The 71402-nt window shown below is 45.5% G+C and overlaps 2 protein-coding genes across 2 annotated transcripts; both read left to right on the top strand.

The window, feature by feature from the left end:
* Window positions 1–14045: 14045 nt before the first annotated feature.
* Window positions 14046–44585, top strand: LOC149859899 (putative lysosomal acid lipase/cholesteryl ester hydrolase). The gene is made up of 10 exons (XM_090057157.1): window positions 14046–14158; window positions 14583–14725; window positions 17292–17412; window positions 26203–26401; window positions 26819–26928; window positions 35045–35181; window positions 37258–37404; window positions 39873–39944; window positions 40559–40630; window positions 42511–44585. The coding sequence occupies exons 2-10, from the start codon at window positions 14621–14623 to the stop codon at window positions 42742–42744; spliced, it is 1197 nt and encodes a 398-aa protein (XP_089913283.1). The 5' UTR covers window positions 14046–14158; window positions 14583–14620; the 3' UTR covers window positions 42745–44585.
* Window positions 44586–50137: 5552 nt separating this feature from the next.
* Window positions 50138–56656, top strand: CH25H (cholesterol 25-hydroxylase). Its single transcript, XM_090057158.1, has one exon. The coding sequence runs from the start codon at window positions 55185–55187 to the stop codon at window positions 56007–56009; it is 825 nt and encodes a 274-aa protein (XP_089913284.1). The 5' UTR covers window positions 50138–55184; the 3' UTR covers window positions 56010–56656.
* Window positions 56657–71402: the final 14746 nt, after the last annotated feature.

The raw sequence follows: 71402 nt of genomic DNA, 5'->3' as shown, positions 1-71402 counted from the left end.
CCTTCTCCATAGCTGAGTGGCCAGGGTTCAGGTGGCTCATGGCACTTCTAACCCCATCTTACAAAGTGCCTGATCTTACAAAGTGCCTGCATGCACCACCTTTAGCAGGACGGTGGTGCCCTCCCTGTATAAGGCATACAGGAAGGACTTGAGGGAGGAGCGGCACAAGGCAGGGCTGCAGGTAGCCTTGCACTTCACCTCCAACACCTGGAGCAGCCAGGATGGCGATCACACCTACCTCTCCCTCATAGGGCACTGGTGCAATCAGTCCGGTCATTAGTGGGCTCTCCTCCAAGCCAAGGTGGTGGTGGAGACACAGCAAGGGAGATCATGGGAGCCATGAACCGCATGGTGCAGAGGTGTCTCGTTGGGCAGGCTGAGCTCACCCACAGGTTCATGGTCACTGACAACAGAGCCTTTGTTGGCATCCGCTGTGTGGCACAGAGACTGTACTTTGTATTCAGGGATGCCTTGGAGGGGGACAAGGCTGCCAGTGATGGTGCCGCCAGCACTACTGTTATAAGCCAGTTGATTTCAAAATGCAGGAAGGTGGCAGGCTACTTCCACCACAGCATCAAGGGGGACAAGATGCTGTGGGACAAACAGACAGAGCTGAGCATCCCACAGCACAAAATCATGCAGGATGTGGAGACTCAGTGGAACTCCACATACCTGATGCTCAAAAGTTTGGCGGAGCAACAGAAGACCATCCATGAGATGGTCTTGCTTGGGCAGATCAGGATCAGTGGCCCCCTGAACAGAGCTGAGTGGGGTACCATCTCCCAGATCTTGGTGGTCCTCAAGCCCTTCTTCAAGGCCACCGAGACCCTTAGCACTGGTGATGCCCTCCTCAGCCAGATGATCCCCATAATGAGGGAACTTGAGACCCAAATGGAGAAATTCCAGGGGATTAATGTTCCTGGCTGGGGCAGGCTGCTGTTACCAGATGTGCAGGCACTGGTGAGGCAGCTGAAGGAGGGCATCAAGAGACAGCTGGATCCCCTGTGGTCCAGTACAGTCCACATAATGGCGGGCATGTGTGACCCAAGGGTGAAGGGGACCATGTGCACTGGCAGCACCAAATCCCTTGATCACTGGACACAGGTGCTGTTCAAGAAAGTCAGGGAGGCTGAAGTGCAGAGGCAAGGGGATGTGGAAGAGGGGGATCCACTTTCCTGTGCTAGTACTCTCAGCACCGGCACCAACACTGGCACCGGCACCAGCACCAGCCAGTTTCCTCCACACCAGCCACTGCCAATGTGGGCCAGGAGCATGGCTTCAATGCTGGAGTCCTAATGCACCAGACCCCAGCCTCGCGCAGGTAGCAATGAGGCTTTGGTGACTACCTATCTCACTGGACTGCGACCCTTGGCCTACTGGGCAAGCCACCGCCAGATGTGGCAGCATCTGGCCACCGTTGCCCAGCAACACCTGTCCTGTCCACCAACCTGTGTACCGAGCAAGAGGGTATTTAGCATTGCTGGGGATGTTGTGACACCCCACTGCACCTGCTTGGAACCTGCTTTGGTGGAGAAGCTGGTGTTCCTAAAGGTGAACCTCCTTCTGCTGGGGTTCCCCAAGCTCCATCTGCAGACAGACTGAGTGCCATCATCCTCACTCTGTCTGCACCGATTTCAATTTTTGATTTTTTAAAAGCCAGGTAATGCCCCGCTCTCAGCTGGAGGGGGCACTAACTGCATCACCAGCCAACTGGGGAAGAACATGTCTCTGCTGAGTTTGTTGCCCCTCCAGGATAAACTTGGAGGTATGGGATGGGACTATGGGGAAGGAGGAGGTCCCAGGTCCTGGGCATGACCACTAAAACTGCATCCTGCCAGGGTAGGGAGGCCTGGTGGGACTGCTTGTGGCATGGCAGACCCGTAAATGCCAGGACCAACAATCCCCTGGTGAAAGGTGGGTAGGAGGTGCCATAACCTCCAGCTAACACACTCATGCACACAGTCCTGGCTGTGGAATGCCCAGACCTGTCATCTCTTTGACAGGCCTGATGCTTGCTGGTTGAAGTGCAGTTATGAGGCTCCCAGTGTGCTCAGCTTAGCTGCCTGGGATGCCAGCTTTCGGGTTGAAAAACCCTTTGTCAGTCTGAGGAAGTACCTGCAGTTGGTGTGTCTCCTGTTCCTGGATGGAAGGAACAGTAAAGAAGTCACAGACTGGGCTGGTACACAATGTACCCACACAGTCAATTGGGTCGCCAACTGGCTGGAGGGCTGCACCCAGAGAGTGGTGGTGGATGGGTCATTTTTGGCCTGGAGGGATGTGGGCAGTGGGGTTCCGCACTGTTCAACATCTTCATCAGTGACTTGGACGAAGGGGTAAAAATCACCCTGTTCAAATTTGCCAATGACACTAAGATGTGGGGGGATGTGGGCACGCTAGAAGGGAGACATAGGCTACAATTGGACCTAGACAGGTTACAAGGTTGGGCAGATGAAAATAGGATGGAATTGAACACTGACAAGTGCAAAGTGATGCACCTGAGGAGGAACAACCGGCACCATACCTACAGGCTGGGGAACTCCCTTCTTGTACAGAAGTGGACAAGAATCATGGGGTCATCATTGACTCCAAGATGAACATGGGCCGGCAGTGTGGGGAGGCAGTCAGGAAGGCCAACCGTAACTTGTCATGCATCCACAGATGCATCTCAAGCAGGTCCAAGGAGGTGATCCTTCCCTTCTACGCAGCACTGGTCAGGCCGCAGCTGGAGTACTGTGTCCAGTTCTGGATGCCGCATTTCAAGAGGGATGTGGACAACATGGAGGGTACAGAGGAGGGCCACTCGAATGGTCCGGGGGCAGCAGGGTAGGCCTTATGAGAAGAGGCTCAGGGACCTAAACCTGTTCAGCCTCCACAAGAGAAGGCTGAGAGGGGATCTAGAGGCCTGCTACAAACTAGTCAGGAGGGATCAGCAGGCATTAGGGAAGTCCCTGTTCCCCCGAGCACTGCCAGGAGTGACCAGGAATAATGGTCACAAGCTGGCAGAGGGTAGATTTAGGCTAGATATCAGGAGGCGCTACTTCACAGTCAGGGCGGCTAGGATCTGGAGCCAACTTCCAAGAGAAGTGGTGCTGGCTCCTACCCTGGGGGTCTTTAAGAGGAGGCTAGATGTACACCTTGCTGGGGTCATTTGACCCCTGTACTCTTTCTTGCCATGGCAGGGGGTTGAACTAGATGATCTCCTCAGGTCCCTTCCGACCCTTGAAACTATGAAAGCCAGTCAGTAAAAATGGAAATGGAGGCGTCAGGGGGGTGAGGGACAGGCTGGGGGAGGGGGTCGGGGGAAGAGGGGATAGCAGCGCAGGTAAAAACACAGAGCTCCAAATTGAATCACTGGCATCCAAACTGGCCGAATCCAAACCCGAACTGAACAGTTCACTACTCGCAAAGCAAGTTTTCAATCCACCTTACAGTCCATTTATCCAACCTGACTTCCTTCGCTTGCTTGCAAGAATGTTGTAGGAGATGGTATCAAAAGCCTTGCTAAAGTCAACGTATATCATGTCCACTGCTCTCCTCACATCCACAGAGCCAGTCATTTCATCATAGAAAGCGATCAGGTTAGTCAGGCATGACTTGCTCACGCTGACTGATCCTAATTACCCTCAAGTGCTTAGAAATAGATTCCTTGAGGACCTGCTTCAGAATTTTTCCAAGGAGGGACTGAGGTGAGGCTGATTGGTCTTTAGTTTCCCAGATATTCCTTCTTCCCTTTCTTAAAGATGGACACTACCTTTGCCCTTTTCCAATTATCTGGGACTTCTCCCAATCTCCATGAGTTTTAAAAGATAATGGCTCTGTAATTGCATCAGCCTCTTGGGTGCATTGCACCCAGCTCCATGGACTTGTAGATGTCCACATTTTCTAAATAGTCTTTAACCTGTTCTTTCACCGCTGTTGGCTGCTCAGCTTCTCTCCAAACTCTGCTGCCAGTTGCAGTACCCTGGGAGCTGACCTTGGCTGTGAAGACTGAGTTGAAAAAGGAGTGGGTCTCCCCATCAGCATGGGTGACCGGCCATGTCTAGTGTCCACTGGTGCCCAGCCAGGGCTGTCCCCCCTACCCCCAGGCACTGCTGTTGGCTGGCAGTAATGTTACTGGCCACTCCTTGTGAAGGGGTCTGGAGCTGCCCCAAGGGCATGGTGGCTGCTGGCCAGGGGATGCAGCAGCTGGGGAAGAGGGTAGGATGAGGCAATGAAGGCCTGAGGGCCTTTCCTCCAATGATGTTTCATTGGAGGGGTCAGGGCAGGGTGGGGTGGGGTGGGGTGGGGTGGGGGTCAGGTCAGAGTGGGGGCTTGGGCAGAGTGGGGGCTGTTACCGTGCCTGCTGGTAACAGTCTCAGGGCTGTGACCTGAATCCCAGTGTGCCAAAATATGAGCCAGATCTTGCATAAAGGCCATGATCTTGTGAGCACAACTGGATTGCTGACTAAGTCATGGCCATCCACTGTGCCCACAAGGCCTTGGCCTTAATACAACACTGTCATACTCCTGCATCCTGCCCGACAGGGCCTCAGAAATGCAGGTGTTCACGTGTGCAACCTACATGAATTACCTCTGCATGTCAGCACCATGCCAGAGCACAATGAGGTCCAGCTGGGGGCCTGGGCATTTGGCATGGGCACACGGACATGGGCAAGTCTGGGGCTCGATGAGGAGGAAGTTGATGACATGATGACCTGCGCCAGCTCTCTGGGCCCTGTGCAGCTGCCCCTGTTATGCTGGCTCTCGACAGCTTACAGTAGTACTCAGCACAGGGGCACAGCCAGGGACTGGGAGCCGCACGGCAGAGGCACTTCACTGCAGGACCTGCAAGAGCAGGAGACATTCTGGGAGTGTGAAGCAGCAGGGAGCAGGTGCTGGCTCTGCTGCCAGAGATAGTCAGGAGCAGCCCTAGGAAGATATCAGGGCTGGGAAAGAGGTACAGCAAGCTGCGGCACTTTGCAACACTCACTTATGGCCAAGCAGCAGCTGTAAAAAGGGGACAGGCCTGGAAGAGGCAGCCTCTGGCTTGTTCAGGGGGGCACATAAGGCCTGCACTGGTCCCAGAGTGCACAGACTCCAGCAAGCTCCTGTGCAGTGTGCCCCACAAAATGGCTGCAGGCTTTTATACCCTGCAGCTAGGGGCTGCCAGAGAACAGCCCAGCCCTGGAGCAGGAGACCTGGGGCTGGGCTCAGGTCGGCCCCCTAGTGGAGGGGCAGACCTGGCACTAAACTTATTACCGGGTCATGTCTAGACATGCATTACTGCACATTAACTAATTGCAACTAAATTTGATACCTGCAAATGCATGCAGGTATCAAATTTAGTCATGATTAGCCATTTTTACTGTACAGTAAGGTCGTGCACATGTAGATGCACAACCATACTGTGCAGTAAATTAAGCTAATGTTCAGTAATGTGTCTTGTGTAGATGCTCCCAAGGCTACAGAGAGGTGTCTTTGTCAATGTGAGATCTGTAGCCTGAAAATTCCTCCTGAAGGAAGGTGCCTATATCCTTCTTTCAGAGATCTCTGGATGATTCTCAGTTGTCTTTTACAATAAACGAGAAGGTGTTGTTAAGCCGCACTTTTGTAATAAAGTAGTTAAAGCCCTCAGCTAGGAATGTCATCAGTAGCTCTTTGGAGTTCAAACCACACCTCCCACCATCCTAGGATGGATCCCTACTCATCAAGATTCAAGTTGCTCTGCCCTATGGCCAATACTTCACCCTTCTTGGCAAAGCTGGTCCACTGTGCAAAAACTAAGTCAAGAGAGCACCAAAGTAAGCATGGTTGTAGCTCAGTAGCCAGGACTTTCTCCTTGAAGTCAGTCATTAAATAATATACAAATAGTCCCACAAGGAGTCCTATGCCAGACTAGAAATGTAGGAGTCCTTGTATTCCCCCTCCCCAGGTGACTAGGGATTTACTGGTAAATAGATCTATAACTTACATGGAAAATGCAAGTAATGGACAATTGTGGAAAAATACCCAATAAAGCTCACCCACTTTAGACTTTGTTCTAGTGATCTGTGATGTTGCCAACTACATGAAGGAATCAATTTAATCATATTCCAGTTTCTTGGTATTCAGTCAACATTGTATTCACATCCTTCCTTTTCAGTAACAATCAAAATGTTGACTGGAAGCAATTGACCATTGTGCAGTTGGATTGTAGAGCTGTTGGGTGGGCCCTTTCCTATAAAATGAATCATCAAGGAGGCATGCCCTCCTTCTTGCTTTAGATGCTATTTTAGTTTCTGCATTTTGGCACTGGATTATATTTCAAACAAAATGTGAAAAAGCACTGTGGTTATATTTTAGCTAGCATGGTTTGCTATCAAATTGATCCTTTTCCTACCTGTAACAGAAATCTCCATTTACTCCATACATAAATCAGGTAATAATTCAAAGACTTCTAAACACTTATGTGTATACTTTACCTGAGAGCTGAAACTGATATCTGCTGGCAGTGAATTCTTCCTCTCATAAGTAACTGAAATGTAGTTCACATTATTGGCATTATTTGAGTAAAGCATTCCACAGTAAATGTCAGATCACTTTTTTGTTAACATTCATATTTTCTGCTACTTCCAGTTAGCTTGCTATAGGGGATACTAGTTTCCATTCATCTTAACTACTGTGTTGGTCAGCAGTAATTGTGACCCTTGGTGTTAACTTTATTAGTTTAGAGACTTATTGCTATACTAGCCACAAGAGGGAGATAGTGCAATATATAATGTTGTGCATGAAATCAGAGCGGAAATTCCATAGTCCACCTGGCTTTAAACAGTAGCTCTAGCTCACTGCCTCTGTGCAGTCCAGTAGAAGTACAGTAATTCAGCAGTAGAATGACCACTTGGTCTTAACTGTACTTACCTTAACATTGTCCTACACCAGTTCTACTATAGGAAGTTCCTGCCTGGCTGAGTCTCTCACTCATGTGCCAGTATGCCTATACTGGAGAAAAAAAGAAGCACATTTAACCACAAAGTAGTTACCCAGCTTCCTGCAGACTGCACAAGTGGGGTGCTGCTGCAGTACCTGAGGCATAGAGGTGACAGCAGTGTAAACATATCCGTAACAAGCACTCATCCCGGAGTGGCCACGATACCCCCTGGTAGCTGCTCATCCCCTTGCTCTGCCCTCATTCCTCAGGCTTACTCCCCTTCATCTCTCCTGCCATGCCCCAGGGATCCCTGAACCCATGTTGGTATTCAGGTGTTCTCTACTTTGCCTTAAAGCAGCAGATTCTTGAGAGTGTTGATGGATTATGATGAACACGCTTGCTGTTTATACATATGCAACTGTCAGTTATTCATCCACACGTGACAGTTGGATCTCTGACTCAACACACTTGTATGTTACAGGAAGCAGTATATTAATACTGCCTAGCTGAAATGAGTCTTACATACAGAGAAATCTAACATGGGTGCTCTTCTCCAAAAAGTTTCTGCTTCAAGCTCAAGTAGTAAAACTGATAACAAGGATGAGAATGAGAAACAAAAAGAGTGCAAGGCATGAAAGCGGAAATTTGAAGAATCCTTCCCTGTTGATCTTGTCTGCATCATTTTGCGGTCCTTCTTGATCTTGTCTGTATCATTATGGGGTAGTAAAAAATTTCCAATGTTTAAATGGGGTCATGGTGAGGAAAAGGTTGGGATCCCTACCTTAAGGGCTTACAACATGGCTTCAACCGCCACTTACACAATGCCCACACCTCACAGATATAACTATTCACTATCAAGCTGTCTCTCAGGCTCTGCCCACACCCAGGCACTTTGCTCCTGTTGGCTACTCCCAAGTGCGGCCTGTCTATCTCTGCCCACGCTCAGGCACTTTGCCCTTCCTGGCTACTCCCAAATGCAGCCCTGGGTCCCTGACCCTGATCCCACCTCTCCTGATGCACTGGGCCCCTGGCCCTGACTCTGCCCTTCTCTGGGCTGCAGGTCCCTGGCCCTATCAGTCCCTGGCTATGGCTCCTTCTTGATCTTTGGCCCCTCCTGGGCCCTAGCTCTGCTCCTAGGCCAGCTAAGACCTATAGCCTCTCCGGTCCTGTGCACCGCTCCCAGGCTATGAGACACTGACTCAGCCTCTTTCCCCCTTGTGGGCTATGGGTCCCTGACCCACCTTCTTTCTGTGAGCCTTTGGTTGTGACCCTGCTCTTCGGCCTGTTTTTTGGGCGTGGCCCCCATCCTGGGCCAGCTGAGACTGCTACCACCCCTTGTCTTAATCTCCAGAGCACTAGCCTGCTTACCCCAGCTTAGCCAGGAGCTAGGCTGCAGCCCTGCTGCTCAGGAGTTCTTCACACTGCCCCCACTCAGGCTCTGGCCTTATACTGTGTAAGCCCAGACCCTTCTTCGTTCAGTGACTCCTGATTGCCTCTGGCAGCACCTGCAAACTGCTCCATCTGCCACCTGCCTTTTCTTAAACCAAGCCTCCTGCTACAATGCCTTATAAAACAAGACAGCAGGCCTGGCTTTTCATTCAGCAAGTGCACTAGTACATTGCAGAGAACAGCAGATACTTGACACCATACATTGGTAGTACACAGTTTAGAGGAGGAGGTAAGAAAACACACAAGTTGATTCACCCTGGGCCCCACATCCACCTCAGGCTGGCTCCAGTACAGGACCTGGGGCACATCAGCTTGATCCTGGGGCAGCGGCAGGTCCCCACGAGTTGATTTTCCCCGGGCTCTGCACTGGAGTCGATTGGAGAAGGTTGCAGGGCCTCGGGCAAATCAGCTCATGTGAGGACCCACCCTGGGATTGGAATCGAGGTGGGTCCCCACATGAGCTGATATGCCCCAGGCCCCATACCGAAGCTGGCCCGAGGAGGGTGCAGGGCCCAGGGCAAATCAGCTCATGTGGAGTCCTGCCTCCACCCTGGGATCTGAGGCCTCCTTGGGATTGAGGTATAGGCAGGTCCCCGCACAAGCTGATTTGCCCCGGGCCCCACAATCTCCTCTGATCGACTCTGATGTGGGGCCCAGCATATCAGTTCAGGGCAGAGGCCTTTTTGCAGGGGGTGTACCGCCAAGCCCAGGGGATGCATATGGACCCACGTGCACCTGCTATGCATTGTCATTGGGTCTTATAGTACTTAGGGAGACCGTCCAGGGTCCTAGAGCGTGAGTCTCGGTTCACCTCAGCTTGCCGAATAACCAGAACTCTAGAATTCATGCTCAGCTGGCACCAGTTTTGCCTCTCAGGCACTAAACCATGGCCCTCCTGGCTCTGTACCATGGCACATACACAGACAGATCGGGAAGAGGTAGGTAGTGCTCCTGCCTGCTTTAAGGTTATCCTGCAGCCCTTCCCAGCCCAACCCTGCATGGCATCTTTTGGAAACAGAGGGGCATGGAGCAGGTGGAACTGTCTCACTTGCTTCTGTTTCTGGGATGAACATGGGGAGCGGAGATCCTGAAGGGCTGTGGCAAGAGTGGGTAAATCTGGCTATGCACGAGGTGTGCAAGGGAGTTCCACACAGCTGTAGCAGCAGTAGGGAACACCCCATTTGAGAACCATTAAGAAGTTGAGGCAGGACAAGAGTTGTTCTCAACCAGGATGATGCCAAATTCAAAAGAAGTTATGGGGAGCTGCCTTGTCTCTAAAAAAGGTTGAGAACCACTAGGCTAGACTGGCATAACCTCTTCTCCAGCAGGATAGACATTAACATTGGTCCAGAAAGCATGAATCCTAACATGGATCACACTGATTACACTTAGGCAGAGCCCCTCTAAACTTCCTAGACAGGTTTCTCTCCCTGTGGTGAAGCTTTGGTATCCCAAAGTACGTACAGGATCGCTGAGCCATACCACTTCCTTGACCACACGCATTTGTATCAGTTTGAATTTTTCTTTCTTACCTAAATATAACATTTATACTGCCAGTAACAGTAAGCTTTTTCATGGCATGCCTGATTAACTTCAAGACTGGCTTCAGAAACCAGCTTAACACTTGGGTAGTGGTGAACATAAGTATTATTGACTATTGTCCCCATACTTTGCATAAAGTACCTTTTGGGGTTTTCCCTGCCATTGGGGAATGCCTAACATTACAGCAAAATCATGGTCTCAGTCTGCTGGCTGTTCGATATACTTTTCAGCTTAGCCACCTGTAGATGCTTACTCTGCAGACCTACCATCTCTTTTTGTTAAAATTGTTCCCAAACCTAAGTGCTGTTCATTAATCGAGACCATTGCCCCATTTCTATATCTCTCATCCCATCATTTTAAAGTGCTTAATTCATTGGTTACCACAGTTTACACATGTAAGACATCTTGTCTTTTATACCATGTATGAAATTATCATATTAGCAATAATAATGACCAATTTTTAAATTATTGGCTGTTAAATGTGCATTTTCAATATTGGTGGTAATTTGACTTGACTTACTGCTTCTTCCTTCTATTTTAATGGCTTTGTGCAGTACACTTACTAGCTTATTAACCCTTAAATCTAGCCCTTCAATAACTACACAGCTCCATATAGACATTCCCTGTTCCTCCCATTAAGATTTCTATGATCGGGATCAGCAACCTGCACCCCACACACTGGATCCAGTCCATGGAGCTATTTTATCCAGCTTATGGAACTGGGAGCTTCTGTGGCATTTTGGCAGCAAAGGGCTTTACCCAGGCACTGAGGAGAGATGGTGGCAGTGGCAGTGGCTGGTGCGGGGAACAGAAACTGACTGTAGCTGAGTGGCTCTGGCTCCAGCTGGGTTAGAAGCCACCCATGCTAAGTACTATTTAAGCAATCCCTCCACTTTCCCCCCGCTTATAAAATGTTGCTAGCCCCTGACCTTAGACATTTCTTTTATTTGTTATTATTTCTAGAATCTTTAGAGTAGCCAAGCTGTGGCACAGGTACCATAAGTGAAATGGGTAGCCTTTGTGTGGCATGCAGCAGACTGAGGTTGATGACAGGAGCACAGTAGCAGATAGGGAAAGGTGCAGAAAGCAGAGCATAAGATCAAACAGGAAACACAGGACAGAAAGCAGAGCAGAAGCTTTATTAGAGAGCACAGGGCAGGGAAGAGAAAGCTGAGCAGAAAATCAGGTAGAGAAAAGGGATCAGAGTGGCACTTGGGGATGGCGAGGGGCTAATTTGTTACACACCTGTTAAAAAGTTTGTGCCCCACTGGTTTAGCTTTTAGAGGGATTCACCATTATATTGTAAAATTGTTGCGCTGTTGGTTAAAGAAATTCAAAAGATTCAACAAAAGTATATAATAGACTTCAAACAAAGCATGTTACAAGCAATGAAAAAAAATAAGAAATGGAGAATGTAGGCCACAAGGGAGGCCTGAAGCAGTAGGAATTACAAGATACAGTACTGAAATTTGGTGAAAGGTGATAGGATACCCCAAAACATTTGGGCTGTATTCAAGAACATCTTGAGCTATGTGGGATTAGTAGGAAGTGATACACTAGATACAAAAAGCAAATAGAATGGTATGAACTAGCCTGGTGCAATAAGTATGAAAGATCTGTGGGAATGCTGTCAGTCAGTCAGTCCTGAGGCAGCACTGCCTGTTGGGGCATCTTTGCAGTAGCAATAACTTTCCTCCATTCTTCCTGGTCTTTTGCAATCCTTGTAGAATCAGTCCATTTTAATCCCATCCAGTGTCTGACGCTGGTGGTCCAGCACATCCTATGTCTTCCTCCTCCTCTTCGTCTGTCCACAGAACACTGAAGGATGGTATTAGTAAGGGTCTTCTTATTACATGTCCAAACTACTGCATCTTTCTTATGATTGCTAGTTGTCCAATGGCTATCTTGTTTTTACTTCTTTTTCTGATATAGCATCTTCTGTGATGGTTCCTCCAAGGTATTTAAAGTGTGTTTAATGCTGTAAATAGTCTTTAATCAGCAAAAAGGAAAGCATGTGGCACAAAAAGGTTATGCAGGGGCAATGATGCCTGCTTAGTTTGTGAACAGTAGCATAATTGTTTCATAGATCAGCAATATGACTGATTACAGAAGCATGGAATTGGGAACACTGTGGCTAGGAACAGTTAGTGCATCTGTTCCCAGACAAACTGTGCATATTTGTTCTCAAATAAAAACATCCTGGGATTGGCCTGTACGTGCATCACCCTTTGAATTGGGGTTTAGAGAGCAGCTAAATGCACTGCCACTTTTCTGCCATTGATTCAATATAGGTTTCCCTCAATTTATGCAGGTGCATTGAGCCCTGAACCCCCTGGTTCTCTGCTGGTCCCCACTCACCCCAGCTCCTGCTGCAGCTGTCCCGGGGGTGGCCGATGCCAGCTCCCTGCAGCCGCTGGGCTGCACCGGACCCTCGTGAAGGCAGCTGGTGTCGGCTGCTCCCGGGGCTGCTCCAGCATGGGCTGGGTTGAGTGCAGACAAGCAGAGCCCTGGGCGGTGCAGGGGTGAGTGCCCTTCTCCAGGAATGTATGTACCGCATAAATCGAGGGAAACCTGTAATATAATCAGGGACAGATCCAGGGGCCGATTCACTGATAAACTTGTATCCCCTCCCTCACTTTTTGATTCCTGCTCCACCACAAATTTAAATCCAATTGCTTGACAGTGGCAGCAGCATTTCTACTGAGGCAGCAGTGAGGGAGTGTCATGACGTCATGGTTTATAATCTTCCTCAGCTCCTCATTCCACAGGTATTAACAATCCTCTCTTCTTTTTAATGGTCCTGCTGTTCCAACAATCAAGCTAGCCTGTGCTCTCTCATTAGCTGCTCCTGGTAAGGAAGCTCCTATTTCACATCCCTGCAGGCTGTTTGTAACTCATCCCAAGGAAGGTTCTATTGCAGGGGTTGGCAGCCGTTTTGGACAGAGTCCCCAAAACACCTAACCTTGACTTGTAAGATGTTGGCGTGCCAGGAGTGGACAGCAAGGGAGCCACAAAGGGTCCAATCCTTATTGTGGCAGTGCAGCCCCAACCCCTTCCCCACGATCCACCCTAGGGTTGCCAACCCTCCAGGATTGCCCTGGAGTCTCCAGGAATTAGATAAAAATCTCTAGGAGACTGCTGAGAGTCACCTGGGAGATAAATGATAGGGCATTCATTAAAATATATATTGCATGTTGAATGCAATTTATATAGTATTCCAGTGGGTTTTGAAAATGTAATACTAATGTGCATTTGCTTTCCTGAGGTAATGACTCATGAACGCCATAAACCTCCCAGAATAGTTTCAAACAGAGTCGGTAACCCTTATCCCCCCGAGGTGCGTGTGCCAAGCAAAATGCCTTCACACACCATGCTCTGGCACCTGGCGTGCAGGGGGTTGCCCCATTCTATTGGGCTGGGCTTGAATCTTAACCTGTGTGATGCAGCCCTAGGCCGAATTTATTTTTAACTGGAGAAAAACAGGGGTTGTATTAAATGGGCTGATACCGCCAGCCATCTGCCCCCCCTTGTCAAAATCCTGCAGCTGCCCACAGGTGCAATCCTGGGACAGCCGCTCAGACACACTTTGCCACGTCCTGGAATAAATCACAGGTGCTTCTTTTACAGCAGCAGTCTCCCTTTGCGTGAAGAAGGGTGTTTGTACCCCAAAGCTTGCAAAGAACTCCCCCCCCGCAACAATTTTGTTGGTCTATTAACGATATCACACCTACCCGAAGGACCCTGCCTGCGCTAATCTCCTGCACCCGCCCCTGGCTGCGAGCCTGCACTTGCGCTGCGGGGGCGTGGTTTAGCCCGGGCACGTGCCAGGCCGGGCTGCGGCCTCAAGGGGTGCGCGAGGTGGCAGGGAGCAGGTATCCAGGCCGGAGCCGTATTGGTCTGGAGGAAAGGGCAATCAGGTCTGGTAGCAGAGATGTTATCTTTTATTAGACCAACAAGAATTTTGCAAAAAACAAAAACAAACCCCAAAATCTTTTTTTTTTTTCAATTCGGGAGCCGTGTTGGTCTGAGACAAAAAGAAACGCAAAACTCGAGACCTTTTGCTTCCGAGATGATACCGTCTCGAGCTTTGCGTTTGTTTCTGGGAGACACGAAGACACCGCCCCGGCCCGGCCCCCGGCCCCGCCCTATGAGCGCCCAGGGGCGGGGCCGCCCGCTCTGCGCGGCCCGCGGATTGGCTGCGCGGGTGGCCTGACGGGCCCCTCCCCGCCCCGGGAGCTGCCTGACAGCGCCTTGCCGGCCGGGCCTCGCCGTGCCGCGCAGGTCCGGCCGCGCCGCGCGGGCCCGGGGGCTGCGGGGCGGGCTCTGGGGACCCGCGGCTTCCCCGCCGGGGGCTGTTCCCGCCTCGCTGGACAGCGGGAGCGGCCCTGAGCCGAGCCTGCCTTGTTGCCTTCGGAGAAGCAGCCCGGGGGGATGTGCTGCGGGGGGAGAGGGGCAGCATTTCAAGGGGAAGCAGGCAGCGTCTGGTCTCCCCAGGTGGTAGCTGGGCGCTGGTGCTGGCAGTGCTCGGGGCTCAGTGCTCACAGCCCTTCAAGGAGGCAGTGACAGGAGGGGTGCTGTCTCAGCCAGGCCCTCCTTGTGCCGCGCTTGGGGCCTCTCGAGAAGCAGTGCTGAGGGGGTTTTTTGATTTCCCCCTCACCTGGCACAAATCCTTGTCCTTCTACTAAAGATTCCTGTTTTTTCCTAGCCGTGGGTGACGAGAGCCGTGTTCTCCACAGAGCAGAGATGCGGCTCCTCCTGTACGTCACCTGCTGCATCCACGCGGCACTAAGTTCGGAAGACTTGGTCAGGAGAAGAAGAAATGTGGACCCCGAGGCAACGATGAATATTGTAAGTGCTGCCTTGCGCGTGACATTTGGCTCCGTAGAGGAGCTTACAGTTGACATTTGTTAGCTGGGGGGGACTAGAGGCCTCACGTGCTGCATAGAGAATTGGCTTGTGCTTGGCAGATCCTGTGGGTAACTGTTGGCTTTTGAAACAAGGCTTTCTTTAACTCAAGAAAAAAGTATTTTGCCTCTGATTTTTGGACTGAGCTGTAATTCATCCAGACTTAAAAGTAGAGCAGAGGGAAACTGCCTAATGCACTTGTCTACTTTACCGAAACCTAACGTGCCTGACCCAAAGTAGGAAGGCTGGAGTTCTCAGCAGCACCATTCTGTTTCCACCTCCCTCTTTGATGGAGGATGACTTTGAGAGGGAGCAAATCCAGAAGTAGCCTGGAAGCATATTCTGTGGCCTATATACTGATTTATGCCTTATTTGGTTTTTACCCTTTAATTACACTGCATGTTAGTTGCCCTTTTTTTCCATGCCTCCCTCTTGATGCCCCTCCTCCTCCTTTCTTGTTTTAATTATTTCATAGCAGTGACACCTGGAGGACCAAGCAGACACAGGGTGTGCTAACCACTGTTTATTCTTCACTTTATTTTTTTGCATATTAATCTTTCCCTCTGTAGTTTTCTCTTCTTGTTCCTTTATGTCTGTGGTTGATCTCTCACATGCTTGAGTTCCTGTTTACTGTGGCCCTGCTTGTATTTGTGAAAAATCCTTGTTGATTTGGGTATGTTTCTCCTGACAGCAGCTCCGTTCTCACCTGCTGGCATTCTTTTTTTCCCTTCTCTTTTAACATCCAAGTTGCCAGGCAAATATATGCTACTGTTAAATTCTAATACAGAGTTACAGGCTCTACTCTAGACTGTATTGATTGTTGTGTACATATTAACAGTGGAGTCCTGCCAAAAAAGTTTAGTTGCCATTGAGACAAGGCGTACATTTCTAAAAATCAGCTAAGCTCAATTTTCAGAATTGAAAAAGAAACTTAACTACTGACTTTCAGTGAAACACAGGGGGGTTTCTTTACATGATTTAGTTGCTTTAGAAACACTTCTCCAACAGGAATGAAAATATGAGTAAGGATTATGAGAACAGCATGCAGTGCAGTAAAGGATTATGAGAACAGCATGCAGTGCAGTAAAGTAAAGCTTCAGGGCACATCTCTCCCACTCACTATAAGCGCATGACCAACTGTAGAATACCAGCTGGTTTTAACCACTGCTAAAAAGGAATATGCCAGGTGTTGTGCAAGATAATTAAAGGGCAGGGTTCCTATTCTCAGTAATCTAGTCTTGGACATGATGCAAAAAATCAAGTTAGTAAAAATGGTAGGGAGAAAAAGGATGAAGCTATTAATAAGGTTGTGCACTTGCATGTTTTAGGTGTTTGCAGGCTTCCATGGATCTTCTTAATGAACATTTTTTTGAGACTTACAAACTGACTTATAGCCCATGGAATACAATTAAGTTTTTGAAAGAGATTTAGGTGAAGTGGTATCTAAAGTTGTAGAATGAAACAATATCTGCAACTTAAGCATGTGAAAGTTACATACTTTGATAACTTCATCATGTATAAATAAAAAAAATTGCAACATTTTGTTTTCAACTTGCTCTGTTGTGGTACTTGACAGTATATTCATTGCAGTTCTGGTGATGCTCCAGCTATAGGGACAAAGGTCAGGCCTCTAATGTTTTAGAAAGCTCGTCCTCAGAAGAGACATGAATTCACACACACAGAAGTTTATGGCTGGAAGGGATCTTGTGAGATCATCCTTTATCTGTCACCGAGGCTGTGCTGCAGAGATGCAGTGTGCACTTCTCCCCTACCCTGTTGCCCTGGTTTTGCTTTCCCTACTCTATTTTTTGCATTGTCTTCTCTAGTTATGAATTGGCAAACAAATTTATATATCCCCATTGTCTGTCTATCTTTCTACCTGGGGAGAGAGATTACCAGCTGTAACAGTTCATGGCAGATGTGTGTTAGATTTTGGAGCTTCCTGTGCCAGGGTGGAATATTAACATCTTCCTTATCCCTTTTTCAAAGGCACTAAGTTTGGTCAGGTGCCAAGTTCCTATTGAAAGCCTGTGGAAGTTAAGTGCTTTCTTGTAGTTTGTGCCTTTTTGAAATGCATACAGCAGTGAACACAACTTCTCCAGTGATTCTCAACCAGGGTGCCTCTGTCAAGTGTGCAAACATGATTCACAAGATAAAGCTAGAGATTTCAAACAGGAATCTACAGTGTTAAAAACATTCTGATCTGCTGGGGTCTTTCTAAAACACTTTGCAACAGAAAATTGCGCTATTATTTTTCTGTAGTCAAAAAATGAGTGGAAACTTAGCTGGGATTGTCTGAAGGGTGCCTTGAGTCTAACAAGGAGTAGCTTGCATCTGAAAAGATTGAGAATCACTGATCTAGATTTTTCTATGCTTGACTTTCTACTGCCATGCTCCTATTAAAAATAATGTAGATGCTGCACTGCCATATCACTTGCCGATTATTCAAAAAACAGTAACGAGTTTAAAACTGTTAAGAATTTGAATCAATTTTTTTCTCTGTCCACAGAGTGAAATTGTTACCTTTAGAGGATACCCCAGTGAGGAATATGACGTAATGACTGATGATGGATATATCTTAAGCATTAACAGAATTCCCCATGGGAGAGGAAAATATGGAAGGAAAGAGGGTAAGACAGATTTCTGTTTGAGGGCAGGGGGAGGAAAATCTTGAAAAAGACTGCTAATTATTCAGTTTTGAGTCATATAAGGTGGCTGAAAGTAAAATGTAAGTAAGTATTGGCAGTTACTTACAGATGAAAATTACAGCATAGAGATAGGTAGAAAATGTTGACATTCCCATATTGCAGAAATTCCTCATTTACTTTGAAATATTTTATTTATTGAGATAACCATTTCTCTCTTTCTTTGCTTTTTCCCTCCTTTTTTGCTAAAAGAAACATTTGAGGTTTTTTAAAACTCACCGTACTTTCTAACAGGAGATTTTTTTTAACATTTCATTCTTTTAAAGTCAAATTTTTATTTTCCAGGATACTGACCAGTGCTTAGAAGTAGTGACAGGTTTTTTTTTTATTATTCCTGTTTGGATGAAGAATAATTAAAGCTTGAGGGGTGTACTAATTCCCCTCCCTACCCTCAAAAAAATTGCTTCACATTCTGTATGAAGATGGGAATTTAGAATAGTAGTTGGATAGTTTTTTTTAAGCTCTGGCAGTCTATTCTACTTGCCCCTTGTAGTAAATTTTGATAAGCCAAAATAAAATGATACACCACATTTACCCAAAGACAACTTTGACTTTAAGGTAAGCTCCCAATAATTAGATTCTAGACATAGAATATATATGCATTTGTTATAATTTTCCATGAATAGAATTGTTCCCTTGCCACTACAGTAGCAAAGGGGCTCATGGTGGCGGGCAGATGGCAGGGGAGTCAAGTGCCTGGCCCCGCTACTGTGGTGCCTCTACCTCTACTGTCTGAACCCCTCCCCCTGCCATTTACCCCTTCTAGGTGCCTATGCCCTCCCATGGACTTGCTTCTGCTACTTTGACCTCCCCCTGCCTGCATGTCTGCACCCCCTGGTGCCTGCCACCCTCTGCTGCCTGCCTGTACCTGCTTGGCCCCTGTGCTGCCTGCCCCTGCTGCCTCCCTCAAGTCCTGCTGCCACTGTTTACCTTCCCATCACAGATCTACTCCAGCTCTAGCCCTGAGCATGGACCACAGAGCATATGCTGGCTCCAGCCCCAACTCAGCCTCACAACAGCAGTTGAGGTTGTGGCAGCTCTTTCCCCAGAGAGCAGCAGCCTGGGCTCATAGTTAGAGGCATAGCTGCTGCCTGCCCCCTGCTTGTATTTGAATTCAAGGGAAGGGGCCTTTTTTCCAATGCTGAATGGGAGAAAAAGCTTTGTCTTAGATTTAAGTAAATACTGTACTCGGCTGTACTCAGTAAATTACTGTAGCACCATAGTCACAATTCTGAATGAATTTAGCAACATAGATGGATGTAATATATAATACAAAGCAAGATGTCCATTGGATGTTGGAGTCCTCACACAAAGGACTTTTCTTTTTTTCTTTTTTTTTCTTTTTCTTTAAAGAAGGGGCTTGAAGGAAATGGAGAGTGGCACATGTTATGGAGAAGCTATTTCAAGATGTATGGGGTAGAATGAAAGAAGGTATAAAATTATGTGGGAGTAAGGGAGTGTTCAGGGCAATAGGCTTGTGGAAAAATGCAAGGAGTTGGAAGGTATTTAGGAAGAAGTGTGAGCAAAGGTCTTGGCAATATTTATGGAATATTTTGAATAGAAGTCTGAAATGTATGGAGGAAGAAAAACACAACGCTCTGACCTATTACATTACTACATTGTGGAGACTAATAGGGCTGTTTATCTGAAGCAGAATATTGGGTTCAGCCAGCATCAGGGGATACTAAGTATCACGTAGACAAGTCCATATACTGTTGCACATGTGCATGTTCTGGCTGTTTCCTTGAAAACTGCATGTATATCAGAAGACTGAATTGGGATCTGTTATACTTAAAAATCTGAAGATGTGATGCATATACTTGCATCATTCTGTGGGAAAAGAATGATTATATCTTAAAACATTTAAAATTATTTTATGTCGTATGTTGGAGCTTATTTCATCACAGAAGCCCCCCCAACAACGTTTGAGTAAATTCCTTTCTGACCTTGATAGCTGATTTGATATCTTAAGAATATTTTCAGTATCAAAAAGGATAAGTTTACAAAGTTCAATGCATGAAGCAAGTTAATATTATTACTTGTACTTTAAAAATTCTGAGAAGTCCACAGAAAGAGTTAGAACTCTGTTTGTGCAGGGTCCCTGTACTGAATCTTTGAGTGTAAGCAAATGTTTACATTGCTGATATAAGCACATAGTTTCCTGGGGGAGTGATTGATTTTTCCCTTGACCCTCTGTGTCCATCCCAAGTTCATGGCTTGTAAAACTACTTGATTTTAAAAACAAGGATTACCAAACAACTCTAGGGGAATATTGTTTCCTATTGAAAGAATGAGGACTTCAAAGTTCATGTTGATTTTTAAAACCTTCTAGACACGGTATCTTTTCCCTGACAGATACCAGTGTGTGCTTACTGCATATGTACATATATTTCATAATATTTGCCATTGCAATCTGCTTAATATGAATGGGATTAATTGCAGTTATTAAGTGTGCACTTTAAAAAAAAAAAAAAAAAAAAAAAAAAAGATCCACAAAAATATATAGTTCTGCCTCTGCAAAAGTTGTAGGAAACTTTGGTGAGCACTGGCTTTCCACATGTTAACGAGAACTAAAAATCCAAAGGACCGTAGGTGAAAGGAGACTTAAAATAAAGTGGCCTTCCCCATCCTTTGTTTCTACCTGCTATAATGACTTGTGGTTCTAAATTCTGATTCTGTTTTCCAAGAGGGACAAGTCTGTGAAACCTGCTAGTAAATGGTTCTGTTAGCCAATTAAGAGTTTTCTTTATTCATTTATTTGCACCATTTCCCTTTTAAAATATCTTGGTTTGCCCATTTCCTAAAAATGAGATCAATTTCAATTCTACTTCATGAGATTTAAGTTAGACACTCACAAGTTGTTTTATATGCAAAACATTAAACAGGGAATGAGAGCAAAATGTATATGAAGAGAAGATTATTCTGAAATAACAGTCCTTTATATTAAAAATAAAGGTAGCCATAATATTGAAATGCTGCTCATTGGGAGCTGTTACTGGTTCTATTGGCTTTGATGGACTCAGGATTTCTCTCTGTGTTTTTATCTAAAACTGATGTATATATCTTTCATGGATTGGGGTATAATGTCTGTTTTGTATTGTTTCCATGTCAGTAATGAATGTTTGGAGTTTTCAAACCTATTTGACATGCCAAGAAACTTGTAAAATGACAGTCTTGCTGCACTAGATTGCCATAGCCAAAAACTAAATGATAGAGGTTTGAATAAACATCTTATATAGTTTTAATGGTTGTCTTTTCACTCTGACATGAGAAAGAGGCTTTAGAAAGTTTTTTGATATTTTAGTGTTCCTGCCATCTTATTTTGTTGGAAGATATAATTCATCCGCAGATAACACCAAATTATGGCGTAAAGTAAACACACTGGTGGGCAGGGAATGAATCCAGGCAGACTTGGACAGGTTGGAGAAGTGGGCAGAACAGAATAAGATGCAATTCAAGAAGGACAAATGCAAAGTGGTGCACCTAGGGAGAAGGAATCACCAACATACTTACAGGCTGGAAGATGACCCTCTCAGTAGCACTGTAGCAGAAAGGGATCTTGGGGTCACAGTTGACTCCAGGATGAACATTGGTCATTAGTGTGATGAAGTGATCAGTAAAGCTAACTGCAGTTTATCATGCATTAGCAGGTGCATCACAAACAGGTCCAGGGAGGCAGTGGCAATGTGTTGGGGGGTGCATGGGGGTACACGTGCACCCCCTGAGAGTGCTGGTGCACCTCCAGACAGGCCGTGCTCCCCACTTGGGCAACAGGCACGGGGGGCAGGTGAGAGCGCTGGTTTCCGCCCATGTGAGTGCTAGCCAGGGAGTGGGAGCGCTGGATGAAGCGCTGCGGTCACTTCTGGGAGCGCCGCAGCCACTTCCTGGTTGGTGTGATCGCCTGCAGGGGGACCCCTTTCCCCTGTTGGCGAGATTGATTGTGGGGGGACCCCCCCAACCCTGGTTGCTGACTAAGGTGGCACCAGTCACTGATGCAGGGAGGTGATACTTCCCCTCTATGCAGCACTGGTGAGGTTGCAGCTGGAGTACTGTGTCCAGTTTTGGGCAGCGTACTTCAAGAGGGATGTGTATAACTTTGAAAGGGTCTGGAGGAGGGCCACTTGTATGGTTAGGGGCCTGTAGGTAAGGCCTTACAAGGAGAGACTGAGGGACCTGAATCTCTTTAGCCTCTGCAAGAGAAGGCTGAGAGGTGATCCTGTGGCTGCCTACAAATTCATCTGGGGGGGTGGGGACAGCAAGGGATAGGAGAAGCTCTGTTTACCAGGGCACCCCTTGGAGTAACCCCTTGAAGTAATGGCCTCAGACTGACAGAGAGCAGATTTAGGTTAGACATCAGGAAGAACTTCTTTATGGTAAGCGTTGCCAGAATCTGGAATGGGCTTCCTGGGGAGGTGGTGCTCTCCCCTACCTCGGGTGTCTTCAAGAGGAGACTGGACAAGCACCTGGCTGGGGTCATCTGACTGCAGCACTCTTTCCTGCCCGGGGCAGGGGGTCAGACTCAATGATCTGCTGAGGCCCCTTCTGACCCTAATATCTATGAATCATGCAAAACCTTTGCCTCCTTTCTCCACCTCCCCTTCCACATGATAAAGGCAGAGGAGGAAGCAGAGTATGGTTCAAAGCTGAGGTTTTCAGAGCTAACCTCACCCTTCCTGTACAGGGTAATTACTTAAGTGCAAAGAGGAAATGAAAGAAAACTGTGACTAGAAATGTAATTCTGTCTCGTTACTAAAGGAATAAAACATTTTCCCCTATTCACTTGGGACACAGTGAATGAACTGTGTAGCCTGAAGGAGTGCAACAAAAACAGAGGAGTTTGCTATTTTGTATTTAGTCAAAGAATTATTTTTGCAAAACAATATGAAACCACAGCCAGGCACTAACATAAATAAATGTTTGTAAAGCAACATGGTATGGTTAAAACAACAGGCTAAAAGCTGCCAAAAATTCCTGAATGTTAATAATCCAGATTGTTGGTATCCACAACATGTGGCTGTGCATGTGCCCTGGGATCCTGGTGTTTCAGTTTAAAAACAAAAGATAAGCTGCTTGTGATTTGACTGCTTCTGCTAATAGCTCTAAATCACCAATAGAGAAAATATTGCTTGGGTATTATTGTGCTTAATATTGCAATGCATTAACATGTGATTGAAATAAACTAATTGTGGCTAATCTATGGCTTTATCATAAAATGATCTTGTATCGGTTTTGTGTTGGTAAGGGGAAAAAAAATCCCTTTTTTTGATATTCCAGAAAAGAAGTTGGTGTCTGTTGCCTAAGGTGTCCCAAAATTTGGGCATCTTTGGAAGTTCTGAAGTTCATGTTCCTGCCAATGCATTTTGTGAAAGATTAGAGACTGAATTTGTTCTCATCTAGAGAACAGGAATCTCTGTTTTTATAGTATTATTTTGCTTTGACTGGGGAGAGGGATGGAAGAAGAGGGCTTCCTAGACTTAAAGATAGATTTAAAATTTATTGAGGCCCTAGGCAAACAGAAAATTGAAGCCTCTCACCAGGTGAGGGCAGGTTCCCTCTGCAGCCACTAGGGGGCTGCAGTTGGGCTCTCCCGGTCTCCTTAGCACACCCAGGGTGAGCCAGAGAGTGTGAGCGCCGTGGAAGTGAAGGCAGCTCTCGCCCTGCCCCGGCTCAGCTCCTCTGCCCGGTGGGTGTTGTGCAGCCGGGGCTGTGGCCCCCCAGCACTGCGGGACGGGACAGGGCTGGGACTGGGGCTGAGCTGGGGAGAATGGGCTCTACACTGCTCTCAGCTGCCTGCTCGCCCCTCTGCCAACCCCAGCAGGGTAGGGCTGTCCCTTCCCATCCTGTCCCAATGGTGCTGGTGCTGGCAGCTGTCTGTAGATTCATAGATGCTAGGGTCGGAAGGGACCTCAATAGATCATCGAGTCCGACCCCCTGCATAAGCAGGAAAGAGTGCTGGGCCTACATTACCCCAGCTAGATACACATCCAACCTTCTCTTGAATACCCCCAGGGTAGGGGAGAGCACCACCTCCCTTGGGAGCCCGTTCCAGACCTTGGCCACTCGAACTGTGAAGAAGTTCCTCCTAATATCCAATCTAAATCTGCTCTCCTCTAGCTTGTGGCCATTATTTCTTGTAACCCCCAGGGGCGCCTTGGTGAATAAATACTCACCAATTCCCTTCTGTGCCCCCCTGACGAACTTATAGGCAGCCACCAGGTCGCCTCTCAACCTTCTCTTGCGGAGGCTGAAAAGGTCCAGTTTCTCTAATCTCTCCTCGTAGGGCTTGGCCTGCAGGCCCTTAACCATACGAGTGGCCCTTCTCTGGACCCTCTCCAGGTTATCCGCATCCTTCTTGAAGTGCGGCGCCCAGAATTGCACGCAGTACTCCAGCTGCGGTCTGACCAGCGCCCGATAGAGGGGAAGTATCACCTCCTTGGACCTATTTGTCATGCATCTGCTGATGCACGATAAAGTGCCATTGGCTTTTCTGATGGTTTCGTCACACTGCCAACTCATGTTCATCTTGGAGTCCACTAGGACTCCAAGATCCCTTTCCACTTCTGTGCCACCCAGCAGGTCATTTCCTAGGCTGTAGGTGTGCTGGACATTTTTCCTCCCTAGATGCAGCACTTTGCATTTCTCCTTGTTGAACTGCATTCTGTTGTTTTCTGCCCACTTGTCTAACCTGTCCAGGTCTGCTTGCAGCTGTTCCCTGCCCTCCGGCGTGTCCACTTCGCCCCATAGCTTAGTGTCATCTGCAAACTTGGACAGAGTACATTTCACCCCCTCGTCCAAGTCGCTGATGAAGACATTAAAGAGTATCGGTCCAAGCACCGAGCCCTGCGGGACCCCACTGCCCACACTCTTCCAGGTCGAAACCGACCCATCCACCACAACTCTCTGGGTGCGACCCTCCAGCCAATTCTCCACCCACCGGATTGTGCAGTAATCCAAGTCACAGCCCCTTAACTTGTTCACCAGTATGGGGTGGGATACCGTATCAAAGGCCTTCCTGAAGTCCAAGTATACGACATCCACCCCTCCTCCTGCGTCGAGGCGTTTTGTGACCTGGTCATAAAAAGAGACTAGATTGGTCAGGCACGATCTACCTGCCATGAACCCGTGCTGGTTTCCCCTCAGCATAATTTGTCCTGCCGGGCTCTCACAAATGTGAGCCTTGATGATTTTCTCAAAGATTTTGCCAAGGATGGAGGTGAGACTGACTGGCCTATAGTTACCCGGGTGCTCCTTCCTCCCCTTCTTGAAAATGGGAACCACATTGGCCCTTTTCCAGTCCTCCGGGACTTGACCCGTGCGCCACGAGCATTCAAATATTCCCGCCAGTGGCTCTGCAATGATGTCGGCCAGTGCCTTCAGTACCCTCGGATGGAGCTCATCCGGGCCTGCCGACTTAAAGGCATCCAGTTCTTCCAAGTGACCCTGCACCACCTCAGGGTCCACTCATGGAAGTCTGGTGCCTTGCTGCTGCCTCCCTACACTCCCAGTGAGAGACTTGTCATGCCTCTCGCTTAGGAACACTGAGGCGAAGAACTCGTTGAGGAGTTCAGCCTTGTCCCCTCTGTCCGTCACCAATTGTTTCTGCCCATTTAGCAGGGGTCCTATTCCTCCCTGGGCCTTCCTTTTACTCCCTATATATCTAAAAAACAATTTCTTATTGTCTTTTACTTGGGTTGCCATCCTCAGCTCCATGGTAGCTTTGGCCTGTCTAACTGCCTCCCTACAAGCACGAGCAGAAGAGGTATATTCCTCTTTGGTGATCTCTCCCTGTTTCCACTTTTCATCAAACAAATGATGGCAGAGAGCAGGAGTGGGATCGGGGTGGCCCCATGGGGGCTCCTGGCAACAGACAGCCCCAGGAAGCTGCCACCACACACATGGAGCCCTGCGCCCGCCTCCTATCCTCTGGCCCTGGCTCGGTGGGAGAGGAGGAGTCATGCGCTGTCTGCCCTTGATGCCGGTGGCCAGGATGCCTGCCTAGGCCATGTTGGCCTTGGCGCCCTGATTAGCAGGGGCCCCTGGGCTCGTGCATTAATCTGCCCTTTCCCAGACTTATGAATGTCCTAAACCCTCCTAACCTGGACTGATGCTTGGATTGAGGGAACCAAGGTTCTGGCCTCATAAAATTTCTTCTGGCAGCTTTCTGCCCATGGCTTGTGCTGGGGATTTGATCTTGGAGGGGAGCTGACTAAAGATAATGATGTGGTTTGACATCCCAACCTGCAAACTAATCCCTGTAGTGCACCTGTGGGAATGCCTTTGAGAATCTTGTGGGAAAGGGAGCAGAGATAATAAGGAGGAACATGTCTCCAGAGCTGGGCGGCTTATTTCCAACCAATTATAAACAAAAAGCAATTGGAACCAGTGGCCTTCTATGGCTTTGCCATACCTCCTCCTGGATTTTTGCTTGTTTTGAACCTGCCATGTCATTTGTGAATTATTAGGTGTCTTTTGCTCTAAACAAGCAACAAACATAGGGTTGATTTTAATCATACAGTGCTTTAAACCTTTATAAGTTGTGGAAGATTTTAGTACATGATTTCAAGACACAGCAAGCACCATTGAAAACTGCTAATTTGAGGTTTGAGCTGCATCTGAAAGAAATGTTGAATGCTCCCTTGACTTTATGTCAGGAGTACAGTGCCAGATGGACCTGACCCTGTGGTTTTAAATTGTGAACTGTGTTTTATTTTTCAGGTCCAAAGCCAGTTGTATTTTTGCAACATGGTTTGCTTGCAGATGGCAGTAACTGGATCACAAACTTGGACTACAACAGTCTGGGCTTTATGCTAGCAGATGCTGGCTTTGATGTTTGGTTGGGGAACAGCAGAGGAAACACCTGGTCCAGAAAGCACAAACACTACACAGTGAATGAAGATGAATTCTGGGTTTTCAGGTAACCTGGTCTGTATAGAAAAACTTAATGATCAGTGTTTTCTTGTAATAAGTAAATGTATAGGCTGTTATTAAGGCCTCCAACTTTCTCTGATGGTACCACTGTCTCAGGCTGGAAATAAGTGAAACAAGATCTGTCTGTAGGAAGTTCTTTTTCTGGCTTTGTGTTGCCAAATATTTAGTAACATGGGGAAATTTAAGTTTGGATAATGGCCTGATCCTGCCTTAATTGAATAGATAAGAAAACTAATTAATTTCAGCAGGGCCAATTCAAATTCTAAGTAAGAGTTTCTAACTATTTAAGGTTCAGAGTTTGTCTTTCTGATTTATGAATTGCAAGTTTTGGTTTATTTTTAGGTGACTAACGTGCATTACATCCGTAACTTTATATAGCCAATCTGTTGTCTTGTCTTTACAGTTATGATGAAATGGCAAAATATGATCTTCCAGCCTCTATAAATTTTATTGAGAAGAAAACTGAGCAGAAGAAAATATATTATGTTGGCCATTCACAGGGCACAACTATGGGTATGTGAAAAGATGTTTTAATTCAAATATATTTGTTCTAAAGGATATAGATTTCCACACATGGATAAATGATGATTAAACATAGTCTTATTAATATAACTACTTCTGCTTGATTGCTGCTTTCATAATTTTTAGGAGTTATAAAAGGTTAGAGTATTTATTTAAAAATCATAGAATTATAGCAAATTAAGATGGAAAGGGAGCTCAGGAGGTCATCTAGTCCAATCCCCTGCTCAAAGCAGGATCATTCCCAACTATATTATCCCAACCAACAGTTTATCTAACCAGGTCTTAAAAACTTCCAAGAATGGAGATTCCACAACCTCTCTGGATAATCTGTTTCAGTGCTTTACAATCCTCCTAGTGAGAGACATTTTCCTAATATCTAGGCTAAATTTTACTTACTGCAACTTGAGACCATTACTTCTTGCTCTACCACCACTGAAAACAGTTTAGCTCCATCCCCTTTGGAACCACCATTCAGCTGGTTGAAGGCTGCTATTAAATCCCCTCTTGGTCTTCTTTTCTCTACACTAAATAAACCCAGTTTCCTCATCCAGGCCATTAACTATGTCACAGGGCAGGGACCCAGGACCAGCCGTGATCTCTGCTGGTGCCCCCTACCGTGCCAAGTTGTCTATCAAGCACCCTTGTTCTCGCCCACCATGTCTTTGATGACAAAAAGTATTATAAGGGAGGCTGCCTTTTGTCCCTTGGACATGGTGCTCTTATTTATCCTGGCCCCTGTTCCTTGTAGATTGATTTGGTGCTCCCCCAGCCTTATGGGCTGTGAGTGGCTCCTACCACCCCTTTATACCATGCCCTAAACTTCTCAGATGTACCGGACGTTGTTGAGTCAAATTACTATTGCCCGCACCCTTGCGCTCGCCCTCCCTGGGGCTTGCCTCTGTGCACTCGCCCTCCCTGGGGCTTCTCGCAAGCACCCTCTGGGCTTCTTGTCGGTGCCCACACTGGTGCTCCTCACAATTGGGGCTCAGGCGGCCTTAGCCGTACCTGGTCCCCAGACCGCCTTCTTGGGTCTATATTCCCTTTCCGGCTCAGGTGGCCTTGGCCTTACCTGGCCCTTAATTCAGATTGTTGTGCCCTTTCTGGCACCTGACTGTTGTGCCCTCACTGGCACCAGGAACCCCCCACACACTACTGGGGAGCTCCTATGAGGCCTCCTTCAACCCCTTATAGCCTCGCCCGGTCCTCCGGCGTAATAATAAAAAAACCATCAGCCAATCGGCCCCAACTCAAACCCAAGCCTTCTGGCTAAAACTCAAACCCTAAGCCCTCTGGCTAATCATCATTTCCATCCCTGCCAGGGGTTCCTCTGCCTAGTGTCCTCACCCATAAGCTGCTCAGGCCATCAGGCTTCTCAACTCCGCCTGCCTCAACAGAGCTCTGACTTCCTCAACCACCAGAGGGGAACTGACTCTGGTCTCAGCCTGGCTGGTTTATATACGCTGGGTCCTGCCCCCTCCTGGTCAGCTGACCCCTGTAGTTGCCCCAGCAACCAACACCTGTCCTTCTATAGGAGCAGGCACTTCACTGCCCTGTGACACACCTCCCCCCTTAAGTTCATAACTCACTGGGGCCACTCTTCATTTTTGCGAGGTGTGGCATCCGCCGATGGTTCTTCTCTTGGCCTTTCATTAGGCATTCAGCAGCTCCCATACTGGAGGCGGAGGTTTTCAGGCACCTCCAACTCGCCTTTTATCCAAGGTGCACGGTGTGGGATTTATTGGGATTTACTCGCCACAGGTAGTCCCCCCACATTAGCCAGCCTTGGTAAATTGCGCCCTTCGCTGGCTATGTTCCTGCCTACTCTCCGCGACTTCTTTTCCCTTTCCACACACCTGGGTCCTTTCTTCCCGGTCAGTTGTAGGGTTCCTGGTCCTTCCCCACCTCTCTGAAGGTCTTGAAGCCTCTCCCAGATCTCCCACTGGTGGCTCAAAGCTCTCTGGGCATCTCCTTCTGTCCAAAATTCTACTTTTCCCTGTCCAGGGGATCTCCCTCCAGGCCCCTTATAGATTTTTACATAGGTCACTTCCCCAGTCTTCTCTTTGATGATCTTTCTTAGGGTCTTCCACATGATCTGTTTAGGGATGCCACTCATATATAATTGTGGTCTTTTCTCAGGCTCTGATCTTCTAGCTGATTGTTCCCTCCTTTTCATCTTGCAGGCCTGGGCCCTGTCTTTCCTTCTGGGCTGCATGGCTCCCCTATTCATGGGGTCTATCTTTGACTCATCTCGCCTTGGACTCGGGACTGTCTGTGCACAGCCCTTGTCCCTTGGATAGGCGGTCTCACTCCTCGAGGGAGTCTTTTCATCCTTTCTGGCTGTCCCTATCTCCGCTAAGTCAGCCACCTCTGGCTGCCCTTGACTAGGCGCTAGCCTTCCTCCCTCGCCTTGCACCAGGGATAATTCCCTCAGCCGGCATTGTAGTTGGTTTATTTCTCATGAGTGGCACTTCTGCCACTGGTCCCATCTCAGGTCCCAGTATTTTAGGATGGCAGACTGGGCCTCCATTTGTACAGCTTCCAATTTCTTGTCCATGGGACTCTCCTCCCTGATGTTCCTCCCCAACTGTTTGTGCTCAACTTCCTCTTTAATACTTGCAGAACTCTTGACCCTAGAAAGTCCCTCTGACTCTCGGTATTGCATAAATCTAAGCCGTGCGTTCTCGATTTGTGCCTCGGCTTGTTTCAGGGATTCCATAAGTGCCTCCCTGTCCTGGAATTCCAGCTTATTGGCTCTCATGTACCCCACGAGTAGAGTCTCAAGAGGCTCCAGCTTTTTCCTTAGTGTATCCGTACTCTTTAGGGTCTGCAGTTCCCGCTTGGCTATTGCTTTCTCCCTTGGCCCCTCGACTTCCTTGAGCTCTCCGATTTCTAGGGCCATCTGGTTATTTTTCTCTTGTAGCCTGTCATTATTAGCTCCCAGCCTCTGCATCTCCTCCCTCAGAGTTTGCATTTCCCCCTGCAGCTGTCCCTTTTCTGCGGTGATGCCTGCATCTCTTGCCTGGCTATCTTTTAGGCAAGTCTTAAGTGACTGTGCCTGTTCTCTAAGGTGGTCTTTTCCTGCCTCCAGGTCCTGTATCCGAGCCATTAACCCCTCATTCTCTTGTTTTCGGGTCTGTAGTTCCCCTTCAAGGGACTGGTATTGGTCGTGTAGCATCTCATAGTCCCTTATACACGCCCTTACTGTCTCCAGGTCTCGTGTGCTCATCTTGCTATTTTCTTCTGCTTGGGTACAGCTCTCCTCAGGTCTTCGTGCAGCTGTTTGACTAAATGTTTGGCTTCCAAGCATCTCTCCTGCCACCTCTCTAAGTCCTCATGTAGACCTTCTATTTGGTCCACCTGGCTGTGGACTTCCTTCTGTAGGGCCCCTATTAGGCTTTTGGCCACGTCCAGCTTTTGCTGCATCTCCTGCTGTTCCCCTGTCTGAGTTGTGACAGCCTCAGGAGACCGAGCCGTCCAGGCCGTCATCTCCCTCTGCATTTCCTGCCGCCTTGTTTCCCTCTCCTGACTCTTCTGAGCCTCTTGGGAAATCAGTTGTTCCAACCTCCTAGTTTTCTCTGCCTCCGCTGACACTAGGCACCTGATTTCTTTCGCAGTTCCCTCCTTCTTACCTGGCAATAATTGTCACTCTAAGGCTACTGACTTAGCCTCGACTCTCTCTTTATGGGCCTTTGCTAGTTCTAACTCCCACTCTAATCTGGCTACCTTCTCTTGCATCTCTTCTATTCTCAGTTGCCAGGCAAAGTTTTCCTGCCCCTGGCCCTCCATAACCCCTTCCCTTCCTAAGCCATGATTACCCTGACCCTGTTTTCCTGGGTCAAGGCCTTAGTCTTGCTCCCAAATTCCCAGCAATGGGTATCCTCCCTCAGCCCCACCTAGCAAGCTGTATTAAAACTGTCTTTCTACAAACGTCCGTCTTTCTATTCTAGCCCCTACGTTCGTTTCCCTTTTCAGGGACACGGGTTCCTTCCCCATGCGTGGCCGGTTCCTGGCCAATGCACCACTTGTCACAGGGCAGGGACCCAGGAACGGCCGTGATCTCTCCTGGTGCTCCCTACCGTGCCAAGTTGTCTATCAAGCACCCTCATTCTCGCCCGCCACGTCTTTGATGACACAAAGTATTATAAGGGAGGCTGCCCTTTGTCCCTTGGACATGGTGCTCTTATTTATCCTGGCCCCCGTTCCGTGTAGATTGATTTGGTGCCCCTCCCCCCCCCCCAGCCTTATGGGCTGTGAGTGGCTCCTATCACCCCTTATACCACGCCCCAAACCTCTCAGATGTACCGGACGTTGTTGAGTCAAATTACTATTGCCCGCACCCTTGTGCTCGCCCTCCCTGGGGCTTCTCGCAAGCACCCTCTGGGCTTCTTGTCGGTGCCCACACTGGAACTCCTCACAATTGGGGCTCAGGCGGCCTTAGCTGTACCTGGCCCCCAGACTGCCTTCTTGGGTCTATATTCCCTTTCCAGCTCAGGCGGCCTCGGCCTTACCTGGCCCTTAATCCAGACTGTTGTGCCCTCTCTGGCACCTGACTGTTGTGCCCTCACTGGCACCAGGAACCCTCCACACACTACTGGGGAGCTCCTATGAGGCCTCCTCCAACCCCTTATAGCCTTACCCGGTCCTCCGGCGTAATAACAAAAAAACCGTCAGCCAGTCAGCCCCAACTCAAACCCAAGCCTTCTGGCTAAAACTCAAACCCTAAGCCCTCTGGCTAATCATCATTTCCATCCCTGCCAGGGGTTCCTCTGCCTAGTGTCCTCACCCATAAGCTGCTCAGGCCATCAGGCTTCTCAACTCTGCCTGCCTCAACAAAGCTCTGACTTCCTCAACCGCCAGAGGGGAACTGACTCTGGTCTCAGCCTGGCTGGTTTATATACGCCGGGTCCTGCCCCCTCCTGGTCAGCTGACCCCTGTAGTTGCCCCAGCAACCAACACCTGTCCTTCTATAGGTGCAGGCACTTCAGTGCCCTGCGACAAACCATTTTCATTGCTCTCTGCTGGACTTTTTCTAATGTGTCTACAACCTGTCTGTAGTGGATGCCGCAAAACTGGTCACAGTACTCCAGATGTGGCCTCACCAGTGCTGAATAGAGGGGAAGAATCTCTTCCTTCGATCTTCTGGCAATGCTCTTATTAATACAGCCCAATTGTGAAAAAGTCTGTTAGCCTTTTTCACAGTAAGGACAGCCTGTTGGCTCATGTTCAGCTTATTGTTCACTGTAACCCACTGGTCATTTTTTGCAGAGCTGCTGCTTAGCCAGTCAGCCCCCAGAGTGTACTGTTACATGGGATTGTTCCATCTTAAATGCAGGATTTTGCACTTGTCCTTATTTTGAACCTCATGAGATTTCTTTTGGTCCAATCCTCCAGTTAGTCTAGGTCTCTCTCAATCCTAGCCATACCCTCCAGTTTATGCACTACCTCCCCAGCTTGGTGCTATTTTCAGATTTTCTGAGAGTGCACTCCATCCCATCTTCCAGGTTGTTGATGAAGATATTAAACAAAACTGGCTCCAGGACTGACCTCTGGGGACTTGAGACTTGCTGGCACCTAGACATTTGCATTAGCCACTGTTTACTACCCTCTGAGCTTGATAATCCAGCCAGTTTTTTTATCCATCTTCCTGTCCATTCATCCAACCCGTACTACCTTAGCTTGCATGTGAGAATGTCGTGGGAGACTGTATCAAAAGCCTTGCTGAAGTCAAGGTATATTATGCCCCCTGGTCTCGCTGCATCCACAGAGCCAGTCATCTTATTATAGAAGGCAATCAGGTTGGTCAGGCATGACTTGCCCTTGGTGAATCCATGCTGACTGTTCCTAATCACTTTCTTTTCCTCCAAGTGCATGGAAATGGATTCTTTGAGGATCTGCTCCATGATTTTTTCCAGGGACTGAGGTGAGGCTGACTGGTCTGTAGTTCCCCAGATCCTCCTTCTTACCTTGCCTAAAGATGGGCACTCTATTTGCCCTTTTTCAGTTGTCTGGGACCTCTTCCAACAGCCACAAGTTTTCAGAGATAATGGTCAGTGGCTCTGCAATCACATTAGCCAACTCCCTCAACACTCTCAAGTGCATAGCGTCCAGCCTCATAGACTTGTACATGTCCAGTTTTTCTAAATAGTCCCTAAACTGTTCTTTTGCCACTGTTGGCTGCTCAGCTTCTCCCCAAACTATGCTGCCCAGTGCAATAGTCTGGGAGCTGACCTTGACTGTGAAGACTGAAGTGAAAAAGGCACTGAGTACTTCAGCCTTTTCTGCATCATCTGTCAAGTAAGGGACCCACATTTTCCCTGATCTTTCTTTTGCTGCTGACATAATTGAAGATACCCTTAGATTTTATAGACATTAGGGGCTGGAAAGGACCTTGCAAGATCATCAAAGCAGGAGGTCTGCTGGGGTCAAATGATCCCAGCAAGGTAAGCATCCAAACATTTTTTGAATGAATCCAGAGTAGGTGCTTGCACCACCTCTGTGGGGAGTCTGTTCCAGATCCTGGACACTCGGACTGTAAAGAAGTTTTTCTTATGTCCAGTTTAAATCAGCCTTCTAGAAGTTTGTGGCTGTTAGACCTTGTTATCTCTTGGGGAACAAACCCTGGTGAACAACTGTTCTCCAAGATCCTGGTGCACACCCCTTATATACTTAGGCTGCCACCAAGACCCCCTGAGCCTTCTCTTCTCCAGGCTGAAAAGTCCCAAGGCCCTCAGCTTCTCTTCATAAGGCTTGCTCTCTTGGCCTTTGATCATGTGTGTGGCTCTCCTTTAAACTCTCTCAAGCTTATCCACATCCCTTCTTACTATTCTTCATGTCTCTTCCTAGCTGCAACTCCAATTGCACTTTGGCCTTCCTGATTTCATCCCTGCATGCCTGAACAATACTCTTATACTTCTCCTTAGTTATTTGTCCAATTTTCCCCTTGTAATCTTCCTTTTTGTTTTAAGCTCACTGAAGAGTTCCCTGCTAAGCCAAGCTGGTCTTCTGCCATACTTGATAATCATCCTGCACACTAGGATGATTCTTTCCTGTGCCCTCAGTAAGGTTTCTTCAAAGTACAATAAGCTCTCCTGGACTCCTTTCCCTGCCTCAGACTGGCCTCCCAGGAGATCCTGCCCATTTGTTCCCTGACTGAGTCAAAGACTTCTCTGAAGTCCAGGGTCTTTACTCCTTCCTTTCTTTCCACAGGATCCTGAACTCAATCATTTCATGGTTCTGTTCAAGTTCCCATCCACTTCTATTGATGTACTGTTAAGAAGAATCTCTTTACAGTAATACAGTATTGTTCCCATAAGTAGACTGTACAAATAAGTACCCCAACATTTTTCAGGCTTATTTTTGGGAAAAACAGATTTGTTTCCCCCCCAAACACAATTGATAACTACAGGTTAGGTCTTGAATAACTGTTGCCCTTATAAAAATCTTACAGGATAGTTAAATAACCAAGGAAAAAACACAAAGCTGGAATGTACCAAAAATACTGAAAGAAAAAAAGCACTTAAAAATTGAACTCAGCATTGTTATTGCATGTAAAAAAAGGGCAGGTACAAAAGTAAGACTTACAGACGGGTTGACTCCAAATTTTTATAATTCTTTTTGGAGAAAAAAAGACTTATAATCAGAAGACTATAGTAAGATAAGCTTACAGAATATGCTGTTCATCCAGTACCTATTACTTTGGAGCATTTGTTTTAAAGATATTAATGAGAAAATCTGGAATCATCAGAAATACGTAGAATAAAAAAATCTTCTTGTTCTCTATATTTTGTTGTACATGTGTACTCACTTTAAGTGGTTGAAGATACGTGGATGACTATCACTAAGAACTGTTTATTAATATAGTTATACTGGACTTGTGAAATCAATATGTAAAAAAGTGTGTATGTAACTATGTATGTATGTTTTGTATATATGTATATCAGTTCTGTAGGCAAGTTTTTTACCTTATACAACATTTTAAAATTCAGATCATAGACTCATAAAGCATAAAAAATGTTAGATTTTTTGTAAAATATACCTACCTACCTGAAAGTCTAACTTAAGCTTGTGCCACCAAACCTCTCACTAGCTATTCTCATATTTTTCACAGCCTTCATTGCCTTTTCAACTATTCCGAGCTTGGCAAAGAAAATCAAATTATTTTTTGCTTTGGCACCTGTAGCCACAGTCAGATTCTCCAATAGCCCTCTGGTAAAACTGGGAAAGTTTCCAGACCTGATGCTCAAGGTAAGCATTTCAGGCTAAATACTTTTTCAAAACTCAGGAAAAGTGTATTTCTTTTCAGTTCTAAAATTGGTTTCCAGAGAATGGGCGTCTACACATGAATTTAAGCATGTCTAAATGTAATGTGCATTAAGTGGGTTTAGGCAAGCGGCTGCATGTACAGGCATTTAAAATGCATTAGTGCTGTGTGTGGACTGATTTGGAACTAAAGTTAGTCCCAAGTCAGTCCACATACACAGTGTTAATGTGGTTTAATTCGTCTATACGTAAGTGCGCTTTAACTATTCATGCTTAAATTTGATACCTGCATTTGTCACTTAAGGGCTTTAATGCCATATCTCATACAATTAGAAAAACCTATTTTTACGTAGGATGTGTCTGACACAAAGACATAAATGGCGCTCAAAATGGGAAGCAGCAACAAAAGAGTTTCTAAGAAATCTAAATATGTATAAGAGCAGAATTCCGTCAAAAGTAAAAAACAAAGTATATCTTGCAAGCTTTAGTTGAAATGATCAGAAATGCATTTACTCATTTGCTCATGGTTTTACTACTTTTGCTTCCAACAAACCATGGTTAATTTATTGGTAGATTTTAATAGTCACGTTGTTTCCTTTGTCATTATGCAGAGTGATTTTTAGTTTTGCCGTCAGCTTCTGCAGATCTGCTTTACAATTGCCTCCACATTTTTCAGGCTTTATGTAGATGTTCCTGTATCCTTTATACTCTTGTGCTCTAAAATCCATTAAATCAGAATATCTCTTGGAGAACCTACATAGTTTAATACATTCATTTTGGTTAAACAAGTTTTGGCAGAAACTCCGCTTAACAGGAGCATTCACCATGCATTGCATGCTATCTGCAGGGTCTATGCAGTTCACATGAACCACACAGTTTCCACACAGAGGGTCATACAAGTTACTGCAGATTGGAACTTGGGCGCTGGGATGTCATTTTTTGTTTCTGAGGCCCTTTTGAAACTGCAGGATATACCCCTGTGAATTTTTTGTGAATTTCACTTGTTTCTAGCTCTGTTTCTTTCCTCGGACAGATAACATGGGCAGAATAATACCCGTTTGCTTCCTGTGTCCTTCTTCTCATAAAGAGCCCGGATGCTTAATCAGTTCTATAAGCTGCTCAGTGCTTGCAGCTGAGGTGATTTATTTTCTAGAAATCCCCATGTCCATACAACTTGGCCTGGTCATAACAAGATATATAAAAAAATTAGCATGAGAGCACACAGCTACCCACAAATCAGCAAGTGAGGTCACGTGCTTTGCTAGGGCACTTTGTGAGATGTTCAAACCCATGGATGTTTTAAAAATATCTAACAAGAGGAAGCTGCCCTATAACCCAGCTTTGTTTTTATTCATGTGCTCTGAATTGAGGAAGTTTTGAAAACATAGCTGGCATATTAATTTGCCTGTATACATGCAAGGAGGCTGCTCTGATGTGCTCTAATTACAGTACATCAGAGCAGACTCAACTGAATCTGCTGGACCATGCTAATTAGCATGCCTCCAGCAGCCTCTGCATCTTGTGTATCAGTATCCCCATGCTTCAAAATGGTGGTGGGGGTGCTTTAACTAAAGCTCATTCAACGAACTTTAGTGAAAATGCCCCTGCTGCCATTTTGAAGGATGAGGACACTGATACACAAGACGCTGTGGGTGCTTTAATTAGTGGCTCTGGGGCCACTCTAATTGAAGTGCTCCCTCTACCTCCAGAACTCATGTAAAAATGCCCATAAAGACCATCTGAATTTAAGAGGTGCAGCTTAAAATAATGAATTCAAAACAGTTTAAAACTTAAAAGTTTGGAATTGATTTAATGATTGGTCCAGTTCACGTGTATTGTTCTTTTTTGTGTATTTGTTTTTTGGGTTACCATTATGCATCCTGATCACAAAGATACTGATCATAAATTTCACAGCAGACTTACAACTTAGATTAATATGATGTCCACTCCTTCATATCACAGGTCTTCAGAAGTAATTATCTCAATTAAACTATTGCATAACATGTAAAGGCAAATCAACTTATACTGTTGTGTATGTTCCTTGTGCTTGTTGTTTTACAGATTATATTTGGAAAGAAACAATTCCTGCCTCAAAATTGGATACTGAAGTGGCTTGCTACCCATATTTGTACTCACGAATTACTTGATGACCTTTGTGGCAATATCTTCTTTCTTCTTTGTGGCTTTAATGAAAGAAATTTAAATATGGTATGTTCTGAATATACCTAAAAGGTTTCTTGGGGACTTTTTTTGTGCCTCCTACTGCTAATGTACAATGTGGTGTGTATACTAGTTTTTTTAGAAAAGTATAATATTTGCAGTTTGAATGAGTGTCTTTCTTGCTATAGATGAGAATCCAACTGTATGAAGTCTGGCTATTAAAAGCGGAAGAAACAAAATTTTGCATGTTGTTAAGTTGTGGATGGAAACAAATTGGTTGGAGTGTGGTTGGAAACAAATGCAGATGAGATTTAATGGCATGAGAAATGAAACAAGAATTCTTACTCCCTTTTAGAAATGAGGAGTAAAAATCAGTATTCATAAGTGCTTCTTGCTTGGCCAATTTATACCATCTGAACTCCAAAGAAAAAGTTAAAGCACAGGAAACAGTGGGTTTTATTGCTGACATGTTGATTAAGTACAGTCGTGGGTCTATATGCAGCTTTTTTTCGTGATCCCCTCAAAATCCTAATTAGTTGTACCTATGCAAATCTTTTGAAGAAAGCTGTCACTGGGGATGTCATTTTAAAACTTGATGAGGGAACAAGTGTCACTTAGGACATAATTTGACTCTCAGAACCTTTGTTGCTGAAAAAGGAAAGGCTTCATTTTGCTATTCCAATCTCAGGCTGAGGTCATAGGACTGATCATTAAAACAAGAAACCTCCTCTTAGAATAATAAGAATTTCATAGTTTCATTTTTAAATCCATTTGTAGAGATGAACAGCATTTGGAGGATGAGTCAGAACAGATCTATAAGAATCTGTATAAAGATTTGAGGTGCTGGTCAGCACTGGGGCAGGCAGAGTGAATTGGGCTAGCCATTCTACGAGTAGTAGCCAATTGAGAGGGCAATGAATAAGCACATTCTGATATTCTCTATGAATTTGTAACTTCAATTAAGTGTTTTCTCCATTCTTTAAACCTCATTAAAAGTGTATGACACATCCCTGTGCTGGAAATCCCAACTCAATTGAAGCTTAGCAGCAGTCTTGTTGCTGAACTCAGTGGGGCAATTATTTCATCCTTGGTGGAAGGATATATTACAGAATTTTATCCAAAAATGTGACTGCAATATTTTATACGAAACAAAGTGCTGAATTTGTATAATGACCTGTCCCAGTCCCACAGTTTTTCATAGCTCTAGATCTGGGTCTGAGATTTAAGTCACGTGGATTCATGTGATCATGCTTTTCTGGATGTTAAGTAGGATTGACAAGCCAGTCAGTTGACCAGACAGATAACGAACATCTATTTTCTGACTGAAGTCAAACTCGAAGCCAAAATCACCCTTCTGTATGTGGTGTCCTACCTTTTCTTACTGCATTATTGTATCGACTGTTAGCAAGGGCAGGATTAAGGGCTGATCTTGGAGTTCTAGGGATAAAGGCCAAGGAAAAGAAGAACTATTACATTCAGAAGAACACCAGTCACATTTATACTTACCTATTCTTGTTAGTTATAATCATTACAATTGTTTAGAATTTAATTTCACTGTTTTACAATATCAGTTAATTTGTATTTCTTTTAGCATGAATGTATAAGCTGTTGAAGATTGAAGTCTCTCTTTGCTGTTATAATAACTTAATGTTTAAAGTACTTGACCATTATCTGAAAATGATTGACCAACTATTTTTGGACTGATTAGGTACCTAGCTCTTCAACCCAAGCTTTGACTTGCAGGAAAATGGAAGTCTAATAAACCAAAATTAGATTAACAGCCTGCTTTTGTTTGACTGAATAGTCTATTTAAACCATTAGAAGAAAGAAGCACTTAAAATTAATAAAAAAGTGTTAAAGTGCTTCTCATATTTAATACTTTTTAAATTATTTAAAATTTGCATATGATATAAAAATGCTTCATGCTCATTACTGCCAAATTTAAAGTCAACCTGTTTTCTAAAAAAAAAATCAGTGTCTTAAGACTAGCATAGAATATCAAACCTATATTTCTTTTGACATTTAGTTTACTTTTTGTCACTGCTACTTTAAGTTTTAGTGTTCCATTGCTGGGGCAATGAAGCTAGGTTTTCTAGTTCCTGTCTCCTTTTAGAAATTCTTATTGTGCACGTGAACAGAACTATTGTCTGAGTTCACAGGGTGTCAGGGGAAGGCTTCTCTCTGCTTACCTTCACATTCCTGGCATTTTCTTTGAAATTACGAAAAAATGAACCCCCCTTAGTCTTATTGTTTTAAGAAATGTCCAAAAAACAAAATGAACCAAAAACCAACCCCCCCGCAACGCTGAAGTTGACCACATTCTTCAATTAGTGGTTAATATTCTTCAAGACTTTAGCATCCTGTCTAGTTTGTGCTTGTTGTATGCACCCAACTGTCCAATTAGAACTTATCATTCCTCATTTGAACTGGTCTATTTGGTTGTAAAGAAAGCAGTAAGGGTTGGAACTATTGCACTTTGAGACGACAGTTCTGATAGACTGTTTTCTTTCTTGCAGAGCCGAGTTGATGTGTATTCAACACACTGCCCTGCAGGGACATCTGTACAAAACATTATTCATTGGAGCCAGGTAGAACATTCAAAATCTGAAGTGCCTTTCACCCTAGCTTGTTTATAGAACACTGTATTGTTTAACAGAAATGAGGGAATGTCTTAAAAAGATCCTGAGTAAAATTCTGAAACTTGCCATAAGTAATCTTGAACAGTACCTTTTTACTTTTATATAGTTAAAAACTGTGAGAAGTTGGCCTGGCTTGTAGCATATCCTTTCTGCTCTGATTCATACTTGTTCTCAAAATTGGCAGTTACTGAAATGCTTATTGCCAAAGTGGCTCAGCTGATTACATGACTGAATTAACTGGGTAAATGTTGCAATACAAATGCTCCGAAATAACAGCTCGTAAGAACAAAATTCTGCTCAAACTGTGCTTACAACGAGCAAGATTTTCAGAAGTGCCCATATGTACAATTGTGTCTGATGCGTCCTGTGTGCATCCCTGGAAGTCTAGATGACTGCATCTTGTTTCTTGTCAGTACCTTGGTGCCTTGTCTTGTGGCACTTGTTTTATAGATGACTGGACACTTCTCCAGTTAATATGCATTTTTATTTCTTTACAGTTCCTAGGTGCAAGGTCTTCTACTCATGCATTTGCTGACATTATGTTATCATGTACTTGCTTTTAGGCTGTGAAATCTGGTCAACTCCAAGCTTATGACTGGGGAAGCAGAGCTGCAAATTGGATTCACTATAACCAGGTAAAGTTTGCTTAACTGAAAAACTTAGCCTTGGGAGACAAATTAAAGCTTTGAAGGTATTGGCAGAATATACATGCCCAGAGGATCCTGTCAGGCTATGCTAAGCAGCTTGCTTAACAGCTTCAGTTAAGCAGGCTGAAGCCTGGGTTAGTGCTCAGGAGGGAGACCTGTCAAAAAAGGCAGGCATTGTAGGATATATTTATTTAGTGGACATTTCCCTCTGAGTAGGCTCTCTACTAAAAAGCATGGTGGTACAGTCTTGCTGGAGGGGAAGCCTTTTGAATTGGTTTTAACCAAAGTTCATTCTGCTTAGATCACTAACGAACCCACAGCACTTTCATCAGAGGAATTTAATTTTGTTGTCCTGTCTAGTCTTCAGCCTCCTTAAATCCTGCAGTTTCATTTGCATTCCGTGATCTTCTGGCATCCTATGCATAGCACTGGAAACTTTTCCTCAATTACTTTAGTAACTGAAATTAACTTAGTGTAATACAGACTAGAACAGTGATTCTCAAGAACAGTGCCATAGTTGAGATATTTTGAGGGTATCTCACAAGATAATCCCTGAGATTTCAAATAGAAGTGTTAAAACCATTCTGCCCTGTTGTGGTCTTTTTGAGGTCTTTGCAACAAAAGAATTGCTTTATTATATTACTGAAGTCAAAAAACAACTCAAAACTAATAGCTGGCATTTTCTGAGAGGTGCTTTGAGTATGAGGGTGTTGCTGCATGTTATCTTTAGGCTATACTAAGAGCTCTTAATGTGTGAGTTTCCATACACTACAGCACAAAAACTAGTGGTAAGCACCCTCTAGGCATCTTAAAGTTATGCCACAGTGCTGTGTGACTGTTCCACAGAAATAAAATGATCAATTTTGAGTCCTCCAGCATCCCAGAATACACTGTCCCTTCCCCTGCTTCCTACTCTGTGTGGACAGACTTTTCTACCCCAATTGTGCAGGGGGGTACATCAAGCCAACTCCCCCTCCTGGCCCTAGGGGTTGTGAGCCTGTGCTAGCAGTGCAAGCAGCTAGCAGTGCAAACAGTGCCAGCTGGGGCAGAACAACCCCTGCAGATTTGGTTCACCAATAACCCCCCCACTCCTAACCCAATCCCAGTTCATTAACACCCGAGACTTTTTTTTTTTAATTATTTTTCACTTCTTTCATTTTATTTTTTGGGGGTTTATTACTTTCATTTCACTTCAGAGGCTGATTTCCTTCATTTCACCACAGACCCTGCCCCCATGCCTTTTTGCGTCCCAGTTTCATGCTTCCACCCCCACAGCTATCCTCTTCCACCTAGAACAGGCATCCTGGCTCTCCTGCCCTCCAGTGGCAAGTCACAGTTGTGCAGGTCAGATGACATTAAACCTTAATGTGTGACCACTCAAAGTTTGTTCTAACATTAATACCACTCAGTGTTGCATGGCACTTAATATAGCATAAAGGTAATGTGTAGCAGCACCCTAGAAGAGTTGGGAACCATTGGGCCAGAAATATGTATTCATTCACATATTCACCTATACAATCAGGTTTGAGATTAAAATTAATTCAGTTTGGTAAACTATTTTTTCTTCCACCTTTGTCCCTTGCTAGCTTTTAACCTTAGAAAGCTGTATCCTTTCCATTGAGCCATCCTTAATATGACACAGTCTGGAGTTAGAATTTCCCCTGAAGTGACCCGTGCTCCCCACGCTTGTGTTACTCGAAAGCAAAGAGAGAGGAGAGGCTTGGATTATGGCTTCTGTCTTCTTTTTGCACTTGTCAGTGTGATGCACTGATAAGAACCTTGTAGACTTGTTCTTTTTAAGGTTTGAGCTGTCTCTTTTTAACAAGGGGTGAATGAATTTATATAAGATTTGTTTTCTCCCTCCCTAGACCACACCTCCCTTCTACAAAGTAAAAGCAATGACTGTGCCAACTGCTGTGTGGACTGGTGGACACGACTGGCTTGCAGACCCAAAGGATGTGAATGTGTTGTGCACTCAGATCCCAAACTTGGTTTACTACAAAAATATTCCTGAATGGGAACATTTGGACTTCATCTGGGGTCTTGATGCACCCAAGCGCATGTATAATGAAATCATTGCCCTGATGAAAAAATTTCTCTGAATTGTCTGGTATCTTGGGGATTAATCTTTCTAAATTCCACTTTTGAAATGTTTATTTTTATGGCAAGAGCAAATAGATCTTTATTTATGATGCATTTTTAAAATGCCTATGAATTAATATCTGTTTTTGGCATACACAGGACATGTCTACATGTGCATTTATGATGGCTTAAATTTACTGTGCAGTAAATTACTGCACAGTAAGCAGTAGTAGGCTGGCATCTACATGCAGGCATTAAAGTGTGTACAGTGTTACTGCACAGCAAAGCATCTATATGTGTGTTAGTGTGCAGTCACTAATTGGGCATAAATTTGATATCTGTGTGATGCAGGTATCGAATTTACGCTGAAGTTGGAGTAAATTGCCGCATTTACTGTGCAGTATGGGTGTGCACATGTAGATATAAACCTGTACTGTGCAGTAATTTTGGTTATTGCGCAGTAAATGCCTGTGTGTAGATGTGCCCACAGAGTATTATTTCTCTCTCACCACAAAATTCTTTTTCCTATGCTGCTGTTTTCATGAAGTTGAGAAAACAGCAGTGGGACCTTCAACCATGGAGGCTTTACATTCATGCAGATTTAAGTATAGGTTTGAAAGACAAATTAACACACTCATCATTTCAGCAGCTTGAAAGTTCAAAGAATAAGTACTTCACCTTGAACAATACCTCCACAGATATTTAAAAATGACCTCCCAGATTTTGTGACTGGTGCTAATGAAGAGATATTTTGGCACTGGCAGTACAGCAAGCCTTTCTAAAAGTCATCTCCCTGTTTTCCTTGCACGTTAATCTTTATTTAGCCATATTTAAAAATAAAATGACAGGTTACTTTAGTTCAAAGTTTTAGCTAAGAAGTGTGGTGCAAGTTTGCAGTGCCAAATGGAATTGCTTCTTTTGGCCTTGATAAGTTTGTCACGCCCTGTGTATCCAAAATAATGAATCATTGAAACTGGACCACAGTGTTTCATGTTTAAAGTGTCAAGTCTCGATGAGCACTGCTGCTTACCATTTGTCCTTGCAAAATGGTTAAAGGAAAATACCACTTTCTGTAATGCTAGTACTAGATTCTGATTTGCAAGGGAAAGCATGGCAGATGTCGGTAATAAATCTTGTTTGCACTGATGAATGACCACTAGAGAAAAAAGGCTCCAGTATGTGACATTGGCCAAGAAGGGGCCAAGGGCAATTATTTAGTGGCTAAGGTATACTTTCATAATTGCTTAATTAGCTTCTGATGCACTGATTATCTTGGCTACATATATGTTGTTCTTCACTGTAGAATTTTCTCACAACCCCTGTGAGGCATGGCAGTATTGTCCCTGCTTTTGCATACAGGAAGCTGAGGCAAAGATAAAGTGACCTAAAGTCACATAATATTTTTTTGGTTGAGCAGGAGTTGAACCCAGGTCTCCAGAATTCCAGTCCACAACCTCCACCTGAAAGGTAGCTTTTTTCATTAGTGCCCTTTTCTCCTTGGTCTTTAAAATTTTGAATTTATCTACAAGTAATGGAAAATATTTTTAAAGAAGTTAGAAAAAATATAAGCCATAACTCGTGGGGGTTTTTTTAAAACTTTTTGGTCAGGCTCAGGGAATCCTTCAGGCTAAGGTTACATTATTTAGAGAAAACAGTTATTGATTGATATTTCAGTTATGGCTCTTAAGAGGGTCCATAAGCATGCTTTATACTGCTAGCATTGGTGTTTGCTTCAAATTATTGTAATGCAAAGAAATCTCTAAAAGAGTCTAAACTGGTAAGAACAGCTGTTGTGACAGTACATGACATAGCAAAGCGATGCACATTGTACTCATTAAAGCTTTAAATATTTTCAATGAAACTGGATTGTCTGTGCTGGTATAATGGTGGGGTTTTGGATTTGGGGGGGGAAGGTATTTGGTTTTTTTGCTTGTAGTGGACTGGGGCGGCTTGTGCAGATAAACATTCTTTACATGATCTTTTGGTTTCTAGCACCAGTCCTGAATACATAAAACATAAGAGCAAAGCAGCACAGTACACTTCCATGGTGTCCGTTGCTTCTAAAAGGTCACTGTTTAGAGTTAACAGCCATTCCTTGGATATTTGGCTTCTTTTGTGAGACTTTCAAAAGAGACTCACTCTAGTCTTGATAGAAGGAACTATATTGAGCTTGCGAAACATGATTTATAAACCTTCCAATAACTTGTAATGACTTATTGTAAAAGCAGTGAAATCAAAGGTTTATTTTATCACATCCCTGGACAACTGGATTGCTTAGGATTTTGTCTGATTATAAAGCATAGAATAATAATGTTGTGCAAGAAACTAATTTCCAAACATTTAGAATGTTGACCAACAACAGTATTACTATGGAGTAATTGGCTCTCTATTTTACTCCACAGCATATTTAGTTTGTAGTAAGGATGTCTAAAGCAGGTTCTGTTGCAGGTAGGGTCACTGGAGAGGTGGCAAAAGAGCTAATTTGCAGTGAACAAAGGGTATGTCCCCCCAGTAAAACTGACACCACCATGTACAGCAGTGTGAATGTATTTACAGCTTCTACTTCTTCATAAAAAGCCTTACCCTAGAGAATGACATTTTCTCTGGAGTGTGTGCTCTGTGGTATCTGTACACTCCACTTTTCTTTGAAGTAACCACATTGTGTGTCTGTCCTGTTTGAACACTGATACTATTCCTTTTGTAATGTATTTTACTGATACTACTATGTTTAGGACATGCGTGTGTGATGAGAGTACAGTAGAGGTTGTATGTTCAGGTAGCAAGGAATACAAATTCCCATTTTCTGCTAGCTCTGCTTATCAGGGGAATGCAGAACTGACTGGAAGCAAAACCAGAACCATGTACCAAGTTGAACTAATACTACTTCACTTTGCCTTGCAAGAAGTGGGATGGGAGTTATGAATATTAGGCCTGTGTGAAGCAGCAAGTATCCAATTCGGCTTCAGATTTGGCTGATTCGAGGGACAGTGATTCGATTCTCAGTGATTTGAATCACCGTTCTGATTTGATTCAGCCGATTCAGATTCAGAGATTGGGCCGCCGAATAGGGCTGAATCTCCTCTGAATCAAACAGGTGGTGGTGATAGTGGCAGTGGCAGGGATGTGGCGGTGGCGAGTGGGGCTCCACCCCCCTGGCTGCTTCCCCAATTCCTCCTATGGCTGCCCTGCCCGGCCTCAGCATCCCAGCACTTAAAAAAGCCCTGCACTCACCAGCTGCAGTGGCAGCAATCAGCGCCTCTGTGGGCTCATAACAGAGCCCCCCTGTGCAGCGCAAGGATCATTTCCCCCCCCACCTGGCACCCACACGGCAGCTGTCACATTGTACAGGTGCAGCGTGGCTTGGCAGGGTGCTGTGGCAGTTGTCCTGGAGCTGGGGCTGCTCCAGCAGTCATCTGGAGCCCAGCAGTGCTCCACTCAAGCTGCCTCATCTCCCAGACAGCATGTGAAGCTCTGCGGCACCCTACCAAGCCATGCTGCACCCGCGCAATGCGACAGCTGCTGCCAAGTGCCAGGCAGGGGGAGAGGGCGATCTACTGCCCCCCCGCCCCACACTGCATGGGGGCACTCTGCCACAAGCCCCCAGAGGCTCCGATCACCACTGTTGCAGCCAGTGAGTGTGGGGCTTATTTATTTTTTTAAGTGCTGGGATGGTGGGGCTGGGAGAGTGGGTGGGGGGGAACACTCAGGAGGGCTGGGGGAGCCATCAGGGGATGAGGCGAGGTGGGGGTCACCCCATGGTCACCTCCCATCCTCTCCTCCAGCCCCCACCCTGCCCCCTAGTTACTGGCACGGAGCCTAGGTCCAGCTCCCTGCGGATGGTAAGCGGGGACTGCCCAAATCTCCAAATCAATTTGGAGGTTTCCAATTAAATTCAGAAGCTTCCGATTCAGACCTTTTAATGGGTCTCCTGACTCGATTCAGATTTGGAAATTTGGACCCCAAATCGGGCCAAATCTCCTCTAAATCTGTAACAGGGTGTCTCCTCGTCGGATCTTTGCTGGCTGCCCTGCTCCTGAGGTCTTCACTCACCTGCCATGCCTTGATGGAAAAATATGAGAGTTGCTACCCATTACTGGCCCGGCTGACAACGGCCTTACTACCCGCTCTGGCCTCCCCTCCACGGGTCCCATGCCTTGCAGATGTTACTCTGGTGTTACTTCTCTGGCCTGTGGCCAGAGCAAACTGTGCATGCAGTTGTAGCTCTTTTCTACAGCCCCAGAAGGCCACTCACATACCACCTCTCTCTCACCAGCGTCCCATTCACTCCACTGGCTTTCACCCAGCCTCTTTCATACTGCCCTCTTTCTCAGGGCCACACTTATCCTGCCTGGCCTCACACCTGCCCTCACCTCCTGACTCTGGTTGGAGCAGCCTCTCAGCCTGATGTTTCTCCTTCCTTCCTGCAGCAAACTGCAGCCCAGATTATAGCACTAGGCCAAATGACTGCCCTCATCAGGCACCTGGCTGCTGCCTGTTTGCTGTTCTTGAAGTGACAGGCACCAAAGGTGCCCTGTCACAGAATCAAATCGGCTGCTGAAGCTTTGCACAGACCTAATGAATACCCCTATCCCAAGGGCTACTGTGGCTGTAACAGGTTGGAGTTCCAGGGTGGTCATGATGCCCCCTGGTGGCTACACAAATCCTGCCCTGGCTCAAACTAGCTCTTCGGGTGCCCTCTCAGTTCCTGGTCTCACCCACCATGCCTTTGGTGTTAGGCAGCCTCCCTCCTAATAAATCTTGAGAGTCTAAGAGTGAATCTATCATTGGAAGTATCGGGCTTTGGGTTTTGGCCTTCTCAGCCTCTGCCCTTTTGCTCTAACTGAGTCCTGTAGCCCTTGTCCATGGACTGGACTGAGCTTCAGTGTTCTCAGCTTCTTGACTTGCCTGCTTAGGTTTGTGTGTCAGACTGCAGCACCCCCCTGAAGGTGCTATGGGACCTCCTTAAACACCCCTACAGTTGGACCCCCAAGCCTTTGGGTCTATCTGTATCAGGCTTCTAGATTCCCCACATCTCTGCTGTGGCCAGTCAGTGACCTCTGGCCTCTTGGGCCCTGGCCCCACTTCAGGCTAGTTGAGACACTACGGGGCAATCCCTCAGTAACCAACCCAGTATACTGAAATCAAAATCTCAGACACAAATCCTACCCTCCGGGGTCAGGGTTTTTGAGCCTTCCTAGATTAAAACTGATCAAAATACACATATCGGTCCTTCTGGCTCTACCAGACTGCTGCTCCAATCCTGGGCCTAAATCCTTCGCTAGCCTTCAGCTGTCTGGTAGAGACATACTGGCAGGCTGCTGCTACTACTGCACATGCACCTTTGCAGTGCTCTGTCCTGCTCAGCTCCCTAAACCAGACTGCCTAGCCTTATTCCTCTTCCAGTCAGCTGACTTTCTCTGGGTTGCCTGCAGGTGCCTCCTAATTAATCCTATTAACTGGGGTTCAAAGATTCACAGCCCAGCCCAGCCCCAGCTGTGTCCTGCTTGTCCTGCAAGGCTGTGGCTAGGCTCCGGCTCTCTTGAAGTGACAGAGCCCCTCAGGTGCTCTTTCCCACTCTCCTTGTAGACTTATAAGTCCTGCAGTGATAGATATGCTTGAGTACATGAATGGGATGAAGCAAGCCAATAAGATGAACTAAAAATGGAAAGAGGAAGGGGAAATCATTCCAGTGGCATGTAGTGAGTTGAATTCTGAACTTTACCAATGCAGATTGTACACATTTAGCAACTCTATAACACTTGTGTGATGCTCTAGGGACTGCAACTTGCACCAACATAACAAGGCACTAGTTTAGGAGCTAAAGGTAATCTGCAACTATTCCCGCTGAGTTAGGTTTTATTGTATTATTCTATGATCAACAGCTATTAGAAACCAAGAGAGTGGAGGCCACTATGTAGCTAACTCCATCAATATCCATTAAAGATGGATATTAAAATCTGAAATGTGTACAAGTCCAGGATTGCTCTCCTAGAACTTACAGCTTGCGTGCACACAAAATGCTTTATGCTTCTGGAAGGAAGTGTCTGTCTGTCCATGAAGTTCCTGATTAGAATCTTGGACTGGGGTTTTGATAGAGCAATTTGCGACGTGCATTCAGATTTTTCTTCCTCTACAGGTATAGAAGTATGTAAGAGTTCAGATAAGATGTGGCGATGTCCCATTCCAAGCACATCACAAACTACAAGTAATTCTGTAATGTTAGTATTACATTAGCCCTTGCATAACAGCAATGTTGCTTAAATAAATCTTATGTGGTGATCAAAAGTTACCCAATAATATTTTCTAAGTAGAAGTTAATGCTAAATTTAACTTTCAGAAAGCAATTTACCTTATAGGTCAATGATTCTCAACCAGGGTGATGCAGCACCCTTTGGGTGCCATGGGGTGGCTGCACAATTTTAGCACTGTGCAAACACCTAGGTGAGATTCTCAGGCTAAATCCAGAGATTGCAAATAAGAATCCAAAGTATCAAAAACGTTCTGACCTGTTGTGGTCTTTGAGTTCTGTTCGACAGCAAAATTGCTCTTTTATTTTTCCATGGCCAAGAAACAAATGAAGGCTAAGAGCTGGCATTTTCCAAGAGATGCCTTGAGTCTAAAAAGGTTGAGTACCACTGTTAGAGGTGGTAGAGAAATTTGGATAACTAAACTTTTAAGGTTTTATTTCTATGCGATAGTGAACTGCTACTGGAAAATTTCAAAGAACCTTCTTCACAGGAAAAGGATAGTTCATAAAAAGTAATTTTTTTATGGAAACATGAGTTCCAGTTTTGGCAGGAATAGCATCTTGCCTCTGGAGTAGTTTCTGGTCCTCCACCACATCCTGAAGTGCAGGGTTTAAGTCACGAATCTGGCATGTGGGACATGATTCAGTCAATTCCTTGCTTTACCTGATTTGCACTAGGGACTAGTCTCCCCTAACACCAGCATGCCTTTGGCTATTATGTGGCCCCCACTGATTCAACAAAACACAGCGGAACCACAAAACTTTTTTTTTGAAAGATCCTTGTTTTGTCTCCTTGCGGAACAGAACATCTTTTGAAATTTTAGAAGGCATCCAAGGATTAGAAAACTACCTGCTGCTAGTTTTATTGATATAAGTTTCCCTACTGGAATTCTCCCTTAGAGCCACTTCTTCATTGTAAAGTTGAAAGTTGTGACTGTTTTCTGTCACACGGGGGTGCTATTTATTAACAAATAGGACTGCAGAAGGCACATTTATCTCCGGAACTGAGAAGGCTTTGTCTAAAATGGTGCCAGTAGCAAGAGCTGTAGAGTCCAGCGGTCACACTCTTTCATGAAGCATCTTAGAGGAAGGTGAGTCTGCTTGAAGGACCCCAGGTCTCTTCTACTTTTCCAGCATGCTCACCAATTTGTCTTTAAGTCAGAAGGTTGTCCTCCTACCTCTCTTTCTTCACTGGAATCTGTTGCTCAGGTAAGTCCTGCATGGCTTTCCTCTCCACCTGCCATCCTAAGGAGTCTACCTGTCTTGCCCTGCAAATTACCTTTTCAGGTAAGAAGCCTAAGATGTGTTGGGACCTGCTCTCTGACCTACCCCCTTCTGCCTTTGGAATAAAACAGAACTACAAAACAAAATGTGAGCAACCATATCGGGTAACAAAATGTGGGCAACCACAGAGCAGTAGCATCACAGCCTTTTGCTCCTAGGAGAATAAGACACTGCAGTTTTCTCACTGTTAATATTTTGCTCTTGATGGTATTTGGACAGGGCTTTTCAGCAGTTGAGTCCTTCAGTAATCCTGATCTCTTTGGTTTCTATAGAAGGCTACACATCATGACCTCCACTGTTCCCAGTTCAGACCTGTATGTAATCCCAGGTCTAATAGGCAAACCCTGGAGTTGAGCCCTTACAGATTCTAATCAGGATCTATCTGCACAGCCTCCTTCCATCCCATCATCTGTTCAATCTCAATTCTGTAACAAGATTCCTGATTTTTGCAGACAACCCATGTGAAATCTACTAAGACACGGGAATTTTGGCTGCACTACAAGCTAAGTGGAAAACACTGGATTTATAATGTTGAGTTAAATCCAAAAGACCATGCAAACAAAACTCCATTATTTAAATAAAAGGAATGCTTGGCAATATATATTGCATTGATACAGAAATCCAACTAGAGGCCCCTTGCTTAAGGTACCATGTGCTGACTGTTTGGAAACCTATGCAAAATGGAGTTGAATAATTTTCTGAGGCTTAGAAGTCTTGTTACCTCCAATATGTGAGGAGGCACACTTAGGCTCATGAGCCATTGTTGTGTCTGAATGCAATCACATCTAATAAAAGCAAGGGGCCATGAACAGCATTAATTCCAGTACCAGAGGGAACTCATTGAGTGCCCAGGGCAGTGGGTGTGGGGTCGTGGATTCAAGGAAGGTAGCAAGGGTATGCTGACCACAGTATATGGCACAGGGAGAAAGAGAAGCACCATTCTGCTTAACGCCCCCCCGCCCCAGCCTACCCTCTCCCGACATACTGATGTGGTGCTGCGCTGCTCAGCTCCTGTGGCCAGGCACAGGCAGCACAGGGTTTGCCAAGCCAGTGCAAAGGTTCAAGGGAAGGCAGGGGGACAGTATCTTCATTTTACTTGCTCCATTTGCCCACTCACGCCCAGATATGCTACTTGATCCAGTGTTTCATCCTCCCAATCTCCTGTAGTAAGGAAAGGAACGTGGAGCAATGCCTGCTGTTTTCCTGCTCTACCTCATGCACCACTACTGCTTTCACCTCTGTGCCCATCTCCTTTCGATGGTATGTTCTCATGCCGCCTTTGCCCGATCTGCCGCTCTGGCCCACCAGGAGCCTTCGTGTAGGCCCTGGAGGATACCTCGGTTGTCTTCAGGTTGACCCCAAACTCTCCTGCCACTACTTTGAGTGTTACTTCAGTGGAGGGGGCCCCCTCTGAGGATGCCTCCAGTGCGGTCCTGCGTCTCGGCAGGCATTCATGGGGCTCCAACCTTCCCTACACCCTGGCCATGTGCCAACCTTCAAAATGGGCCTCCTAACCCTTTTTTGCTGCCACCCCCTGCTGATGTCTTCCCTGGGCCTCTGCCGCTCCTCCTGTTTTCCCCGACGCCTTGTGTTGCCTACATCTGAGGCCATTAGCCTTCACAAAGTCCCCACACCGTTGTGTCCTCGTTGTTAGATGACATCCCGTCTGCCTTGGCCTAGCACTAAGAGCTATGCTAGCCCACTTTCGCTAGGGGCAGAAACTAGACCGACCCTAAGGGGGAATATGAGTAACACCTTCACTGCAAGCCCCTCACCCTAAGGTGACCTGGCATAAAACCAAAATCAAGATGCTGCTACCACGACTGCCAAGGGAACGTGACAACAGAAAAAAAAAAGACTAGACAGGGAACACCCATAGGGAGTCCCACACCCTCCTGAACCCTAACGCCCCATGTCTCATGCACCCCGGGCTTAGATCCCAGCCTTCACCCCCAACCGGGGTCTCTCTCTCCTTCTCTCTAGAGTCCTCCTCCATCCTGGAGCTGTGACACCCGTTGCCTCTACTGAGGGCTCCTCCGCTGGTTATCAGCGCGGTTGCTACAGCCCTCCTCGGTGGTCCTGTCGATTTCCCATTGGTCGTCCCTGCCATGGGGACACCTTGTAGCTCCTACTGTCTCAGCCCCTGTCAGTCTTCCAGTTGGCTGCAGCTGCTACTTCTGCTGCTGTTGCCACTGTCGCCTCAGCCGCAGCTTCTGCCACTGCTTCTGCCACTGCTGCTTCTGCTGCCACCTGCCGTGACCACATGCCGCAATTTCCTATGGCTCCTCGGCTCCTCAGGCCCCCCTCCTGTGCCTTCAGGGCACTTCTTATTTCTGCCAGGTGGCATCTCCCTGTGACGTCACTCGGCCTCAGTTGAATATACGCGCGGGTGACGAATCGCGTGGGCAGCTCCCCACCGCGCATTTTCCCACTCTTCCCGGCCCCTGCAACATGTAAGTCATTGTTTTTTCTTCTTTCTGCCTGGGGTTTGCCTCTCAGTAAGGCTTCCCCCTTTTCTGGGCCTGTGCCCCTGGGACAACCTCTATTAACTGCTGCCTGTTAAATCCTTGATTTGTTGAGGACTCTTGTGCAGGACAGGTGAGGACAAGGACTGCAACACCAATACCACTGTAATATTTTTTTCAGGAAGCTTAAACATGCTTTTCCACAGTAAACTTGATATTTGGTTGGCCAGATGTTTGGTACTTATAGCTTGGTTGATGGGCATCGAACAGAACTGGCATCAATGTCTCCCAAGTATTCAGACAGAGATACTTGAAACAGTTTCTTTTGAGCATTTGAACACTCTATTTGTTTGATATAGAGGTGCGGGAGGATTTTATGTGTATTACAGAAAAAATCACTGTAATGTAATTGAATAGAAGGGCAATTATGCATATGCCAGACTTAATTGCTAACTGTAATTCATTAAACCAACAAACCCTGACTTCATAGAATTTTCTGTCCCAAAATATCAATAGGCTCACAAATTTGCCTCCTTTGGCTCTGCTATGAAAGAGAAGTCAAGCCAAAATATTACGTTTAAAGGACTAAAATTTAAATATTTAGATTCAGATCTTTGGCTGGTGTCCATTAGCATAGCACAATTGTGTCTGTGCCTTTACCTCTCTTGTGTGAAGTGGATGGGGCAATTCTTGGAGGGCCAGATTCAGCCGCTGTCTCTCATGAGTTGTGTCAGACTACTTGGGTGTTGCCACTCATTTCATTGGCCCTAGTTATGGAGTGAGGTAGTGCTGAGTCTGGGGAAGGATGATAGAACAGAGTAGTTCTTGTGCTCAGAATAGCCCTTTAGGAGGGCGGAAATAATTCAGGGAGGAAGCCCTGGGAGAAGATAAACTATAGTTCACTTTTTTATTTTGACAAATAGGAACGTCAGCAGAGAATAGAAACCATCATGCCTCCTTTGCTTTTCCCTAGTAGGTTCAAAGGGAATTAAAATAAAGAAACTTGTCTACATGAGTATAAACAAGGACTAAATGACTGTGCAGTAACCCAAGTTCTAGCACAGTAGTGCTAACAGATTTTTTTGTGATGTGGACTACGCAGTAGTCTGAGACTACTGCGCAGCAGTGTCATGTCATGGTTGCTGCCACGTGACACTACTGCACAGTAGCCTTGGGCTACTGCGCAGTCAGCATCTCATGTAGATGCGGCCCCTGAGTCCAGGTGTAATGTCAGAGTGAATTCTCTCCATAGGAGGAGTTCTTAGGATATTCTTGACAAGCTGTGCTTTCCGTCTTCAGCAAAGACCAAAAAGCAAAAACCCGAGTTACTTTGTGATTATATAAAGAGTGGTTCGAAAGGGCAAAGTACTTCCTCCCCATCTTCCCAGTCTTCAGCCATAAAATTGCGTTAGCAAAAGTTGAAAAACAGGGAGCCAATCCAGTGAGCCATTAATTGGATGCAACCAGATCAGGCCTAGATCCTTTTCAGGGCAAAAGACGTAACTACAAAGTTCTGTGTTTACACAGGTGCTTTAATGCCTTTGATAAAACTACTAGAAACTTTTACATTATGAAATAGGTTTGTACAATGCTTATCACTGTAATGTTGTATCTATTTGATTCTGATGATGCATGTAGGGATTTAGGCATTTCATTCTTTTTACAAAGCAGTTCTGTTTGTTAAAAGAAAAATCAAGAAAACAGAAAAAAATATCTAAGATTGATGGGAGCTTTGAGATTTTGGTGAGTGCAGGATCATGAGCTGATTTTTCTATGAACCAGGCAGATATGAGATAAAGCCACTCACTTTGGATTGACAGCTCCGAGCTGTCCTGATTTAGGGTTTTGGTTGAGTCCTTTGTAGAGATTAGGAACTGTCTGCAAACTTGGACCTTGGTTTAGATTTCCAATCTTTGAATTGCCTACAGGGCCTGAGAGAGGAGGTCAGTTTTGGGGGGGAAGGAAAGTGAGGAAGATGTGGGGAGGATGGGCAGATTTTGGTAAATCTCTGGTAAGAATCGCAGGCAAATACTTCATATGGATAGGATGATTGATATGTACCTATTTTCTGGATGGGGTAGCAAAATCAGTGTGAGTGATAGGATTTTAAAATAATAAAAAGAGCAACAGTTGTCAAGGTACATTAGAGAAAGCACAGAAAGCACTACAGTCCCTTTTCTCTGCTCTTTAACAGAGATATAGCAAGCACTAAGAAGTAAAAGAATGCTTCTCCGAGTTGGATAATTGAGGCTGGATTTTGTATCTTCTTAAAGTTGGTATTTAGTGCTTAAATCTACTTGCACTAATGAGAGAACTCTGCTCTGAGACTAGTGTATCCTGTTGTTTCCGGACAGAAAGGATATTTTCCTTTTTTGTCTGTTAGGAAGTGAAAGGGGCGGGTTTTTGAGAGGCATAAAGCCCTGCGAATGCAGCACAGTCCCAACAGTTACAGACTGCAATCAGCATGAACTGTAGCATGCAGAAGAGAGTCCTGCTCAGCAGTGGGAGGGATGGAGAGTTTGACAAGTTGGCTCTGCAGTTCTTCTGGGACATTGTCAAGGAGAAGGAACCTTTGGTCAGGTCACCTTATTTTCCAGCACTGTTTTCCTTTACAGCTTACATGACTTTCTGCCTTCCTTATGTTGCATTGGACTTTTTAAGCACTAAAATACCAACCCTAAGAAGATACAAAATCCAGCCTCAGAGTTATCCAACTCTTGAAATGATGGTGCCTTGTGTACTTCAAAGTGTTTATCACCACATGGTCTTGATTTTCCCAGTGACGGTTGCTCACTGGTATTGGAGACCAGTGCATCTACCTGTGATGGCCCCTGAGCTGCCCAAACTCCTGCTGGATGTAACAGTTTGCCTGCTTCTCTTTGACTTCCAGTATTTCCTGTGGCATTTGCTTCATCACAAGGTATCTTGGCTGTACAAGACGTTTCACAAGTTTCATCACAAACACATTTCTACATTTGCTCTTACTGCACAGTACTCCAGCGTATGGGAACTGCTTTCACTTGGATTTTTTGCTGCCATCAATCCAGTGATGCTGAAATGCCACCCTTTGACAGAAATGGTTTTCTTCCTTGTTAACATTGCACTTTCAGTGGAGGATCATTCAGGTTATGACTTCCCATGGTCAACTCACAGACTGGTGCCATTTGGCTTGTATGGAGGAGCTCCACATCATGATCTCCATCACCTGAAATTCAGATCTAACTATGCTCCATACTTCACCCATTGGGATAAACTCTTTGGAACATTTGCTCATGTACATCCAAAGTAAGGGAGCTTGTCTACGAACTAGCACACTTTGTGCAACTTCTAATCTGAAAGAAAAGTTTAATTTTTCAGACTGATCAAAGTATGAATAGTTGAATTCAGCTATATGGGCCATAACAGTTATTTATAACAAATATTTTATATCTCTGCATGTCTGTCTGAAATTGCATTTTTTAACTATATTATTTCTATTTGAGTCAAACATAAGGAAGTATTAAGAGACTTTGCTTTATTTCCTTTGAATATCCCAGCTTTTATAAAGCATGTTATATATTGGTGTATGATGTTCAATACATACACACAGAAATATTTTCTTACTGTGATAGAATGATACATGATATGAATGGAAACTATACACATGAGTTTTTCTATGAAATTTTATCTGCCAATTTATATTCATCCACACTGATCTTGTTCAAATAAATTGCTGTCTGACAGAACTAATTCTCTAATTTGGTTTTGGTTTTCTGTGCAATAATTTGAATATTTATTTTGTGTACCTTCTTAATGGTCTGTTTTTAAAGTGAAATAAACTCTGTTGTAGTTAAAGTGATCCTTTGTTTTATTACATTTAGTTCTCAATCTTCAGTGTGAAAATGCATGTATGCATAATTTGGCACTTGTATCAGATCACTGGTTGACAGTGTCTCTTATTAAAAGATAAAGGTTCATGTAAGTAAATATATCTACTGAGTACCAGAACTGAACTATTAGTTTGTTCTCTAGAAAGAGTAATAAATTGACTATTTTTTTCAGCTTTTGATAAAGGAAAGGAAGAATTCAGTTTAAAAATCTGACCTACATCATGGCATGAAAACAGAACACATTCCCTCAGCAACAGTATAACTAGCAAATCCTGCAACTGCCAACCTCCAGCTTCCAATTTTAAGTTATTATTACTGACTTGCAAAAGCCTGGTTAGAAATTTGAATGAAATTTACTCAAAATTGAAAGTAAAATTCCTTTCATGGAAGGATTCAAGCCCATGGAGGAGGACACTGATGAAAGAATAAGAAGCTAAAAGGCTGCTAGCAGAGTAATTATCAAACATCAGCAGGCTAATCAAGAAATAAAAGGCTCCCATAAGAAAGTAAATATGAAAATTTAGGTTCAGGCTTCTGTAACCTTCTGGGAAAAATCCCTAATGCTTCAAAGGGAGTTCTGTTCACTTAACAGTGCTACATTTGTCTTTTAGTGTTAATCCTGATGATTTAACACTGTGGCTGGCTTTGTAATACAATTGAACAATCCAAGAGCAGGTGAAAGTGTGAGCAAGTGGTAGAGGCTGACATTATACATGTGACCCCATCCCAAAATGCATTTGCAATTATGCTAGGAAGAAAAATTGCACAGGCTTTGTGGAGGTGGGATATCAAAGAATGACAAGGTTAGTAATGTTCGAGATGATCTGAGGTTGTATAATGGAGGGCAGAATATTTTTGGGATCTACAACATTTCTTGGTTGTTTCTTGGGGTAGGAAGGGGGTTCAGTAATGAAACATCATTGTTTAACAAATTTATGAAACAATGCAATTCTAGTACTTATTTTTATTTCCCCCTTGTGACCTTTGCAGCTTTTTAGGGATGCTAGAACTTCATTAACTGCACAAAAGAATATTTGGAGAGGGGAAGGAAACTAAATGAAGCTTATAAGAGACCTGAAAATAAAATATTATGAAACATTTCCAAGCAGAAATAAAGGCCAATTATCTTCTTAAATATTACAGGCTTAAATGTTTTTACATGAACAGCAGGGAAAAACAGGATTCTTTTCCCTGGCAAATGTGGGATCTAAATCACAAACTCTGATTGATTTATTTATGTGTTTAAGACGTCATGTTATCACATAATCCAGAGCTGCTCTGTTGATTGAAGAGAGCTTTCCACTCATATGTCCAGCTGCTAATGTTTTGATTAGAGTTATGTTTAACTGGTATAATCTTGTCTGGTCTCCAAGCTAAACAAGATTGAGCCAAGCCAGCTCTTGGATGCTGCAGGAAATGCTATGAGTCACTCAGTATCCACTACCAGTTTTCATGCTAAAAGGTAGTGGAGTACTCTACTCCTGCAGGAGTGGTTTCAGGTACTTGGTCATTAGGTTATAATTGCTTTCAGTCTTTACAATGTTCCTCCACATGTGTGGAGACGATGTCCAGCTTACCATGGCAGAATCAGGTGATAAATTTATTTGTCACCCACCTCACTGAACCTCTGTCCATTCATCCATGTTTGTTATTTTGAACTTTTCTGCAATTCAAACAGACACCAGAAAAATACTTCCCCCTTTTCTACAAACAGGAATTTCCCTCTAAATTACCTTGATGAAAGGCCCAGCTAAGCTAATTGGCTGTGGAATCTGTGGCAATGTAGAGGCTTGTTATTACAGGCCCTTGCAAAGCTAAAACAGGAGCAGAATAAAGGTATTATTGATACTTCTTTGGGATTGCATAATTCTGTTAAAATCTCTACATCCCACCTCATTGCCATGAGTGCACATGCCTATGGGAGAGGACCAATGCAATCATATTTTATGATCCCTCCCTTCCCAGCTACCTCATTTTGCACTCTGTTTTCTTCCCATATTGCATCATACTTCATTCAGAGAGTGAGTTCCTCAGAGTAGGTATATTTTGCAACTTTACGTGTGCTTTGTGGCATTTGGCACTACTGTCTGCATTTCATCTTCCTTACCAATACAAGAATCTATGAGAGAGGGGAGATGCTAATCAGGATGTGACTGCAGACCTTTTGCAGTTTAATGGAAGAAGACAATACAGAGAAAAGAATATTCTAAAAACTGAAAGATGTAGAAACTGTGGTGTTTCCCATGGCCTGTGTAAATCCTATTTTCACTGAAAGTTCAGCATGCTGCCTACTGCTGAGTGTGCGAGAGTGAATCCTGTGGCTTGGTAGTGCTGACATTTTGGTTATTTGATTTTACAGTTGCTGTTATTTCCTGCAGTTCCTCATCCTTCATGACAAAAGCCAGACAAATGGAACAGTATGTAATAATGATTTTTGGTAACTTCCGACATCAGTCAACTTTCCTTTTTTGCTGTCTTGCCATTTCCTTCCTCATTTCTTGTGTCCCATATCAAAAGCAGAACACAGAGCAGAGGTTTCCCATCCGGTTTGCAAACAATGTTATGTATATAATACCATATGTGTAAACAGCAGTTTCTTTCTTTCTGGTCAGTGACTTAAAGATGTAAAGTGGGAGGGGCAAAGATGACCACTAATAACTATTTACTTAAAATCCCAGACTGATAAACATCAACAAACTGGGTTTGGGGCATTTCCTTCCTTCTGCAACTGTGTCTTATTTAAGACAAGAGGAAAATGATACACAGTTAAATATCCAAACTCACTGTTTGATCTTGCAAACTGAGAGAACCCACAAGAACCCTTTGGCAATTTGAACACTTAGCATTTGCTTTGAGCTAGGTCTGGTGCAGTGTCACCTTGTGACATCTGAAAGCACCCTGTTTTATTGGTCGGGGGCATGAAGTACCTTCAGAATATCTGTCCCCTCTAAGGTGCATCAAATTGGATATGCGACACCAATTTCATTTCTGAAGGTAGGTGGTGTGTGTCCTACAGTGTGGCTTCCAGAGACTTTTTATTGAACTCCAACAGTTCTATGGTTCTCATTTAAGCTGGGCAATAGCTGGATTAGAGTTGGAAAAATTTACATTTCTTATGGCTTTCCATTAAGGTTTCATCAGGCCACTCCATCTCTGCACCTCATGTAGCTTTGAAGCAGTGCTGAATGATGGAAACGAGGCCCCTTTTTATTCCTTGTCAGCACTATGACTGACAATACTGAAATAGTCTTCAGATGTCATTCCAGGTGGGTCCCCTTTTTTTTTCATGCAAGTATCGTATTTGTTTTAGCATTTTTTGGATGAGCTGTTCTGCATCTTTATTACTTCTGACCAGTCCACCCTTGTGGCATTACCAGGACCAATGCTATTTCTGTACCTGAAAGAGCAAGGTGAAATGATCTGTGCTAAAAACAAAACAAACCAAAACAAAATACTTCTCCTCTTGGTACAGGAAGGGAGGGCCTGAACATTCAGAGATCCTCGCATAAAAATTGCTTTGTCCACCACAGAACCAGACTGGACCAGCTGCAAGCAGACCTGGACAGGTTAGACAAGTGGGCAGAAAACAACAGAATGCAGTTCAACAAGGAGAAATGCAAAGTGCTGCATCTAGGGAGGAAAAATGTCCAGCACACCTACAGCCTAGGAAATGACCTGCTGGGTGGCACGGAAGTGGAAAGGGATCTTGGAGTCCTAGTGGACTCCAAGATGAACATGAGTCGGCAGTGTGACGAAACCATCAGAAAAGCCAATGGCACTTTATCGTGCATCAGCAGATGCATGACAAATAGGTCCAAGGAGGTGATACTTCCCCTCTATCGGGCGCTGGTCAGACCGCAGCTGGAGTACTGCGTGCAATTCTGGGCGCTGCACTTCACGAAGGATGCGGATAATCTGGAGAGGGTCCAGAGAAGGGCCACTCGTATGGTTAATGGCCTGCAGGGCCAAGCCCTATGAGGAGAGACTAGAGAAACTGGACCTTTTCAGCCTCCGCAAGAGAAGGTTGAGAGGCGACCTGGTGGCTGCCTATAAGTTCATCAGGGGGGCACAGAAGGGAATTGGTGAGTATTTATTCACCAAGGCGCCCCCGGGGGTTACAAGAAATAATGGCCACAAGCTAGAAGAGAGCAGATTTAGATTGGATATTAGGAGGAACTTCTTCACAGTTTGAGTGGCCAAGGTCTGGAACGGGCTCCCAAGGGAGGTGGTACTCTCCCCTACCCTGGGGGTCTTCAAGCGAAGGCTAGATGTATATCTAGCTGGGGTAATGTAGGCCCAGCACTCTTTCCTGCTTATGCAGGGGGTCGGACTCGATGATCTATTGAGGTCCCTTCCGACCCTGGCATCTATGAATCTATGAATCTACGGTGAAGAAAATACAGGGCTACGAAGCAATGCAGTTCAGCAAGTCAAGAATGCCACATATCATTGAAACTCCAAGTGAATTTTATATAAGATAAATGCTTATTATATGTCTTAGCTGAAAACTCCCTACCAGCAAGGAGCTAATAGTTCTAAATCTGGAAAATTGTGCCAGAGTACAGTAGTGGCTGCAGGTGGCCAAGAAAAGTAGGACATGAGGCTCTGAGGCTGAAAAATTGAAATGTGCCTTCTGTCTTCAAGCCAGATATCAGTAATATCATATCTTCTTGCATACCTTATATCCTGTCCTTCCATCCCTGAATAAGACACTCCCTTTGTTTTTAGAATGAAGGAAAAAGATCTTTCCTTGGAAATAACAGCAAGTATGGTATTTTCACAGGGGGAAATACTGGCAGCTGTGGGGGAGGTGGTGAAGGGAGCAAAATCCCTTAACTGCAGGATGAGTTGTCCATGTGGCTCAAGAAGCAAGGCTGGACATTTCAGCCCCAGTAGGATTGGACCCTCTGTTCCCTACATGTCCTTGTTTAACAAATGTACCCTGATTTTCCAGCAGCTAATTTTTTGGGGAAAGTGTGTATATGCACGTAAATACATATTGTGTCAGGAAGAAGTGAACAAAATGATCTGCTGGGTTGGTATGTGCAGAGGGAAAACCTCTACATGAGGGGCTTTAATGTTGAGACAATACACCTTGTTACCACAAACATTTTTGTAGCAATATGTAGTGAGTTTGTGCTCCTGAGGATGCTGTATTGATATATTTGTTATCAAGTTTGATCTTAGAGTTGACAAAACGCAACAACTGTGGAGATAGTTTATTCCTAAAACTGACCTGGAAAATAGAAAAACAGTTTCTCTATCAGACGTATGGTATGGCATTTGACCAAAAGATGCTTTGTTTGCTATTAGTGAAGTATATTCTAGTTGAAATTCTATTTATGTGGGTCTATTAGTGCATTTTCCTTCATATCCAGAGTTGCTTCACTGGAAATACTTCCTGCAAGAAAACAAAATACTTGTCAATTAGCAATAGAAATGGAAGAGTTCTATTTTCAGGATCCTTTGGACCAGCTTAAGACCTCTGACACACCATAGTTTAAGGATAATGGGAAGGATGGGAATTGCATATGTTCCAAAGGCAAGAAGTGGTTAAAAATGTGTGCATTTACTTGTTTCATTGGATAAATTTGTGATTTTTTTTCAAAAACAAAAATGCTTATAAACTCAGAGGTGGCCTGCCCAACTGAATATATAGATGGACCAAATGTTGACCAGATGTGCTCCCCCTTCTTTATCTCGTCTCTCTTCTTTCTCTTTCAGCACATTCTTTTTTCCTTGAGCCTCAAAAACTGCTCCTTAGCTTGTTGACAGCCATCCCCCAGATAAAACTGGCTGTTTTGCAAGTTTTTGTGGAGTTTTTCATTTAAATGTTTGGATAATTACTCCCTGATGTTGGAATAATGAGATCTCAGTGTTTTCATTCTTGTAGCCTAAAAGAACTGGATTTTCATGTGCTTACAATAGCCATCTATAAATCTGGTTTCATAACTCATTTCTATTTGAACATTAGGCTTAGGAAGATTTGCCTCTCCAGCTGTTTCTCAGCAAAGCACAGGGCAGGATTCCTTCTTTTTACATCTTTATTCTCAATGCAATGCTTCATGTTTTCATTTCCATTGTGCCTTTTTTCTTATCTCTGTGGACACAATACATTCCCATGTCAGGAAGAGTTTAGTCCAAAGGACCAGAGGTGGGAGCTTTTCCCACCCAGCCTTCATGATGTGGGGTCCTGATTCAGCTTCTAACACTAATCAGTACAGCTCTTTTCACAGATTGCTGAAAGCTCTTAAGGATCTTGCATGCTGTCAGTCATACTCCTTCTGAAATATGGGTTTTTCTTTGCTCATCAAAACCTACCCAAGAGCTTTGGCAAGGGTTGATATGGCAATTGTGTGTCTGTGTGAGTGTGTTGGGGAGGGCGCAGGGCAGATGCTGTGAAAAGGAGTTGTAGAACTGAATCAGGGCCAGAATGTGGGCATGGTAACAGATGATGTCAGAGTCCCTATCCAGCTGCTATTGATTTTAGTATCCTCTCTTCTCACTGAAATTAATAGCAGCTGTACATTAAGTTCACAAACAAACAAAAGGGTACCCATATCCAGCTCACTGTTACAGACTAGAATATGGGACTGTCTGTATGTCTTCTTTCACTGGAGGAGATGCAATGCCGGTAGGAGGTAACACTATGGCAGAATTGTTACCATGGGGGCTGGGGAGATAATGGACATCAGTAGTAGCAGTGTCACTCATTTGGTTCTAAACAGATGGCCTGGCACTTCTTGTCACTCCTCTGCCAGATTTTTTCCTGTTCATAACATATTGTAGTATGATCCACATATTGCCAATGACATTTCCTTCTGCTTAATATATTTTTTGCTGTGCGATGTGCACAAGTTCCTCAACAGCTGGTGGGCAACCAGCATCATTTCTTTTTTGTAGGTGTCAAGAGTTTTAGAGGCAACTCTTGCCCTTCTACATTTTTCATTTCTTTCTTAACAAAGCCTGTCTGTTTTATTCACAACAGAAACCCTTCCTTAAAAAAATTGGGCACAAAAGATTCCCATTCTGGAGTTTCTTTTTCTTGAGTTCTAATAGTTCATTTGCACAGGAAGTTAATACACAGACACGCATGCACACAGGCACACATGTTTGTGCGTAGTTTCCTGCTCGTGCTTGCTTTCTTTCTCTTTCGAAAAAAAAACTAATTTGAACTTGTTTCCCGTTCCAGCCCCTTAACTATGAGTCATACTCCTTTCCTGAGTCATTGTCCTGTACTACATAAAATCTGTCCGCCTACAGTACAGGGAATTTCACAGCCCTCCTACACTTTGAAACAGCATTTAAACGGGAATAGGTTGTCTTACTTATCTGTCTGGAAATGCCTGGGGGGCCAGGATCCAGATTGGGTAGCCCATCCTGCCTAATGCTGGTGGTGGCAGGTTGGACACTGGCATCTCCATGAAGACACAGTAGGGGCAGGGAGTGCTTCTCCCACCTAGATCTGCTGTGGATTGGGGTGAGGAGGGGAGGGATGCAGGACAGGATTGTTTGGGGCCACACAGACACAGGCACAGACATGTCTCTCTCACTCACCCACCCAAGCCTTGCTCCCCACAGAGACACAGTGGCAGCAGCAGTGCTATGCCATGGCCCTACCGGGGCCCATGCATACACAGTTACTACTCTTTTGTTCTGTCTGCCTTGCCCTGCTGTCCTGCCTGCTGCCCGCCAAGATCTTTCCATCTGTGGAGTGCCCCTGCCATATTTAGGGGTATTGTATAATGGAAAAATACAGGGATACATACACTCCTTTCTCTCCCCCACATCTGTGGCTGACAGCTTGGAGCCACATGCTGCTTTTCATTGCACCAGGACCTGGAGGGTGGGGGAACAACAAAAGTGGGGGAAAGAGCCTCTCTGCAATGTGGAGTTGGCTTGGGCCTAACCAAGACCAAAGTTACCAAGCTGTGGGTGGAGGCCCACATGGCAAAGGGTTTTTTCCCCTCAGCCCCTCACCTGGCCATGCAGGGAGGAGAGACAGTCTTTTCTGTCTTCTCTCTGTGGCAGTCCAGGAGTGTGGCTGGGCCAGTGCTCACCCAGAGCAGACAAGTAGCAGGCAAGGCTAGCAAGCTACCCAGCGAGGGGGCCCCTGGGATGCCAGGGGAATGTTTCATGGTTTCATGGTTTCTAGGGTCAGAAGGGACCTGAGCAGATCATCTAGTCCGACCCCTGCCATGGCAGGAAAGAGTACTGGGGTCAAACGACCCCAGCAAGGTGTTCATCTAGCCTCCTCTTAAACACCCCCAGGGTAGGAGCCAGCACCACTTCTCTTGGAAGTTGGTTCCAGCTCCTAGCCGCCCTGACCGTGAAGTGGCGCCTCCTGATATCCAGCCTAAATCTCCCCTCCACCAGCTTGTGACCCTTATTCCTGGTCACTCCTGGCAGCGCTCGCGGGAACGGTGACTCCCCCAATGCCTGCTGATCCCCCCGATTAGTTTATAACAGGCCACAAGATCCCCCCTCAGCCTTCTCTTGTGGAGACTGAACAGGTTCAGGTCCCGTAGCCTCTCCTCATAGGGCCTGCGCTGTTGTCCCCGATCATACGAGTGGCCCTCCTCTGGACCCTCTCCATGCTGTCCACATCCCTCTTGAAGTGTGGCGCCCAGAACTGGATGCAGTACTCCAACTGCGGCCTGACCAGTGCCGCACAGAGGGGGAGGATCACCTCCTTGGACCTGCTCGAGATGCATCTGTGGATGCATGACAAGGTACGGTTGGCCTTCCTGACTGCCTCCCCACTCTGCCGGCCCATGTTCATCTTGGAGTCAATTATGACTCCAAGATCCTTGTCCGCCTCTGTGCTGACAAGAGGGGAGTTCCCTAACCTGTAGGTATGGTGCCAGTTGTTCCTCCCCAGGTGCATCACTTTGCACTTGTCTGTGTTGAATCCCATCCTGTTCTCGTTCACCCACCCTTGTAACCTGTCTAGGTCTGATTGTAGTCTGTTGCTTCCTTCTAGCGTGCCCACATCCCCCCACATCTTAGTGTCATCAGCAGATTTGAGCAGGGTGCTTTTTACCCCCTCATCCAAGTCACTGATGAAGATGTTGAACAGTGCGGGCCCAAGGACCGAGCCCTGCAGAACCCCATTGCCCACGTCCTTCCAGGTTGAGAAGGACCCAGCCACTACCACCCTCTGGGTGCGGCCCTCCAGCCAGTTGGTGACCCATTTGTCTGTGTGGGCCTCAACACCACAGTCCCCCAGTTTCTTAATGAGAACAGGGTGAGAGACAGTGTCGAAGGCCTTCCAGAAGTCCAGAAAGACTATGTCCACTGCTACCTCTGCATCCAATGATTTGGTGATCTGATCGTAAAAGGCCACCAGGTTGGTCTGACAGGACCTGCCACTGATGAACCTGTGTTGGTTGCCCCAAAGCATGCAGCCCCAGCTGGCCCCTCCTGGATGTGTGCCAGAATAATTTTCTCAAACAGCTTGCCTAGGATTGAGGTAAGACTAACTGGCCTGTAATTTTCCGGGTCCGCCTTCTTCCCCTTTTTGAAGATGGGAACCACGTTGGCCCTCTTCCAGTCCTCTGGTACCACACCAGAGCACCACAAGTGCTCGTAAAGCCGTGCCAGGGGTCCTGCAATGACTTCGGCCAATTCCTTTAGTACTCTAGGGTGGAGATCGTCCGGCCCAGTTGACTTGACTATGTCCAGTCCCTCCAGAAGTTCCCTAACTAGTTCCTCACTAACCCTTGGTCCAGGTGTGCCTCCCCTGGGGCCCGAGGGGGGCCCAGTAGGGAGGTGACTGTTCTGGTCTCTATTTCGGAAGGCAGAGGCAAAGAAATCATTAAATATGTTGGCTTTGTCGTCTGGTGTGGCGACCAAATTTCCCAACGTGTCCTGCAGGGGCTCCACATTACCCGGGACCTTCTTTTTACCCCTATGTATTTAAAGAAGGACTTCTTATTGTCCTTAATCTGGGAAGCTAGACCTAATTCCATCTCTGCCTTGACCTTCCTGACTACCCCCCTACATCCCTGAGTGACTGCAGTATAGTTGTCCCTGGTGATGTCCCCTTCTTTCCATTGGGTGTACACCACCCTTTTAGCAAGGAGACATTCCCGGATGCTCTTGGTGAGCCATGGAGGCTTGTGTGCCCTCCTGCTCCCTTTGATCCTCATTGGGATTACCTTCCTTTGGGCTTGGAGGATCGTCTCCTTAAGGAGCGACCACTCTCCTTGGACACCTGGCTCCCCTCCCCTCTGGGACCTCAGCACTTCCCCAACTATCCTCCTTAGCTCATTGAAGTTTGCCCTCTTGAAATCTAGGGCTACTGCCTTACGGCAGGCCTTTGCCACCTTGCGCTGGATGGTGAATTCCAGCAGGCGATGATGATCACTGTCACCCAGGTGGCCAAGCATCCGCAGCCCCCTCACTAGGTCATCACCTGTAACCTACCTTGACTCAGGATGGATGTGGTATAGACATTTAATAATGTGCGCTAACCTAAAGCACTTTAGTCTGATACCACATTCATTCAAGGTTAACTTAGAGTGGCATCTACCATATTTTATAGTGCTCTATGTGCCATGAAATGCCTGTTCAGTTACAGCTGTAAAATGTTTTCTGCATACTTAACACATGGTAAGTGTAACTTCTGTAAAGGCACTGGGACAGTGGTTCTCAGCTTTCTTAAGACTCAAGGCACCCCTTGTTCGATTCAAGGTATACCTTGGAAAATGCCAGCTCTTAATTTCCACTTGTTTCTTAATTACACATAAATATGAGACCAATTTTTCTCAAGCAAAAACTCAGAAAGACCACAACAGGTCAGAATGTCTTTGACACCATGGATTTCTATTTGAAATTCCTAGGTTAATTCTATGAATACAGACATACTCAATTTGTGATTTCACAGGGTTTGTGGAAATCACAAAATCGGGCATTGTCCATTAAGTCAGGAAATGTCTGCAAAATTTCTGGGGGACCCCCCCCCCCACACACACTTATCTGAAATAAAATACTGGCTCCTCAGTGGGAGCCAGCAGTCCTCATAGCTGCTGCAGCTTGGCCATGCAGCCCACCAGGGGGTGGAGGGAGGCTGCCAGAATGAAGGGGAGCAGCTAAGATGGTGGCCACCCTGTCCTTCACTGCTGATTGGTTGAGGGGGCTGCCTTTTGTCCCTCTCCACCAATTGGCAGTAAGGGGTGAGGCTGCATGATTCACCATCCAGTGCAGGGTGCCAAGGGCCTGCAGCAAGGCAATAGCCCTAGACTTTAAGAGGGCCAACTTCAATGAGTTGAGATTAGTGGGAGATGTGCTGGGGTCCTTGAGAGTAGGGGAACTCAGTGCCCAAGATGGGTGGTCATTCCTTAAGGAGACAATACTCAAAGCCCAAGGGGTGACAATCCCAACAAGAAGCAAGGGGGGCAAGAGTGTCCAAAAGCCCCCCTGGCTCACCAAGGGCATTTGTGAATGCCTGATTACCAAAAAGGAGGCATATACCCAGTGGAAGGGAGGGGCTATCACTAAAGAGGAGTATACCTCCACCGCTCAGGTCTGTAGTGGGGGCTGTTAGAAAAGCTAAGGCACATACAGAACTAGGGCTAGCATCAAAGATAATAGAAAGTCTTTTTTTTAAATATATAGGGAGAATGAAGAAGGCACTGGGTAATGTGGGGCCCCTGCAGGATATGCTTGGTAATCTGGTGGTTGCACCAGAGGAAAAAGCAGACCTCTTTAACAAATTCTTCACCTCCATTTTCTTGTGCAGGGACTGGGACTTCCTGACCAGGATTCCAGACAGACTCGGGAGAAACGCTGCCAGGCCTAAAGTCAGGGAGGACTGGGTTAGAGAGCTTCTGAAGGGGCTGAACATATTCAAATCAGTAGGTCCAGATGCTCTCCACCCCAGGGTATTGAGGGAATTGGCAGAGGTTATTGCGGGGCCCCTGGCATGGCTTTATGAGCACTTGTGGTGCTCTGGCCAGGTGCCAGATGACTGGAAGAAAGCCAACGTGGTCCCAATCTTCAAAAAAGGGAAGGGGGAGGACCTAGGAGACTGTAGGCTCATTAGTCTTACTTCAATCCTGGGGAAACTCTTTGAGATCATCAAGGAGCACATCAGTAATGGGGGCAGCAGGGATGATGCTCAAGGGCTACCAGCATGGTTTCATTAGGGGCAAGTCCTGTCAGACCAACCTGATTGCCTTCTATGATCAGGTCACAAAAGCATTGGACGCAGGTGTTATGGTGGATGTAGTCTTTCTGGACTTCAGCAAGGCCTTTGACACTGTCTCCCACCCCATTCTCATCAAAAAACTAGGTGACTGTGGCATTGATGCCTACACAGTCAGATGGATTGCAGATTGGCTGAAGGGTTGTACTCAGAGGGTAGTGGTGGACGGGTCTTTTTTGACCTGGAGGGAAGTGGGCAGTGGAGTCCCCCAGGGCTTGGTCCTGGGCCCCGCACTGTTCGATTTCCTTATTAGTGACTTGGACGACAGGGCAAAAAGCAGCCTGTTTAAATTTGCTGATGATACCAAGATTTGGAGTGAGGTGGGCATGCTAGTAGGGAAGGACAGATTACAGCAGGACCTGGACAGGTTACAGGGGTGGGCTAATGAAAATAGGATGGGTTTCAATACTGACAAGTGTTGTTACCAGATTTGCCCGCTACATTGGGGTGTGCTCATTTATTAGGGCTAGGGTCTTGGTAATTCTATTAATGTGCTGCTCGTGTTACTTGTGTTTCTATACAGAGCTGTATCTCTCCCTTTGCAAGCCCTCACCCCCAATGGAGCTATCTTGCAGGACTCAGTTCAGTGGGGCTGGGTTCCTCCAGTCTCCAAATCAGTCATACACACAAACACACACAGATTAACGTGACACGCCTGACCTGGCCGGGTTGATCAGCATGGACAGGCTGACACTCTTATATGCCAGGAATCAGTTCATGAGAGCAACAATAACTACAGTCAGACACAAGCACACAGTTAAAAAGAATACCTCTGAATCCAGCTGGGTGTCCAGATGACACCCTCATGGGCCAGCGTTCAGTTCATTAGGGCACATCTGAGCCAAACTGGATCAATCAGCCTGTACAAGCTGATCCCCTTATGTGTTTCAAACTCAGCACGTCCCAACCTTTTAGCCTCTTGATGAGCAGACCCCACAGTACTTTTGGGCTACACAGGGATCTTTAGCTTAGGTAAAAGAAGCGTTGCTGCAGAGCAAGTGGGAAAGAAGTAAATAAGGAAAAATATACCCAGTTAACACCAGTTTGACTATAAAAGTTATGTATTGCTAAGTATATGAAATATACAACGGCACTAGCAGTAATAGATATGCAAAGGAAAAACAAACACAGTCACAGTATACCCTGGTTTCACTAAGTATTTGGGGAAGCTTAGCTCAAGCTTAACTAATACAGTTCAGGTTCAGAAATCAGTGCTTAGAGAGAGAGAAGAGGAAAGAGAGCTGGGATCTCACCAGTCCAAGGCACTAGGGCTGCAAAGCTGACAGGTCAAAGTTCTCAGCACGATCCTTGAAGGGAAATGATCTTCCTCCTGCAGCCTCTCCAAAAGAAAGCCGGTGGTGTCAGCACACACTGCTGCTGCTTTTACAGACTTTTATACCCTCCATTCAGCTACTTTCAAGCATTCTCAATAGTGTAAATCAAATTGTCTTTTCTACTGACAAGGGGTTATCTGGTTGGAACATCTCAGGAAACTGATTGATACTCAGGAAACACCTACTTAGGAGCCAGCTTGACATTCCTATGGATAGCAGATATACTGATGGGATATCTCCTGGTGTCTTCAGAAACAATAGATAGCTTGCAGCATCAGAGTTTTGGATTTTTACTTGCTGTGAACAAGCCTCAGCTTAGCATGACTTTTCCAGATCTTACTATAGTCTTTTAACAGACTTAAGGGAATTATTGGAGTGTTCATAACCTGTTGTGGAGAGGACTTCCACCAGACATCCCGGGAAAAGTATGACAACACTTGTGGACAGAGCGCCAATGGGCTGGACGCTGTGATGAACCCTTTACCATTGTTCAAATGTTGCCCATACCCCCTCTGACTCGGTCTGTTGCCTCAGCATTCCCTAACCCGGCAACCGAGTTTTAGCCAATTAAGTTTACATAGGCCTCCCATAGTGGGACCGGGGAACGTACGGCCCGAGATGCCTAGTAAACTTACTTCTGCCTAGAGGTGTGTGTGTGTGTGTGGGGGGGGGGGAGTTCTTTGTAAATCCAGATTAGAACTGGTCTGATAAATGCTGAGCTGGGTGTGAGGGTTGATTAGCATTTGGAGCACAGATTCCCCATCATGCACTGCTCCCCTGCTTTGCTGACCCCAGAATTCACTGCAGTCTCTGCTTCGGGCTTTCTGTTCTCCATCTCCCATGTAAATGAATGGTCATCTGGTCCCATTTCAGATGCAAATGAGACCTAAGACAATTGTTTCACTTTTGTCACCCTTATCTGGAGGGTTTTAGGTGTGTCTCGCACTGCATCTTAATCAGTTTCTGTTTAGGTAGAGGAAGTGGGGAGCGATTCTTTGTGAGTCAGACAGTCTACGTCCTGTATCAGGGTTCCCTAAGAACATGGAGCTAAGAGGTAACAGTGCAGGGTGCTGCACTTGGGCAGTATGAACCAGCATAAGCTGGGAAACTCCCTTCTCGAAAGCATGGTGGCAGAAAGAGATCTTGGGCTGACAATGCAAGGTCACGGTCAGTAGGGCCTAACGGTACCTTGTCGTGCATCCACAGATGCATCTCAAGTAGGGCCAAGGAGGTGATCCTCCCCCTCTATGCGACACTGGTCAGGCCGCAGC

The sequence above is a fragment of the Crocodylus siamensis genome, chromosome 7, assembly GCF_052110815.1.
Source record: "Crocodylus siamensis isolate JL-2025a chromosome 7, ASM5211081v1, whole genome shotgun sequence".
NCBI lineage: Eukaryota > Metazoa > Chordata > Crocodylia > Crocodylidae > Crocodylus > Crocodylus siamensis.
This window is presented reverse-complemented; position numbering and strand designations above follow the sequence as displayed.

Excerpts from the sequence above, each read along its gene's own strand:
- LOC149859899 (XM_090057157.1), top strand. The coding sequence starts at position 14,621 with ATGCGGCTCCTCCTGTACGTCACCTGCTGCATCCACGCGGCACTAAGT. Across the intron at positions 14,726-17,291 it reads CCGAGGCAACGATGAATATT|AGTGAAATTGTTACCTTTAG; the intron begins GTAAGTGCTGCC and ends CTCTGTCCACAG. Across the intron at positions 17,413-26,202 it reads AAAATATGGAAGGAAAGAGG|GTCCAAAGCCAGTTGTATTT; the intron begins GTAAGACAGATT and ends TTTATTTTTCAG.
- CH25H (XM_090057158.1), top strand. The coding sequence starts at position 55,185 with ATGAACTGTAGCATGCAGAAGAGAGTCCTGCTCAGCAGTGGGAGGGAT.